The sequence below is a fragment of the Phyllobates terribilis genome, unplaced genomic scaffold (genome assembly GCF_046119375.1).
Source record: "Phyllobates terribilis strain yellow unplaced genomic scaffold, ASM4611937v1 Scaffold_11__3_contigs__length_659146591, whole genome shotgun sequence".
Lineage (NCBI taxonomy): Eukaryota > Metazoa > Chordata > Amphibia > Anura > Dendrobatidae > Phyllobates > Phyllobates terribilis.
This window is the reverse complement of record NW_027362771.1, coordinates 289,070,698-289,142,786: the sequence shown is the minus strand read 5'-3', so window position 1 is coordinate 289,142,786 and position 72,089 is coordinate 289,070,698.

Sequence of the window (72,089 nt, the reverse complement as noted above, 5' to 3'; positions counted from 1 at the left end):
TTGAATAACTTGCCTTCTCCAGTAATATTGGGATTGCCCTGGTTAAAATTTCACAATCCTGTACTGGATTGGTCTACCAGTGAAATTAAATCCTGGAGCCATAAATGTTATGACAAGTGTTTTAACGGGCGTATTGCAGCTTTGGATAGGGGAGAATTGCCTGTTCCTATTCAGGATTTTTGGAGAGTTTTTTCTGAGAAGGAATCGCAGGTTTTGCCTCCCCATAGAGACTATGATTGTTCTATTGAATTTGTCCCTGGAGCGACTATTCCTAAAAGTCGTTTATTTAACCTTACTATTCCTGAGAGAAAGGCTTTGGAGGAATACATGCAGACCAGTTTGGCCGCCGGTCACATTAGGCCCTCTAAGTCTCCTGTGGCGGTTGGATTTTTTTTTGTAAAAAAAAAGGACGGCGGTTTACGTCCTTGTCTGGATTTTCGTGAGATTAACAAAATTACTGTACGCAATCCTTACCCACTGCCATTGATTCCTGATCTGTTTAACCAGTTAATGGGGGCCAAGTGGTTCTCTAAAATTGACCTTAAGGGGGCATACAATCTGTTGCGCATGAAGGAGGGTGACGAATGGAAGACTGCTTTTAACACTCCTGTGGGTCATTTTGAGAATCTGGTTATGCCTTTTGGTCTTACTAATGCTCCTGCATTTTTTCAGAATCTTATTAATGACATCCTTAGACCTTTGATCGGCAAAAATGTGGTTGTGTATTTGGATGACATTTTGATTTATTCGCCGGATCTGGAGTCTCATTGGCGGAGCGTACGTGAGGTATTACAGTTGTTAATGGACAATTCGCTTTTTGCTAAGCTGGAGAAATGTGAGTTCGCTGTACAGAGAATTAGTTTTTTGGGCTACATTATCTCCAGCGAAGGTTTTGAGATGGACCCGGTTAAAGTTCAAGCTGTACAGGAATGGCCTAGGCCTATTGGTTTGAAATCGATACAGGGGTTTTTGGGTTTCGCCAATTATTACAGAAAATTCATAAAAAATTTTTCTAGTATTGTCAAACCTCTGACTGATCTCACCAGGAAAGGTGCTGATGCGGTTCAGTGGTCTTCTGAGGCCATTGAAGCTTTTGTGTATCTCAAGGAGAGGTTCACCTCTGCTCCCATCCTTATGCAGCCTGATGTGACTAAGCCGTTTTTGGTTGAGGTTGATGCTTCCTCTGTGGGGGTTGGCGCAGTATTGTCTCAGGATAACGGGGATGGATTACATCCCTGTGCCTTTTTTTCAAAAAAATTTTCGGAGACTGAACTGAATTACGATATTGGTAATCGGGAATTATTGGCTATTAAACTCGCATTTGAACACTGGCGCCACTTCTTGGAAGGTGCGGAATTTCCCGTTCAGGTTCTTACGGATCATAAAAATCTGATTTATCTTGATGCTGCCAAGCGCCTGAATGCCCGTCAGGCTAGGTGGGCACTGTTTTTCTCGCGGTTTAATTTCTCCGTTACTTACATCCCTGGTACTAAGAATGTTAAGGCGGATGCCTTGTCTCGCAGTTTCTCTCCCATAGTCGGTGCTGAGAAAGAGGAGAACATTTTACAAGAAGGTGTTGTGATAGCTGCTTTGGACTCCGTTTTGGAAGATGAGATTCTTAAAGCACAGGAGAATGCCCCATCTAACACTCCTCATGGGAGGTTGTTTGTGCCTGGGACCTTTAGGAGAGATTTGTTTGTTGAGTGTCACGAATCTCGGATGGCAGGTCATCCCGGAATCTCTGAGACCAAGAGACTGGTGGGTCGCAGTTTTTGGTGGCCTGGATGGCAGAAGGAAGTCATTAAGTGGGTGCGCCAATGTACTATTTGTGCTAGATCTAAGTCCTCACATACTCCTGCTGCGGGGTTGCTTTGTCCTTTGGAGGTTCCCAGTGCTCCTTGGACACATTTGGCTATGGACTTTATAACTGACCTTCCCCCCTCTGAGGGTTTTACTGTCATCTGGGTGGTCGTGGACCGTTTTAGCAAGATGTGTCACTTGGTTCCCTTCGTCAAACTGCCCTGCGCTAAAACTCTCGCTAAGGCCTTTGTCAAGGAAATTGTCAGACTTCATGGCGTTCCTACTGACATTGTTTCTGATAGAGGTCCTCAGTTCGTGGCTCGTTTTTGGCGTGTCTTTTGTGACAGGTTGGGAGTTCATTTGTCATTCTCGTCTGGATATCATCCTGAATCTAATGGCCAGACAGAAAGGAAAAACCAGGATGTTGAGCAGTTCTTGCGTTGTTTTGTGGCAGACAATCAAGAGGGGTGGTCTGAGTTTCTGCCACTTGCTGAATTTGCTCTGAACAATCATACATCTTCTTCTGCTTGTTGTTCGCCTTTTTTTTGTTGTTCTGGGAGACATCCGTCGTTTGGGTCGTTCTCCAAGTTGGGATCTGCCGTGCCTGAGGAGGAGAATTTTTCCGGTGATTTGGAGAGAGTTTGGACGGATGTGCGTGGTAATCTTCAGGAGGCCAACAGAAAATCTAAAGACTACTTTGATAGGAAACGACAGGAGGTTTTGTTTGCTGTTGGTGACATGGTTTGGTTGTCCTCTAGGAATCTGCGGTTGAGGATTCCTTCTAAGAAATTGGGTCCCAAGTTTGTAGGGCCCTTTAAGGTGCTTCAGGTTGTCAACCAATCTGCTGTTAGGTTGGAGGTTCGTACCTCCTGGAGAATTAATCCGGTATTTCATGTCTCTCTGTTGAAAAAAACTGTTGTCTCTGTATGTATGTGATCGGTGAATGTATGTGATCTTTATATGCAGCATGTCTCTGTATGGATGGGATCTGTGTATGCGGCATGTCTCTGTTGTAGTGCGGCGGTGTTCACACTTTGCTCTAATAAGGCAGTGACCCAGTAAAGTTCAACTCAAGTGTCTTTATTTTCCAAAAACTCACAAAGAAAAGGCAAACGGTATCCTCCGGATCACAGCCGGGGCATCAAACAGTCCGTCTCCAAAACCCGGGCAACTGCACCGCCATATCACTCTGAGGTGCGTCAGAGTTTTGTTTTCTTGGGTCCTGTGTTCAGGTCACACAGGCCAGTATTGCAGAGCCTCCAGCTCTGCAGCTTGCAAACACAAAACTGACACACCCAAACCTTTGCTGCAGGTTTTTAAATGAAAACTGTGGACATAAGCCACTTGTAAGAGAGTGAACTGCCCCACTGCCATCCTGTAATCCACTCCAAGAATAAAAGCCCATGCTGGGTTTTCTTACATCTGCCTTGGCCAAACAGCTTGACCAAGTCCAAACTTACTTTTATTCTGCACTGCAACCACAGCTATGTCTGTGATTGCAATGCACTCCAGCGGGTTCAATATGCTTCTATGCGCATCCTGGGGGATACATACTGTCCCTCGCATATAATTCCCCTTAGTGCCTCACACTGTATATATGTGATCTTTATATGCAGCATGTCTCTGTATGTATGTGATCTGTGTATGCAGCATGTCTCTGTATGTTTGTGATCTGTGTATGTATGTGATCAGTGTATGTATGTGATCTTTATAAGCAGCATGTCTCTGTATGTATGTGATCTGTGTATGCAGCATGTCTTTGTATGTACAGTATGTGGTCTGTGTATATACGAGATCTGTGTCTGCAGCATGTCTCTCTATGTATGTGATTTGTATATGTATGTGATCTGTGTGTGCATTGTGTCTCTGTATGTGATCTGTGTATGTATATTATCTGTGTATGAATGTGATCTGTGTATGCTTCATGTCTCTGTATGTATGTGATTTATGTATGTTTGTGTTCTGTGTATGCAGCATGTCTCTCTCTCTCTATATATATATATATATTATCTATGTATGTATGGTCATAACTGTCTCCATTTTAGTTCACAATCTAAATTCCCTACAGTATGTCTTTGGAGTGTGAGAGGAAACCGAAGTACCTGGAGGAAACCCAAACAAAGACGAGGAGAAATTACAAACTACTTGCCCATATTGATGGAATTTTAATCTAGGATCCCAGCACTGCAAAGCAGTGCTAACCACTAAGCCATGATGCTGCCCTAAATTGATGGACTGTTTGGAATTTTCTTGACTAAAAGAAATGCAAAAATATAACACTTACTGCTTGTGTGTCTCACAAGCCAAAACGCACAGTATTATCAGACAGACAAGTCTGTGTTTCAGTATTTTTCTACATTAAAATAATTAGAACTAATTGGAATATGACTGTCTTATTTTATCATGGTGCTTTAAGAATGAAAAAAAAAAAAATCTGTTATTAACCCCTTCACCTCCAAGCCTGTTTTGACCTTCCTGATCGGGCATATATTTTCAATTCTGGCCAGTGAGTTAAAGCACTGGAATGCTTCCATATATTCCAATGATTCTGAAACAGTTTATTCTTAGACATGTAGTTCATGAAAGTGGTAAGTTTTAATCGATATAATTTGCAATTATTAGTGATGAGCAAGCATGCTTGCCACTCTTCGTTACTCACCCGAGCATCACAGTGGTCGAGATGCTAATTACTCAGTGAGTATTTTTTGACTGTTTTGGGCTGGAGCTCGAGTTCCCGCCCCGCATGTTTAGTGCATATTAGGCTGCCAATTACCAGGCAGGGATTGCGTGACAGTCACTGTAATGCCGTAGCTATGTTGGTTGTGGCATTACAGTGATTGGCTGGCCGCATAGTGTAATTGGGTCTATATAAGACCCGGGACCCTATGCTTGTCGCAGTCTAAAAGTCAAAAAGGCAGAGTAGAGAGAGCTGCTGCTGAGCGAGGGAGAAATTTGGTGGTTATTATAAACAGAGATTCAACACCACAATTATTAATCTACTTTAACAGCACTAGTTAGACAGAGTTTGTGGAGACCTAGTATAGTACAGAATACGGTCCATTTGAACTTTCTTTCTGCTGCTGGAACTCCTATCAATAGCCCTAGAAATCAGGGCTAATAATATTCTTTTTGCTCTTAATTAGTGTTGAGCCACCCCCGTAGTGTTCGAGTTCGGTTCGTCGAACACCCCTATGTTCGCCGAACTGTTCGTCGAACTGTTCGTCGAACACCGTTAAAACCAATGGCAGGCAAACAAAAACACATAGAAACACATAGAAAACACATAGAAAACACTTCAAAGGTGTCCAAAAGCTGAAAAACTGCTCAGAAGACACAACTAACACATGGAAAAGTGACAAGTACATATAGTCATGCGAAAAGAAAAGAGGTGGAGGAGTAAAAGGAGGGGGAGACACAGATATAGGCATGTCATGCCCTTCTAAAATCAAGAAAGGCTGGAGTAAAAATCTAAAATCAGCCTACCAACACCCAGATGTCGTGACAAGAAAATTAAAAAAAGAAATATCTTTAGGTAGAATGGCGGTTCCATTCAGAACACTTTCCTTACAAGACGTAGTGGTATCCCCATTGTGAGTTGTGCCAAAAATGGAACCCAATACATTCGGACTAATCCACCATTTGTCATATCCAAGGGGCAGGTCAGTAAATGACAACATCGACGCGGAACCAAGTACAGTAGTATATACTGTACATCCTTTGACAAGGCAATCAGGCGAATCAAGAAGTTGGGAAGGGTCACCATAATGGCCAAAACAGACATTGATGTGGCGTTCCGGCTACTTACTACCTGTGCCTCCGAATACTGTACACCTATTGGGCTGCTTCTGGGAAGGAACATACTATATAGATCGCTGTTTGCCCATGGGGTGCTCCAGATCCTGCTCACTATTTGAGGCGTTTAGTTGCTTCCTCGAATGGGTTGTAATGGACGTTTCTAAGGGGGCACATATTATCCATTAACTCGACAACTTCTTATGCCTGGGCCCAAAAGATTCGCCACAGTGTGAATACACGCGGTAGTCCACCTGTGAGAAGGAGAGAGCTGGAGGGAGAGCGGACACCACAGAGCCGAGGGGTTAGATGGAGAACGGAAGAAGGAAAGAGGGCGAGGGAGGTAAGGGAGTACAGTGGAAGGCCGACCTGAGCTCCCCCACGTTCTTGCTGGGCGGGGAACAGCCCTGGGTAGAAAAGCCGCTTGCGCAGCCATTTGAGGTTACGGGCGCTAGCGGGCACAGGGACTACGCTGGAGTGCCAAGCCAACACGGCCAGTCCATTCCTGCCCGTGCGACTTCTGTGTCGCCGGGTTTGTGCCAGAGCCGCGGTGGACCCTGACGGCCAGCCCCCCTCTCCCAATACTGGTGACTGTCCGCTGGTGGGTCGAGCCCCCCCACGGTGTGGGGGAGTAACATCTGCAGAAGAAAGACCATCTTCCAGCCAAACTAAGATGTCTTCTTCTTTTCGTGGACAATGTGATACGATCCCTTTCTTACGGACACGCCCATCGCTACAAATTCCAGATGAGGCACAAAAACAGCAGGTGCTTCAACGGATATCAAGTGCTCCTTCAAGTGGGCTCTCCTCCACCTCAACTTCAACATCACAAAAACATCACAAATACTCCAGTCCTCAGAGGTGTCACCCCAATCGCACTTGCTTCCTCACAGCTCCCAAGTCTCCAGCTGCCCGTCTGAGTATGGGCTAACACAGATGGTTGAGTCTGCACAGCTGTTTACTCATACTATAGCCTGGGAAACGGAGGTCTGCTCCAGAGCTTCTGTTAATCCAGATGAGGAAATGATCTGCACTGATGCCCAGAATCTTTATGAGTCGGATCCAGGACCAGATGAAGAAGGCTCTGAGCATAATGCAGACCCTCGTTCCCAAACTGTAACTCCTGTTGGTGGAGACAATGATGAAGACGATGATGAGACTCAAATACCTGATTGGAGCGACAACTTGACTTTTCGGTCAGGGCAGGAAGAGGTTGGCTCTGAGGACGACGGGTGTGAGAACACACAGGATGATGATGACGAGGTTGGAGATCCCATTTACTGTCAGCCCACAGTCAGCCAGTCGATGAGGTCAGCAGAGGAGGTGGAGGAGGATGTGACTAGCCCACGGGATGGGGATGACTCAGTAACCGGGCCTTTGCCTGGCCTTTGGGATGACGCGGTGGTTGGCTCCCGGACCGGTACCCTGGGGTCACTCTCTAAAAGGGTGGATAATTGTTAATTTTATAAGAGTTCGTGACGCCACCTGTGGTATCTGGTGAGAACCACCAGCGCTGCAGTAGTCCACTGAGGCCGGTGATAAGGCAGCTCGATGGTATAGCTCCCCACAGGTGGAGCTAGGCCTTAGAAAAGCGTATGCAGGGGGAATGCAGTACAGGCGAGACCCAGCTGGGTCAGAGCAAGAACGGGAATGGACACGGTAGTCACTTCAGTACCTTTTACTGGTGGAAATTCAGGCACATCCCGGAGCACTGTAGGGTGAAGGGTGAATATCAGGATCCTCCCCAAGGAGCGGGTTTAGGGCCTCCTGTTTCTTGCCTCTGCGTAGTAAGTTCCTGACCTGCCTGGAGCTAGGCCTAACTTTGTCTCTGTCCTGCGCTGGCTGACCTTGTGGTAGGGCCTTGTCTTGGAGTTCACGCTCCCAGTATGCGGGGCCTAAGCTTCTCCTGGCTCTGTTATGTATCAGCACCTTAGCGATCCTGGGACTTGTAGTTCTCCAGGGATTCCGGTTATGCCTTACTGGGTCATAGAGATCCCGGTAAGCTCGGATCCGGTGTCCGGTAAATGCTTCGGGGTGAGCTGGCTAAGCTCCTCTGCCCCCTATGTACTAACTCTCCACTCGGGCCCTCACTAGGCTATACACAGTAACGGCAGCTTGCCGCGCTTCACCGATCTTATGGCGCCGGCACACCTTAAGCTCTAACTGGGCTCCCTTAATCTAGCTAACAGGAGTCTCGTGCTCCACTGCTGAACTATTAACTGAGTTATCTAGACTAGACTGAGCTCCACTGCAGACTGACCTCTCTTAGGCTTCTCTACTGCAGGAACTCTTCAGAGGAACTGAACTGCCTAGCTCCACCTTCCCTATTTATATACCTAATGGGCTCCCTCTGCTGGTCTGAGGTGAAAGGTGGAGATGTGTGAATGTTTAAGGGGGCCTCTTGTGGAGGATTCCATCAATGCACTCTTCTACGATCTGTGATACCAAGCGCAGCTGGGCGTCACAGATGCTATTGACAACGAGTTTAGTTTGCCCCTTCCTGGACAGAGACGGAGTACTGGAAGCACGTCAACAACTGCATCCTCAACCACAACTCTGCCCCTGACCACAAGTAGTAGTGGCTCTTCAGGTCGCATGGGCTCTAAGCCTTGCATAGCCTGGGTATTTTTTCAGATCGATGAGGATGACCCAACTCGTGTTATCTGTAACATTTGTCACCAAAAGCTAAGTAGAGGCCAAAAAATCCATAGTTTGAGTACTTCATGCATGAACCGTCACATGGATATGAAGCATAAGTTGCAGTGGGAAGCTCACTGTGCAACAATGCGGCCTAGCGGGCCGGGCCAACCACTGTCTGCCCCATCTTGTGCATCCGCGGCCTCTTCATCCTCTGTGACTGGGGGGACAGCAGTCACACATGTTTTTGGACGCAGACCTGCCACCTCTTTACCCACAACAGCCAGTGTGATTGGCAGGTTATCATTTCATTTGGAAGTGGAAACACCAGCTGGTGTTGAGCACTCTCCGACATCAAGAGCACCACCTTTGGCTCAAGGCAACCTAACTTTTCCGCCTGCATCTTCCTCACAGACCGGCAAGTTTGCCGGGGACACCCTACTTAACCCTGTCTAAGCACAACAGCCAGCCCTCGGTCCCTCAGATGTGGACAAGTAAAAGACCATTTCCTCCTAGTCATGAGAAATCTAAGAGGTTGGATTTCACCATCTGCAAGCTCTTGGCTACAGAAATGCTGCCTTTCCGCCTGGTGGACACAGAGGATTTTCGATACCTTATGTCCGTCGCAGTGCCCCAGTACCAGATGCCCATTCGGCACTACTTCTCAAAGAAAGGTGTGCCTGTGCTCCACCAGCATGTCGCACACAACATCACCGCTACTTTGAGAAACTCTGTGTGTGACAAGGTGCATTTCACCACAGACACTTGGGCGAGTAGGCATGGACAGGGGCGTTACATGTCGCTGACTAGGCACTGGGTAACTATGGTGACAGAGGACAAGGGGCTGCTGTCCAAGTCTTGCCGTCCCCACAAGTTGTACGTCAATCATCTTTATCTAGAAGTTCCTCCACTGCTTCTGCCTCATTAACCTCCTCTCGGTCTTCCACCTGCACCCAAAGCCTGTCTGGTAAAGCCACCCACTTTCTAACTGCACAGAAGGAATCCTGCACACCTCCTTACTATGCTGGCAGCAGGGCTCAACAGCATCAGGCGGTGTTTACTTTGAAATGTCTGGGAAATGTGAGTCACACAGCTGAGAAGTTGTGGTCAGCTCTGGAGACCCAGTTTCATGAATGGTTGTCTCCACTGGACCTGCAACCAGGGAAGGCCGCGTGCAACAATGCTGCAAACCTGGGTGCGGACCTTCGCCGGGGCAATGTCTCACACGTGCCTTGTATGGCTCATGTGTTGAACCTGGTTGTCCAGCAATTTTTAGCCCTCTATCCCGGGCTAGATGGCCTTCTGCAGAGGGCACGGTCGCTGTGTGCTCACTTCCGCCGTTCGCATCCTGCAGCTCAACGACTTACATCTCTACAGAAGTCATTGGGCCTGCCAGTTCACCGGCTGAAATGCGATGTGCCGACACGGTGGAATTCAACTCTGCACATGTTGCAGCGACTGTGGCAGCACCGACAAGCCCTGGTGCAATACGTTCTGACGTGTAGCCTGGGCCAACGAGATCCAGAGGTGGGGCAAATCAAGCTGCAGGAGTGGTCTCAGATCAGGGACCTATGATGTTGATGCACCCCCTGGGCCGTGGGGTACCCGGAGCCTGGCCGGGGTTGTATTCACTGTGGCGGCGACCCGGTCCGTGACCCAGGACGGACAATCCAAGGGTAATTTGTATATATGGGTTTTATAATGTCCGACTACGCCACCTGTGGAGTGCGGCCAAAGGGGCCGCCGCTGCGGAACAGTCCTCTGAAGCTGGTGGTTTTGCAGCAATGGTATTATTACTCCCCACAGGAAGAGTGTAGCTTCAGGGCAGTGTGGGTGGATGATGGTGGTTGTAGTTCAGGGAGTTAGTAATGAACACAGAGTCCGTGTGATGCAGTCCCAAGATCTTTACTCACAGTTTTTGCAGTCTAGATTACGGGTACCAGAGCAATCTCCCCCGTCGTGCTGTGTGTACTCAATGAGGGGCTCAGTCCACCCCCAGATAGCTCCAGAGTACTTAGTAGTACCCCCTTCTGTGTGTCCTTTCTCTGGCCTTCTCCCTGCACCTCACATCCAGTGACACTTCTATCTGGTATCCTCGGGCCTTGGCGGGCGACGTGTGTTCCGTCCCCAGGGTCCTATGTGGCTACCTTCTTAGTGAGACTGGTGTGGACTTTGGCCTGTAGTACATGAAATGCTGAAGCCACCGGTTTCTAGTTGAGTCTTGCTGTTTCTCTGCTAGTTGAGGGACCGGTTCCCCTTATCTGGCCTGACCCCTCTACCTCCTGGTAGCAGCGGGCGTACGGGTGGCCTTCTGCACGGCCCGTACCCCTAGGGTCCCTTCGGTTCCTGGAGCCTTCCTGCTCCCACTCCTCTCTTCTCTCCTTCAGTCCTGGGCCTCCCAGGCTAGGCCTGCCTCCGGAGCAGAGCTCATGCAGAGCCTCTGCTCCTGTCACTTCTCCTCTTACTGGCTTGCTCTTTCTAAGATGGCTTCCTATTTATACTCTCCCTGTCATGTGCTCCTCTAAGCTGCTTTCTCCACCCACACCCACTACATAGGACCCTCCCACCAGCTAGGGACCTGGGACTGTGCTCTCCCTTAGGAGCAATCTCGCCCTACCCCCACTGCGGGTATGTGTTGGATGCAGGTGTTAGGGTCCCAAGCCATACTCCTTCCTTACCTGAGGGTGAGATACCACACCTCTGGGTGAGATGCAGTACCTCTGTGGCGACTGAACCCTCAGGGGCGCCACACACCCTTCTGCACAGTTTTGAAATGGCGACGAAGATGTTTAGTGCTGATGACGATGCCATCATCAGGTGATTTACATGCTGGAGCACACGTTAAACAGAATTCAGAGTCAGGTGGTGGGACAAGAGGAGGTGGAGGAAGTAGAGGAGGAGTCATATGCGGAAGGGATAACATCTCCAAGGTCCATACGGTCGGCAGCACCAAGGCGGCAGGCAGGGGAGGTGGGGGAGAGGGATTAACCAGGGCGCATGGTAGCAGCTAAACTGTTGAGGAAGGTGCAGGAGCGGAGGAAGAAGTGGAGGACGAACTGGTGATGGGCATGTAAGACTCATCAGATGAGGGAGACCTTGATCACATTTCTGTTGTGCGAGGTTGGGGGGAGAGGGCAGAGGAAGGAAGCATGATTCATACCTCGCTACCAACACAACAAGGACTTGGTCCTCCTGGATGCGCAAGATACATGAGTGCCTTCTTGCTGCACTACCTGCAACATGACCCTCGGATTGTCAGAATTCTAAGTAAATTTGCCGAAATAATTCCTGCCATAGAAAGGGATTCGCGCATGCAGGAGTATCAGCAGAGGCTATTGCAGAATCTTACATGTGTTTTTCCACAAAACACCAGTGGTGCACGTAGTGAATCTCACAGTTCTAACTTGCAAACCGTGGGACTGTCGAGTCTTCATCACTCAAACCGTAACAGTAACACAGTATCTACTGGCAACAGCAATTTTGTGGAATTGTTTCACCACTTTTTTAGACCATCCTTTGCAAGGCCACAGGAGACAAGAAGTCTGACACATAGTCAACGCCTAGAGACGATGGTACAGGAGTATCTCCAAGTGAACATCGAAGCTATGATTGTGTCACTGGACCCTTGCTCATTTTGGGCTTCCAATCGGGAAAAATGTCCGGAGCTCGCCACTCACACCTTGGAGATCTTGTCATGCCCTGCAGCCAGCGTTCTCTCTGAACGTGTGTTCAGCGCTGCTGGTGGTGTGCTGACAGATAAGCGCACGCGGCTGTCCACTGAAAATGTAGACAGACTCACGTTGATAAAGATGAACAAATCATGGATCCGCAAAGACTTTTCTACCCCTGTGTCATCCTGGGGAGACTAAAAGCTTGAGGATTTGGTAAAATCACCTCACCAACCCTTTTAAGCAACTCTGGGGCAATTGATGCCGCTTAAGTGGTGTCTGTGCCACAATTTTTGGAAAAAATGGAGACTCTTTTTGGAATCCCCTTGCTGTGTTTTACGTGACGTTGGCATCGTCAATTCCAGGTGGGTTGGGTCGCTTACCCCCCCCTTTTAACTGTAAGAAACTACATACCCTATGGCTTGGGCTAACACAGATGGTTGAGTTTGAAGAGCTGTTTACTCTGCTCCAAAGCTTCAGTGTCTGCAAGTCAGCGTAGAATTTTTAACTGCATCTAGCCTAGGCAATACTTTGGGCGTAGTAGCCCAGCTGCGAAGCAAGCCGCACCGCCTGTGTATCTAATAAGAATTTTTAAATGCATCTAGCCTAGGCAGACTATGGGGACCCCCAACCAAACCCAGACGCTCAGCCCCCCTACCGCCCCCTTTCCTTGACAATACAATAATGTAACTCTTACAACTGGATGAGTGAGGATCGGTCACAGCTTTATTAACTATTTATACTCATTCCATTAGAAAGGCATTTTATTTCTAAAATAATTCAGCTTGTTGCAGCATGCCCTGGGTCTCCACACCGGCAAGTTGGCCAACAAGTGTAACTCTCCAATATGTCCTTTCTATTTCCAGGCCACGGAGGATCCTGCATATTCAGACTCTGACCCCCATCCATCACTCTTAACGCTTGTTCCACTCCGTCCTGGAGTCCTGACAGGAATATGTCCAGTCCAATATCCATTAAGTGAACACCGTCGGGCCGTATGAGGCCTGCTTTATCACCTTCCAGTTGTCGGTGTTGTATCACTACACCGCCTCAGTCTCTTCTAAATTTTGCCATCCGAATATTTATTACCCGCCTTGTCCGTTCGATGGCCGTGATGTCTCACGCACCTTGCCATACCGCTATCGGCACAATCTCTGCCCATACTATAGTTAGTTTTGTGAAAAATTCTCTGAAGCGCTCAGTGTCTAGTTTCATTATTGCCATTAGTTATGCGCTCTTGTGATGACCTAAGTCATTTCCCCCGGCCTGTATAACTAAGATGACCGGACCTCTTGCCTCTCTCCCTACCTTGATTACCTCCATTAGTACCTGTGGCCATAGCAGGCCTCTAATACCTCTCTAGTTGAAATATGTGTTATGAAACTCTAATTTCCTCCCGCCTGGGCGGACTTTCGCCCTTTTTTCTGCCCAATATATATACGAGTGGTCTATCACCCACACTGTTGGCTTAGCGTCACCTGTAAAAGAAGCAAACCACGTTAGGATAACAAGTCCGGTCTTATGTATCTCGCCAAACACGTGGATCGCCATCTCCCTATCCTCTGAACTTCGGTTTCTGACAGTCCTGCTCTTGCTGCTTCCGTGGCCACGCCTATGCGGAATGAGTGTGTCCCTTAATCTTTGGGGTGGTTCCCTGCTGATGTTATGCATTTATTAAATATAGCTTGGAACTGGTATCTTGATAGTGACGTTCCATCAATGTGTGATAGGAAGAAATTACTTTGTGATCTGATGGTTATATATGTTTTTACTATTGCTACCCGACTCAGTGTACCGATGTGGGTTGCAGAAGTACCCAAGTGCCCGTGCCCGCTGGACTTTTCGATTGGCATATGCGTAGACGTATTGCATTATTGGCTATGACTACGTCCTGGTGTAATAAGCCTCCACTGGTGGTAATTTTGGATTGAGGGACTAATTCGCTTATGTATAGCGCCCCGAAGAAGGCGATCACAAATGCAGTAGACAGTAGTGTTGCTTCAAATTGTGAGTGTCATGTTAATGGTGTTAGGGATATGATGTGAGAAATCAGTTTTAGTGACACGGGACGGGACGTCTACACTCCTGACTTGGCTGACCCCTTTTCCACCCTTTTATGGATTGTCTGATGATGAATCTCTTTGTCACATTTCCCCAATTCAGTAGTTGGAAGTGAAATGCTACTCCTGTCAGACACCACTGTGCTGACGCCCCTGATATGCCCCTCATCATTAGCTGGTGGAGAAATTCTATGGTGACTTGTAATCTGGCTTGTTCACATTGGTCAACCCGTCTGCCTGCTACTAGTCGTGTCCACTCTTCCCATGCCTTACCGTATGCTTGACACGTTGATGGGGCAAGTGACGCTCTGATTAATGGCATCAACTATTCGCCACTAGATCCCATAGGGAGGGTGGGCAACTGTTGCCCGATGAGTGGGTGTTGGGGAGGAGCTCTGTGAAAATCTGCCAATTGAATTGTGATAAAGCGTTAGCAGCAGCTTTAGACCCCTCAGCATCGTGGCTAGCGCGGACCCATACATTGTGTTTTAGGTACAGGAATACTAGCCGGCGTAGTAGGCCTAGCACTGAGAGAGACAATGATGCCATCTTATTAATGCAGTGCGCTAGGCTGGTGTTTTTTGTTATGTAACGTATATTTTTGTTAGCCAGGAGCGCGCCCCATATTTCTATTGCTACCACTATTGGGAAGAAAACATTTTTTCCGGGCTAGATGCAGCTAAATATTATTATTAATTTCAAAGATGGAGGAGCTTGGTATAGATGGCCTAATACAATGAGTACCACACACTGCTGCTATGCCCAAAATTATTTTCCATGCAAGATGCAGCTAAAAATTATTAGTAATTTGAAAGCTGGTGGAGCTTAGTATAGATGGCCTAATAGAATGAGTACCACACACTGCTAATATGCACAACATTAGTTTACAGGCAAGATGCAGCTAAAAATTATTATCAATTTATAAGCTGGTGGAGCTTGGTATAGATGGCCTACTACAATGAGTACCACACACTGCTACTAAGCCCAAAATTATCTTCCGCGCTAGACACAGCTAAAAATTATTATTAATTTCAAAGCTGGTGGAGCTTGGTATAGATGGCCTAATACAATGAGTACCACACACTGCTACAAGCCCAAATACTTTTTCAGAGCTAGATGCAGATAAAAATTATTTTGAATTTGCAACCTGGTGGAGGTTCGTATAGATGGACTAATAGAACAAGTCCCACACACTGCTACAAGCCCAAGCCCAAATATTTTTTCAGAGTTAGATGCAGATAAAAATTATTTTGAATTTGCAACCTGGTGGAGCTTAGTATAGATGGATTAATAGAACATGTCCCACACACTGCTACAAGCTCAAGCCCAAATATTTTTTCTGACCTAGATGTAGATAAAAATTATTTTGAATTTGCAACCTGGTGGAGCTTAGTATAGATGGACTAATAGAACATGTCCCACACACTGCTACAAGCTCAAGGCCAAATATTTTTTCAGACCTAGATGTAGATAAAAATTATTTTGAATTTGCAACCTGGTGGAGGTTAGTATAGATGGGCTAATAGAACAAGTCACACACACTGCTACAAGCCCAAGCCCAAATATTTTTTCAGAGCTAGATGCAGACAAAAATTATTTTGAATTTGCAACCCAGTGGAGGTTAGTATAGATGGACTAATAGAACAAGTATCACACACTGCTACAAGCCCAAGCCGAAATATTTTTTCAGAGCTAGATGCAGATAAAAATTATTTTGAATTTGCAACCTGGTGGAGGTTAATATAGATGGACTAATAGAACAAGTCCCACACACTGCTACAAGCCCAAGCTCAAATATTTTTTCAGAGCTAGATGCAGATAAAAATTATTTTGAATTTGCAACTTGGTGGAGGTTAGTATAGATGGACTAATAGAACAAGTCCCACACAATGCTACAAGCCGAAGCCCAAATATTTTTTCAGAGCTAGATGCAGATAAAAATTATTTTGAATTTGCAACTTGGTGGAGGTTAGTATAGATGGACTAATAGAACAAGTACCACACACTGCTACAAGCCCAAGCCCAAATATTTTTTCAGAGGTAGATGCAGATAAAAATTATTTTGAATTTGCAACCCAGTGGTGGTTAGTATAGATGGACTAATAGAACAAGTCCCACACACTGCATCCAACCCAAGCCCAAATATTTTTTCAGAGCTAGATGCAGATAAAAATTATTTTGAATTTGCAACCTGGTGGAGGTTAGTATAGATGGACTAATAGAACAAGTTCCACACACTGCTACAAGCCCAAGCCCAAATATTTTTTCAGAGCTAGATGCAGATAAAAATTATTTTGAATTTGCAACCTGGAGGAGGTTAGTACAGATGGACTAATAAAACAAGTCCCACACACTGCTACAAGCCCAAGCCGAAATATTTTTTCAGAGGTAGATGCAGATAAAAATTATTTTGAATTTGCAAGCTGGTGGAGGTTAGTATAGATGGACAAATAGAACAAGTCCCACACACTGCTACAAGCCCAAGCCCAAATATTTTTTCAGAGTTAGATGCAGATAAAAATTATTTTGAATTTGCAACTTGGTGGAGGTTAGTGTAGAAGGACTAATAGAACAAGTCCCACACAATGCTACAAGCCGAAGCCCAAATATCTTTTCAGAGCTAGATGCAGATAAAAATTATTTTGAATTTGCAACCCAGTGGAGGTTAGTATAGATGGACTAATAGAACAAGTCCCACACACTGCTACAAGCCCAAGCCCAAATATTTTTTCAGAGCTAGATGCAGATAAAAATTATTTTGAATTTGCAACCCAGTGGAGGTTAGTATAGATGGACTAATAGAACAAGTCCCACACACTGCTACAAGCCCAAGCCCAAATATTTTTTCAGAGCTAGATGCAGATAAAAATTATTTTGAATTTGCAACCCAGTGGAGGTTGGTATAGATGGACTAATAGTTCAAGTCCCACACACTGCTACAAGCCCAAGCCCAAATATTTTTTCAGAGCTAGACACAGATAAAAATTATTTTGAATTTGCAACCTGGTGGAGGTTAGTATAGATTGGCTAATAGAAATAGTCCCACACACTGCTACAAGCCCAAGCCGAAATATTTTTTCAGAGATAGATGCAGATAAAAATTATTTTGAATTTGCAACCTGGTGGAGGTTAGTATAGATGGACAAATAGAACAAGTCCCACACACTGCTACAAGCCCAAGCCCAAATATTTTTTCAGAGCTAGATGCAGATAAAAATTATTTTAATTTGCAACCTGGTGGAGGTTAATATAGATGGACTAATAGAACAAGTCCCACACACTACTACAAGCCGAAGCCCAAATATTTTTTCAGCGTTAGATGCAGATAAAAATTATTTTGAATTTGCAACTTGGTGGAGGTTAGTATAGAAGGACTAATAGAACAAGTCCCACACAATGCTACAAGCCGAAGCCCAAATATCTTTTCAGAGCTAGATGCAGATAAAAATTATTTTGAATTTGCAACCCAGTGGAGGTTAGTATAGATGGACTAATAGAACAAGTCCCACACACTGCTACAAGCCCAAGCCCAAATATTTTTTCAGAGCTAGATGCAGATAAAAATTATATTGAATTTGCAACCCAGTGTAGGTTAGTATAGATGGACTAATAGAACAAGTCCCACACACTGCTACAAGCCCAAGCCCAAATATTTTTTCAGAGCTAGATGCAGATAAAAATTATTTTGAATTTGCAACCCAGTGGAGGTTAGTATAGATGGACTAATAGAACAAGTATCACACACTGCTACAAGCCCAAGCCGAAATATTTTTTCAGAGCTAGATGCAGATAAAAATTATTTTGAATTTGCAACCTGGTGGAGGTTAATATAGATGGACTAATAGAACAAGTCCCACACACTGCTACAAGCCCAAGCCCAAATATTTTTTCAGAGCTAGATGCAGATAAAAATTATTTTGAATTTGCAACTTGGTGGAGGTTAGTATAGATGGACTAATAGAACAAGTTCCACACAATGCTACAAGCCGAAGCCCAAATATTTTTTCAGAGCTAGATGCAGATAAAAATTATTTTGAATTTGCAACTTGGTGGAGGTTAGTATAGATGGACTAATAGAACAAGTACCACACACTGCTACAAGCCCAAGCCCAAATATTTTTTCAGAGGTAGATGCAGATAAAAATTATTTTGAATTTGCAACCCAGTGGTGGTTAGTATAGATGGACTAATAGAACAAGTCCCACACACTGCATCCAACCCAAGCCCAAATATTTTTTCAGAGCTAGATGCAGATAAAAATTATTTTGAATTTGCAACCTGGTGGAGGTTAGTATAGATGGACTAATAGAACAAGTTCCACACACTGCTACAAGCCCAAGCCCAAATATTTTTTCAGAGCTAGATGCAGATAAAAATTATTTTGAATTTGCAACCCAGTGGAGGTTAGTATAGATGGACTAATAGAACAAGTCCCACACACTGCTACAAGCCCAAGCCCAAATATTTTTTCAGAGCTAGATGCAGATAAAAATTATTTTGAATTTGCAACCCAGTGGAGGTTAGTATAGATGGACTAATAGAACAAGTCCCACACACTGCTACAAGCCCAAGCCCAAATATTTTTTCAGAGCTAGATGCAGATAAAAATTATTTTGAATTTGCAACCCAGTGGAGGTTGGTATAGATGGACTAATAGTTCAAGTCCCACACACTGCTACAAGCCCAAGCCCAAATATTTTTTCAGAGCTAGACACAGATAAAAATTATTTTGAATTTGCAACCTGGTGGAGGTTAGTATAGATTGGCTAATAGAAATAGTCCCACACACTGCTACAAGCCCAAGCCGAAATATTTTTTCAGAGCTAGATGCAGATAAAAATTATTTTGAATTTGCAACCTGGTGGAGGTTAGTATAGATGGACAAATAGAACAAGTCAAACACACTGCTACAAGCCCAAGCCCAAATATTTTTTCAGAGCTAGATGCAGATAAAAATTATTTTAATTTGCAACCTGGTGGAGGTTAATATAGATGGACTAATAGAACAAGTCCCACACACTACTACAAGCCGAAGCCCAAATATTTTTTCAGCGTTAGATGCAGATAAAAATTATTTTGAATTTGCAACTTGGTGGAGGTTAGTATAGAAGGACTAATAGAACAAGTCCCACACAATGCTACAAGCCGAAGCCCAAATATCTTTTCAGAGCTAGATGCAGATAAAAATTATTTTGAATTTGCAACCCAGTGGAGGTTAGTATAGATGGACTAATAGAACAAGTCCCACACACTGCTACAAGCCCAAGCCCAAATATTTTTTCAGAGCTAGATGCAGATAAAAATTATATTGAATTTGCAACCCAGTGGAGGTTAGTATAGATGGACTAATAGAACAAGTCCCACACACTGCTACAAGCCCAAGCCCAAATATTTTTTCAGAGCTAGATGCAGATAAAAATTATTTTGAATTTGCAACCCAGTGGAGGTTGGTATAGATGGACTAATAGATCAAGTCCCACACACTGCTACAAGCCCAAGCCCAAATATTTTTTCAGAGCTAGACACAGATAAAAATCATTTTGAATTTGCAACCTGGTGGAGGTTAGTATAGATTGGCTAATAGAAATAGTCCCACACACTGCTACAAGCTCAAGCCCAAATATTTTTCAGAGCTAGATGCAGATAAAAATTATTTTGAATTTGCAACCTGGTGGAGGTTAGTATAGATGGACTAATAGAATAAGTCCCACACACTGCTACAAGCACCAAGCCCAAATATTTTTTCAGAGCTAGACGCAGATAAAAATTATTTTGAATTTGCAACCTGGTGGAGGCTAGTATAGATGGACTAATAGAACAAGTCCCACACACTGCCACAAGCCCAAGCCCAAATATTTTTCAGAGCTAGATGCAGATAAAAATTATTTTGAATTTGCAACCTGGTGGAGGTTAGTATAGATGGACTAATAGAACAAGTCCCACACACTGCTACAAGCCCAAGCCCAAATATATTTTCAGAGCTAGATGCAGATAAAAATTATTTTGAATTTGCAACCTGGTGGAGGTTAGTATAGATGGACTAATAGAACAAGTCCCACACACTGCTACAAGCCCAAGCCAAAATATTTTTTCAGAGCTAGATGCAGATAAAAATTATTTTGAATTTGCAACCTGGTGGAGGTTAGTATAGATTGACTAATAGAACAAGTCCCACACACTGCTACAAGCCCAAGCCCAAATATTTTTTCAGAGCTAGATGCAGATAAAAATAATTTTGAATTTGCCACCTGGTGGAGGTTATTGTTATGATAGGCTACAAGCACTGAGGAAAGACAGGAGATCTGTCCCTTCAATAGAACTAAGTTAGATCCCTACGATGTAACGGGGAACCTGATCCTGTGATCAGACCCGCTAAAGTCCTCAGCTAGTCTGAACGAAGACCTATAGATGTGAGGGAGGGATCCCTACAAGAACTAGGGACTGGGAGAAAGATGGACACCTCCTAGCAGAAATTGTAGCAGTAAAAAGACAAACACACAACATAGAACATAAAGGTCAAAAGACCTAGCTAAACTGACTGAGAAAGGTTACAAAGCACCTGGCTAGCTTAAGAGTAGAAATTACAAGGAAGTCCAGCATGGCCAGAAGGGCGGAGCAGGATTAAATAGGCAAAAAGGTCATGTGACCCGCAAAATAGAAAAAAACTAACAGGAGAGATCTAACAGTTAGTATAGATGGACTAATAGAATGATGCTATGCCCAAAAGGTTTTACTTGGCTAGGTGCAGTAAAACAAATTTGTATTCTATACACTGGTGGTGTAGCTTGCAGCACAGATAGGCTACTCCACTGACTAACACACACTGCAAGAGGCCAAAAAGGATTTGCTTAGCTAGATTTAGCCAAATTCTGTGAAAAAACTTGCACAGCACTGGCACAGACCTGCCTGGCAAAAAGTGATAGGAACTGATGTAACCTAGCCCTCAAAACGACTGCAATTACAATTAGTCTTTACTCCCAACCTATCTATTTAAGAGCACAGACCTGCCTGATAAAAGTAATAGGAACTGATGTAACCAAGCCCTCATAAGGACTGCAATTACAATTAGTCTTTACTCCCAACCTATCTATTTAAGAGCACAGACCTGCCTGATAAAAGTGATAGGAACTGATGTAACCTGGCCCTCAAAAGGACTGCAATTAAAATTAGTCTTTACTCCCAACCTATCTATTTAAGAGCACAGACCTGCCTGATAAAAGTAATAGGAACTGATGTAACCAAGCCCTCATAAGGACTGCAATTACAATTAGTCTTTACTCCCAACCTATCTATTTAAGAGCGCAGACCTGCCTGATAAAAGTCGTAGGAAATGATGTAACCTAGTCCTCAAAAGGGCTGCAATCCCAACTATTCCCTACACCCAAGCTATCTGTAGATTTGTGCGAAAATTGGCTTGAAATTAACACTGAAAGTATAGCACACACAGCAACAGCGGTGCCATCTAACACGCAGCTGCAGCAGTGAGAAAATGGTGGCGACGGGGAAAATGGCTGGGTCTTATAGGGCAAGGACATGTGACATACACTGCCAATGACACATGCCCTTGCTTGTGTGAAAAAAAGCACTTCGCTCCGTGTGTGCGCTGCTGATAGGCTGACAGATTGCACCTCCCCACTGTAAATGCGGGAAAGAGAAAAAAAGGAGATCTTCATTATTTCTGCAGAAATCCATCCCCTGCCCCTCCCCCCGCCCCGCTGTACACTCAAACTGCGTATTAACATTAATTTTCAGCATTACTGAGAAAAAATCCAGTTATGATTTTGGTGCACGAACAGTTATCGAACATAACCTCGAACAGACGAATTTTTTTCAAATTGTTCGTGTTCGCCGAACGGCTCGAACACGGCCCAAAACAGCTGGAAATTGAGATTGGCGAACAGTTCGAGTCGAACACCGTTCATCTCTACTCTTGATCCTGCTAATTTTGGTGAAAAGCAATATAATATACCATTTTTACCTCTCCATTTGCTTATTAGCAGCATAAAGCCAGATTAGGTTGATTTGAATAGCATTGCTGTATTGTTCAAGCAGAGAAACTTGTCCATCATCTCATATTACTGCAGTATTAATCCTTCCATTTTTTTGCAAGCTGCAAAATAATATTCTTCATTTAAAGTCTGCAAGTTGTGTGTCCAAAATATATCCACACTTGTTCGCTGACCAATAGCATCAGTATACCGTCACTGCCCAAAAGAATTGGTCATCAGACATGATCAAATACTGCAGTATTAATCCTGACATTTTTTTGCAAGCTGCAAAATATTATACTCCATGTAAAATCTGCTATTTGTGTGTCCAAAATATATCCACACTTGTTCGCTGACCAAGAGCATTGCTCTACCGGCAGTGCCCAAAAGAATTGGTCATCAGACGTGCTCAAATACTGCGGTGTTAAACCTGACATTTTTTTGCAAGCTGCAAAATAGTATACTCCATTTAAAGTCTGCTAATTTTGTGTCCAAAATATATTCACACTTGTTCATTGACCAATAGCATTGCTATACCAGCAGTGCCCAAAAGAATTGGTCATCAGGCGTGATCAAATACTGTGGTATTAATCTTGACATTTTTTTGCAAACTGCAAAATATTATACTCCATTTAAAGTCTGCTATTTGTGTGTTCAAAATATATCCACACTTGTTCGCTGACCAATTGCATCGATATACCGGCACTGCCCAAAATAATTGGTCATAAGACCTGATCAAATACTGCAGTATTAATCCTGACATTTTTTTGCAAGCTGCAAAATATTACACTCCATTTAAAATGGACAAGGTGCGTGGTAAGGGATGGGGAAGTGTACCTGATGCTGATGGAGTATGTAGAGGCCGAGGCCATGGGCAAGATTAAACTATGCCTGCTGAGGAAGCACAACAATCACCCACATCATGTCGACTTAGCTTCCTGTCCCACTTTCTAGGGGGCCGCAGAACACCACTCTTGAAGCCAGCACAGTGTGAAAAGGTTGTTGGTTGGACAGCAGATAAATCTTCCAGTCAGTTTGCCACCACCACCACCACCACCCTGTCTTCCACACGGTCCAGTCTCAGGAGCCGTAAGTCTGGACCACATATTCCTCAGCCTGATCCTCCTTTCATCCACCATACCGAGTGCCGAAAGACAAGTGATCCCACACTTGGACAATCTGAAGAGCTGATCATATTTCAATTTCAGATTCTGGCCTCTCGCTCGGTTCGCTTCAAGCAGGGCAAGAGGAGATCACATGTAGCAATGCCCAAATATTTGAGCAGCCACAGTCACATGAAGGCAACGGATGGGAAAGTGCATTTACTGTCACAAGAGGTGGATGATGATGATGAGACACAATTGCCAGCAAGTCAGGAGGAGATCCAGGGTGCGTATGTGGAAGACGAAGTGGTGGACAATGAAGTCACGGACCTAATCTGGTAAGGTAACATGCATAGTGCGGACAGCAGTGCAGAGGGGGAGGTAGGTGTTGTAGCTGTTTTTGTTCTGACCCAAAGTCAAATATGTCGGATCACCAGTGAAGCTGAATTAAGAGATTAGGCCCTCCAATATTACGAGTGCTCGGAGAATGGACTGTACAGGTCGCGAACAAATCAATTTCTGTTTATTCACACAAAGAATACTATCTCTTACACCATTTAAACTCAATGCAACTCAATGTAGTTATGTAACCCCCCCCCCCTGCTACCCAGGTCAAGACGACTTTACTCACCCTGTCCCCATAACATGTTTTTGCAGAAATCAGCGGAATATTGCATATGAGCTAAGATGCATAAAATCCTTGACTGCGAGACTATGAGGCTGGATAATTCTTAACAAAGTATAAAACAAAGAACAGACAGAAATGTAGAGAAATGTAGAGCAGAGAGGAAAACAATAACCCTTCAATATCAATTTCCCCCTTTTGTAAATGGTATATATATAAACTCTACTCCAGGGTTAGTTAATATCCACAAAGGAGCTACTGTCTCATTGGTCTTGTACTGTTGGCAGAGGGTCATTCAGGATATTCTCAAAGCATGTTGACAACAGAACAAAGCTTTAATTAGCTATAAACAGGTACAGATATGATAGGCTTTGTGGAATCAGGAATATACATATCTTGTGTCTCTGTGCAGCATCAGCAGGCTGCTTCTCCTCTCATGCACAGACACAGGAAGCTGAACACAGTCACGTGGTCTTTTCTGTGTGTGAGCCTCTGGGAGCTTTTTTTTAACTTTATAGACAAAAGGGCTTGCTTTGGATTTTCTAACCAACAAACGTTCCTCCTGAGCAGTTGTCTTGCGGGGTCTGCCGGACCTGGGCTTATAAAACACATCTCCAGTCTCTTCAAATCTTTTTTTAATTCTTTGTACTTGGTGCTGAGACACATTAAAGGTGCCAGACACCTCTGCAGTGGATCTGGTCTTCAGCCTTTTGATAATCAAGGCTTTGGTCGCAGGGTGGATGTTTGGCATGTTGTCAGAGCTCAAGTTGCAGTTCAAGTGAAGGTCTGGGGTGCTGGGTTTCTTTTTATACACACCCACTAATTAACCAATCATTTACTGAGCACTGGTGAGGATGTAAACAAGGATTGGGTGCATTATATGACCAGGTGACAAAACTTTTGTATTGCCAAAATCTGACCATTCTGCGTTCATTAAATGATCAATATTTCAGCATTGATGCCAATTTATTTTCTTTACCTAAACCAAATTTGGGAGGGTTTCAGCTTTCAAAAGAGTAATTTATAAAACCAATGGATGAATTTAATGTCAGGTTATAAGCTTTTATGTACATAACATGGATAAGCGACTTAACTTCTGTCAGGGAGTGTATGTCTTTAATGCTATTTCTGCTCTAGATCCATTACTGCTGCTTACATTGTGTGTTTTTCGCTTGAATTCATCCACATGAAGATCACTTAATAGTAGTGCCAAAAGAAACTCCAGCACTCCAATGTGAATGCAAAGATTATTTATTTATTAACCCCACATCGGAAAAAGCGGCCAACGTTTCGACCTTTATGGTCTTTGTCAAGGTATTTTGCTAGATGTAGGCAAAAAACAGAATACAGAAAATAAATCATACAAAAATGTGAACCACATGCATCAAAGTATAAAGCAAATATCATTATAGAGGTATAAATTGAGAATCTATACACACATGATGTGGAATAAGAGACTAACAAATCAGCGTATAACATTGGCTAGTCAAAATGTCTCAGGAAAGAAATAGAGGCATGGCAGCATAGCACTGCCAATACTACCAAGTAGTGAAAAAATGGAGAGTCTCATAGAGCTCTAAGGTAACCATTCAATATGAAATAAAGTATAATGGATCCCCTTAGTAGTTTGGAATATATAATAGTTTAGAAAAAATAGGAACATATCAGATAATGTACATACCTGTAGGACCAGGGGGTGTTTATAGAGAAAATAGTAGCGGTAAGTAATGCCGTGTGTTATGCCAATCGGTGCTGCCCTCTTTATATACCCCATATGGTTAGCATACCTGTTGTGGAAAATCCAGCAGCGTGTGCGCTGGCTGCGTGTAGCTATTTCCGATCATGCGCAGTGCGATGTGACGTACTTCCGGTGCAAGTGCAGGAGTGCAAAAGACATCGTAGAGAGCAGTGGAACGCATGGGGCTTCCGGTCATGCACACCATGAGTGGCTGCAGTATGAAGTATAGGAAACCATGGGGATGGTTTAAACAAAAAGGTATCCCTTGTGAAACACTAAGGGAAGGGGACTTTTAATAATATTGCTCCAGTATTAGATATAGGACATTCCTTACCGAAGAAAATAGTGGCCTTTTAACTAATGACCTATAGGAAAATAAAAAGAACAATCAGAGATGCACCAAAATTATTTTGTACATGTGACAAATCATAGATGTCATTAGATTATAAATACATGATAGTAAATGACAATGGAACATATTTAAATAGCATTCAATAATGTTGCACTTCATAATCTCTATTTAGACTCTTTGGTGTGAGGGTCTGCATTGTATGTATCCAGTAGGACTCACGTTCTAGGAGTCTTTTGATGCGGTTACCCCCTCTCCTATTTTGCTGGATGTGATCAATTTTCTGGTACCTTAGTTGTGAAACACTATGGGACATGATGGAAAAGTGTGCTGGAATAGGTAACATCGTACGTCCACATCTGATCGTAGATTTGTGTTGTGATATGCGGTCACGGATATGCTAGGTGGTTTCCCCAACATATCCGAGACCACATGGACACTTGATCAGGTATACGATGCAGGTGGAATCACACGTAAAGTATCCCTTAATGGGATACCGCTTACCTGACTGGGGATGCGTGAATGAATCACCTTTGGTGATATTAGAACATTGAAGACAGCCGAGGCATGGATAGGTACCCCTATGTGGAGGGGACAATGTGCGTTGAATTAGTCCCTTACTGGTAGTACCCACATCGACCCTAACTAAATGATCTTGGATATTACGGGCTCTGTTGTGGCACAGTAAAGGGATATCAGTAAATTCTTGTATTTCAGGGTATGATTGTCCCAATAGTGACCAGTGATGCTTAATGTAGCTAAATATTGCACTGCTAAAGGGATGACAAGTATTGACAAATGCCAATCGTTGATTTTTATTCCTAGGCAAATTGGATTGTGTCTGTTGGTTTAAAGTATGGGTAGGGTAACCTCTCTGCTGAAATTTAATGTTCATCTCCTCATTTCTAACCTTTCAAATGTCCTTACTAGATACAATCCGGTCCACCCTGCAATGTTGTGACTTAGGTAAGGATCTTTTGACATGGCGTGGATGCCAACTGGAATAGAGCAACAAACTATTTTTGTCTGTTGGTTTTATAAACAGGTCACTTACTAATGAGCCACTGTCAGTCAGTGTGATCTGTGTGTCTAAGAAACGAATTGAGTGAGGATCATGATGTTTGGGGAATTTTAGATTGGGCACACTGGTATTGAGATCCTCAAAGAATAATGTAAGATCCTTCTCTGAACCAGTCCAAATCAAAAAAATGCCATCGATAAATTGTTTCCAAAATGGTACGTGTTTGTCGAATAGGGTATGAGTATATACAAAGTCACTCTCAAAGTTGGCCATCAAAAGATTTGCATAAGCGGGCGCTACATGTGAGCCCACTGCTATCCCTCTCTGTTGTAGATAGAATTGGTCCTTGAAAAGAAAGTAATTTTTTGTGAGGATTAAAGTCAGAAGGTCAACACAAAAATCAATCTGGTCAGATGTGAAAGTTGTGTAAGTATTTTAAAAATTGGATGTAGCATGAATACCCCTCTGGTGATCTATGCTGGTATATAGGTTATTCACATCCATAGTCACCAAGATGCTATTGGTGGGGATAGGTCCCAGTTCTCCTAAGGATGTTAAAAAATGTGAGGTGTCCTTCAAATGTGAAGTGATTTTGAATGTGAAGGGTGTCAGGATTTTTTCTAAGACGATGGCTAAGGGGGATAAGATAGAATAGGTGAGGGGACAATTGGTCTACCAGGTGTTTTTTGCAAGTTTTTATGAATTTTTGGTAGTGTATAGAACACTGGTATTGTCGGGTGTTTATTAACCAAAAATTCGGAAAGTTTGGAATCAATCATACCTTTCCGTGAATGATGCGAAGACAGATAATAGTAGTGCAGCAACATGAAAGTCTTTAATTTCTCTTCCAATGCCCCTGAAATGCTCCAAAATCTCTAGGGTGTTTCTTATATAGTCCTGCATATTTTGTCCATCACTTACCTTAGACTGATACAGTTTTCTCTTGAGATAAAGCTTATTGCTGAGATTTGATCTTTCATGCACTTTCTGTAATTCATCCCACATCTCTTTTGCAGTTGCACATTTGCATAAATGCACAATCTGATCTTCATTTACACTAAGAGAGATAGTGCTTTGTGCTTTCTGATCCTTCTCTAGCCAATCATCTGGTAATAGATAAGGCACTTGCTCCTGCGTATATTTCCACTTACCTTCTTTGATGAGCAGCATTTTCACCTTAAATTTCCAAGATTGATAATTCTGATTGGTGAGACTATGCACTGAAAACTTGCAGTGATCCCTGCTTGTGGACATCTTTTCTGTTGCTCTGTGCTGCTTTTGCTTTGTACTTCTGTTGCTGTATTACTCTTCTGTTCACTCCTGGGGTTCTGTGTCACGCTGGAGTTCTGTGTCACACTGGGCCCATAACCTGTTGGCAGAGGATCAATCAGCATACTCTCAAAGCCTGTTAACAACAGAACAAAGCTTTAATTAGCTGTAAACAGGTACAAATATGATAAGCTTTGTGGAATCAGGAATATACATTTCTTAAGTGTCTCTGTGCAGCATCAGCAGGCTGAATCTCCTCTCATGCACAGACACAGGAAACTGAACACCGTCCCATAGTCTTTTCTGTGTGTGAGCCTCTGGGAGTTTTTTTTACATTTTTTTAACTTTATAGACAATACACAAACTTAGCAATAGAACATTTACATACACAGGAGTGGAGTTGTTGCACTAAACATATTCCAACAAGTACCCATAAGGGGGCTTCCAACCTTCTTTGCCCATCCACCCTCAGTGTGGACCCCCACTTCCCCCATAAGTAGTGATTATTAGAGATGGCTGAGCACTAAAATGCTCGGGTGATCGATGCTCGGGTCGTGCAAATTGGAATACTCGGGTGCTCAATGTAGCCCAACGAGCCCAATGTAAGTCTCGGGGAAACTCGAGCATTTTTCAGGCGGCTCCACCCCGGCGGTCTGCAGAGGGCCTAAAAATTGCCCAAATCGATAAGAACAGTGGTCAAATAACATGGGAACAGCATGGGGAAGACCCCTGGAAGCATTTCTGACTCCCAGGTCATTGCTGTCAACAACATTGTCAGAGGTATAACGCCACTTTTACGGACTAACAATAAAACATACAAAAACAAATCCAAAATTGATTTTCCAGGGAAATATGTTAAGGAACATCCTTTCCAGGGTAATTACTTGTATATAAGGCAGAATAAATAACCAAAACCAAAAATACTCCTCCACACCTTGGGCTATGTTCACAAGTAGCATTTTTGATGCGTTTTCGCACTTTTGCATTGCTTTCAACCAAGACAATTGCATTCACTGGGAAATGTCATTTTAACATTTTACAACCTTATCTGGCCATGTGGTGTGTGGCACATCATCAGACACATGTATACAGCGCTGAAAAGACATGGGAACAGCATGGGGAAGACCTCTGGAAGAAACTCGGACTCCCAGGTCACTGCCTAAAAGTGTGCCCATCATAAGTGATCCTTGGCGCATGCGAAGATGGCTCAGTCATGCACCTGTCGTTGCAGACTTGCAACAATCACCGTCCACGTCCTTGTCCCAGTGCAGCGTTCAGTTGTCCCTACCCCATTCCTTGGAATGCAAGCGCAAGTATGCTGCCAGCCACCCACGCTCCCACAGGCTGCAATACTATTAGTGGTGAGCCACCCCCGTAGTGTTCGGGTTCGGTTCGTCGAACACCGGGATGTTCGTGGAACTGTTCGTCGAACACCTTAGAACACAGTTAAAACCAATGGCAGGCAAACAGAAACACATAGAAAACACCTTCAAAGGTGTCCAAAAGCTGACAAACTGCTCTCTTTAAAAAAGCTGGCCGGCAATTCAGCATCGGTACCTGACAATTTAGAACAGAAAGAATAGAGCATCACACATAGATTAGATAGATAGAAACATGTCAGTCACATATATAAGAAGTACAGTGACAGTGTTGGTTACTGTACTTGTCATTTAGTGTTAAAGGATTTATAAAAAAAAAAATAGTGTTTTCATGCACCGTCTCTTTAAAAAAGCCGGCCGGCAATTCAGCATCGGTACCCGTCAATTTAGAACAGAAAGAATAGAGCACCACACATAGATTAGATAGATAGAAACATGTCAGTCACATATATAATAAGTACAGTCATAGTGTTGATTACTGTACTCGTCAATTAGTGTTAAAATAAAGGATTTATTAAAAAAAAAATTGGCGTGCGGTTCCCCGTAATTTTAATCTCTAGCGGAGGTTAAGCAGATGGCTGGGGCAGATGTTTGAAGCCTGGGAAGGGGCTAATACCCAAGGAGCTTCCCAGGCTACTAATATCAGCTCCCAGCTGAATACCTAGCTTTAATAGCTATTAAAATGGGGGGCCCCTTAAAAAAATGACGTGGGTTCCCCCCTATTTTAATAGCTAGCAAAGGCTAGGCAGACAGCTGGGGGCTGATGTTAATAGCCCAGGAAGGGTGCCATGAATATTGGCCCCCTCCCAGGCTAGAAACACCAACCATCAGCAGCCCCAGAAATGGCGCATCCATAGGATGCGCCAATTCTGGCACTTAGCCTCGCTCTTCCCACTGCCCTGTAGCGGTGGTAGTGGGGTAAAAGGGCTGGGGTTGATGTCAGCTTATAATGCCAGCTGACATCAAGCCCAGGTTACTAATGGAGAGGCGTCTATAAGACACCCCCATTACTAACCCCATAGTCAAAGTTAAAATTAAACACAAACGCCCAGAATAAAGTCCTTTTAATTGAAATAAACACACAATTCTTTAATGTTCTAAATTAAACCATACTTACCATCACACCCATTCCAGCTGAAGGCAACGATTTCCTGCAATAAAAGTAACATGCCGGCGGAGGTCGGGTGTTCATACTTGGTCCCCAGCCATCACTATTTCTCGCGGTATCATCTCCGCCTTCCACAAGCATGGGTCCCACAACATTACCCGTGCCCTCTCCAGTGCACTTACTGGGAAGGACCAACTAACCACAAACACGTGGTCAAGTGAATGTGGCCAGGGACAGTCCACAGTTTTTTCTGCCGTATCTACTCTGGGTGTCATTTCTCCCAGGAAGTCCTCTAATGCAGCTTGTTGCAGAAGCAATGGCAGCCCATCCAAAATCAACTTGCACTTGTCGGTGGTGTTTTGACACACAAACATCTTTCTTTTTCTTTGCGCATTTAATTTCATGACTACAGAGTTGGGCAATAGACTGATATGCAATGTGGTTTGAGAAATAACATGCATAAGCACGTCAGATCCACATTAAAATAACAGCCAGGAAACTCCCCCCACACTTTTCTTAGCAAGCGACTGCTTCACGGCAGGGTTGGATGGGCCTACAAGAAAACCGGAGACTCCTCCAGCGGGTCCTGGCTTCTCCTTCAGGAGAGTTCATAGTGCCGAAGTGAGGCCATGATGATGATAGAGGCCACCATCTGCTTAGTTTTCTGTTACTTGGAATGCAATCGCAAGTATGCAGCTAGCCACCCACCCACAGTCCGCGATACTAAACTGCCAGATTTCTGGGCAGCTGCTTGCACTTGAAATGTGGCCTTTTAGGCTCATGGAGGCGGACGGTCCCACCAGAGAATCCTCTGGTGTGCCCTGGCTTCTACATCAGGAGAGTTCATGATAGCGCTAACTTAGCAGCTGCTATGGGGCTCTTGAGCGGGGGTGAAAGGTGAGCCCTGAGAATCAAATTCTCTGGTGGGCACAATGTTTTTCAATCTGAAACAGCTCCTCAGTGGCAGTTGTATTTTACCACAGCCATATTCTTTAGCTCGGTGAAAGGACTAGCATAGAGGGAAACCGTATCTACTCCGGCTGTCATTTCTCTGTCACCAGGCTCCGCCCATTGTCACACATGGCCATGCCTGGCTGTATGTTTAGCAGTGAGAGCCACTGATCAGGCTGCTGTGTTACAGCTTTCAACAACTCTGAAGCTCTGGGTGGTTTGTCAGCTAAGCATTAATCATGTTATCTTCAGCACAGCCTATTGCCACTTGGACATGGCAGTGCTGCAGTGCTTTCAGCTTGTGACTGATGTGGCCATTTCAGAGATGGAGGAGAAGGTGCAGGAGCTGAACAATGTGATTACATTGAGGTTATATTGGCAACTTTTTTATACTAAAGAAAGTTCCTACTCTTTTTTTTTTTTTTTACGTTATTTATTTTGAAGACAAATGCATTCACTGGGAAATGTAATTTTAACATTTTACAACCTTATCTGGCAATGTGGTGTGTGACACATCATCAGACACATCCTGTTTCATTTATGATGGAGGGACTCTGAGATTCACAAAGCCGATTTTTATTGGGCCATCAGGCGGCCCTTACTATTCTTAAAAGGCCACCAGTTGGCCCTCGTTATTGTTGGAGAGCCATCATCCGGCTATGCTTTGTTGTTCCCATTATTAAGGAGTGGGTCTCCTATACTGTTATTGCGTATGCATTGACTGCAAGGGCTGCCAAAATCTCGGACGCAACCCAGTACCCCTTTGAAGAGACATAGAGGAGGGTCTCAGTAAAAAAAATGTTCGCATTATAAAGGAGCGGGTATCCTATAGTGGTAATGCCCATGCTGTGACTGCAAGGGCTTCCAAAATTTGGGAAAAACTCCACTGACAATTTAAAGACACATAAAGCAGGGCCACAGTACAGAGTATGACATGTTCCCATTAGAAAGAAGAGAGTCTGCTATACAGTTATTGGGTATGCAGTGAGTCCAACGGCTGATCAAATTTAGGAAAAACCCCACTAAGAATTTAAAGACACACAGAGCAGGGCCACAGTAACAAGTAAGACATGTTCCCATTCGAAAGGATAGGGTCTGCTATACAGTTATAGGGTATGCAGTGAATCCAACAGCTGACCAAATTTAGGAAAAACCCAACTAAGAATTTAAAGACACAAAGAGCAGGGCCACAGTAACAAGTACGACATGTTCCCATTACAAAGGAGAGGGTCTGCTGTACAGTTATAGGGAATGCAGTGAGTACAACGTCTGACCAAATTTAGAAAAAAAAAACACTAAGAATTTAAAGACTCATGAAGCAGGGCCACAGAAACAAGTACGACATGTTCCCATTAGAAAGGAGAAGGTCTGCTATACAGTTACAGGGTATGCAGTGAGTCCAACGGCTGACCAAATTTAGGAAAAACCCCACTAAGAATTTAAAGACACATAGAGCAGGACCCCAGTAACAAGTACTACATGTTCCAATTACAAAGGAGAGGGTCTGCTATACAGTTATAGGGAATGCAGTGAGTCCAACGGCTGACCAAATTTAGAAAAAAAAAACACTAAGAATTTAAAGACACATGAAGCAAGGCCACAGTAACAAGTACGACATGTTCCCATTAGAAAGGAGAGGGTCTGCTATACAGTTACAGGGTATGCAGTGAGTCCAACGGCTGAACAAATTTAGGAAAAACCCCACTAAGAATTTAAAGACACATAGAGCAGGGCCACAGCAACGACAAATTCCCATTAGAAGGGAGAGCGTCTCCCATACTGTTGGCCTATGCAGTGAATGCAAGGGATGCAAAAAATTGGGAAGCACTCCAATTCACCTTGGAAGAGACTTAGAGTGCCTCATATAAAAATGTTCCCATTAGAAAGGAGCCGGTCTCCTATACTTGTAGTGCCCATGCACTAAGTGTATGGGCTGACAAACATTTACCCCTGGGGGGTATACATGAACATACTGTATACATTTTTTTTTTACGGGCATCATAAACACCCTTTTAAAAAATGATGCGGGTGTTGCATCACGGACCATGGTCACCCTGGTGATATGGTAGTGGAGGATGAGGAGAAGGAGAAGGAGGAGGACAAGAGCAAATAGCCAAAATCAGGAAGTGTATACCCATGTGTGGGTGTGAAGAGGTGCATGGGAATACACGTCCCCAAAAAAAGACACTGGATTTGAGTTTATGTTACGCTGCTATCATTCGGTGGTGTTGAGAAGTCTGGCCCAATCCAGCCTTTGTTCATTTTTATAAGAGTCAGCCTGTCAGCATTTTCAGTTGGCAGGCGGATGCGCTTATCAGTTACAATTTCACCAGCGGCACTAAAATCCCGGTCCGATAATGCGCTAGTCGCAGGGCAGGCCAGGACCTCCAAGACGTAGAGAGCCAGTTCATTCCATGTATCCAGCTTGGATACCCAATAATTATAAGTCACACAGGAATCACGGAGAACTTGGTACAGTCGGCAAGGTACTCCCTCAGCATCTTCCCAAACTTTGCAGTCCTTGTGAGAGTACCCAGTGCCTCAGGGACTGTACGATGGGAGGGCCTGAGAAAAATTCTCCCAGAACTTTGACAGTGTTCCCCTGCCTCTGCTGGATTGTATTTGTGTCTCCCTTGGTTGTCCAACGAACTGTGACCTCTGCTGCCAGTGTTTTCAGATGGGAATTTTTTTAATAGTTCCGCAACAAGGGCCTTCTGGTACTACCCCATTTTTGTAGACCTGTTCGCCTCAGGAATTAGAGATATAAATTTCTCCTTGTAGCATGGCTCTAGAAGTGTCACCAACCAGTAATGACTGTCACCCAAAATTTTAAGAATGCGAGGGTCATGGGAAAGGCAGCTTAACATAAACTTAGCCATGCGTGCAAGACTGATAACAGGCAAGACTTCCGTGTCCTCACCAAAAGGATGACTGACCATGCTCTCATCCTCCTCCTCCTCCTCCTCTCTGTCCTCGGGCCATCCACGCTGAACAGACGGTATGACAGTTGTGCAGGTAGTACCGTCTATATCGCATGAAACTAGCTCCTGTTCTTCTTTCTCCTCCTCCTCTTCCTCATTGTCAACCAATCTACATTGGGAGGTTATGAGGCAGGGCTGTGTGTAATCACCCTGTATGGTTCCTTGCTCCATCTCATCGTGCTCAGCCTGCAATACATCCTCTTTAATTGTGAGGAGAGAGCATTTCAGAAGACAGAGAAGCAGGATGGTGATGCTAATTAGGGCATCATCGCCGCTCACCATCTTGGTGGAGTCCTCAAAGTTTTGGGGAATGGTACATATGTCTGACATCCATGTCCACTCCTGAGGACTTATATGTGGAGTCTGAACTGAATACCGACGGCATTGTTGATGCTGGTACTCAATAATAGTGTTGAGCCACCCCCGTAGTGTTCGAGTTCGGTTCGGTTCGTCGAACACCCGTGTGTTCGCCGAACTCTTCATCGAACTGTTCGTCGAACAACTTCGAACACCATTAAAATCAATGGCAGACAAAGAAAAACACATAGAAACACATAGAAAACACCTTCAAAGGTGTCCAAAAGCTGTCAAACTGCTCAGAAGACACAACTAACACATGGAAAAGTGATAAGTACATATAGTCATGCGAAAAGAAAAGAGGTGGAGGAGTAAAAGGACGGGGAGACACAGATATAGGCATGTCATGCCCTTCTAAAATCCAAAAAGTGAGAAGCCGACACGTTCAGTCCGCTCCTGCCCGTGCCACCTCCGTGTCGCCGGGTTTATGCCAGAGCCGCGGTGAACCCTGACGGCCAGCCCCCCTCTCCCAATACTGGTGCCTGTCCGCTGGTGGGTCGAGCGAGCCCCCCTGTGGTGGAGGCAGCTCTAAGCTTTTTAATTTAAATTGTCTCTCTAATTTGAATGAATACACTTTAAATCCATTTACAAGGATTTATTGGAGGGCAAGTCTCTTGCCAGCAGCCGCGTAATTCCAGCTCCAGTAGCGTCCACTAAAGCTGCTGCAGTTAAAAAGCTTTTATAAGGATCGAGCTCGGCTGTCCACCGCAAGGCATCCTACTGCCAGTCCCAGCCCCTATGCCTTGGGGTGCCTCCTGATGCTCTTCACTGAGTATCCCGTGGTCCCGAAGCATTTCCTTTGAAAAAATTAAGTGTCCAAACTACAGGTGGTGTAGCTTTCTTAACAGCCGGGATAATCCGCTGACTAGCAGACACTGCTACTAGGCACAAAGTATTTCCCGGGCTAGATGCAGTTAAAAATTTGTAATTAAATACTCTCGTTGGATGCTGAGAAAGCATTCCATAGAGTCTCCTGGCACGCCATATATGATTCTCTTAAAAAGCTTGGGGTAGGGGTCTAGGGGACCCTTTTATAGCCAAAATCACGGCCCTGTATCACAATACATCACCTAGGCTGAAGATAAATGGAACTGTAGCACCCTGAGGGCTCGGTTGCTACAGAGGTATTGCACCTCACCCAGAGGTGTGATATCTCACTCTCAGGTAAGGATGGAGTGTGGATCAGGACCCGACACCTGCATGCATTACACCACATTGCCGTGGGGCAGGGCGACCAATATGCCTCTGAGATGGGCACGACAGTCCCTGTCCCTGGCTGGAGTGGGGGGAGGGAACACTGAGGAAGGGGAACCCTGTAGTGCAGGAGCAGGGAGGAAGCAGTTCCTGGGTGCATTGAGAAGGGAGTATAAAAGGTGGGCACCATCTTAGTTCAGTGCAGAGAAGTCTGAGCAGAAGTGGCAGGGAGCAGGGGCTCTGCATGAGCTCTGCTCCGGAGGCGGGCCTAGTAGCAGAGGCCCAGGCCTGGAAGAGGGAGAAGGAAGGAAGAGGAGCGGAGAAGGCTCCAGGAACGAGGAATGAAGGGATCCCAGGGGTGCGGATGGGCGAGTCGCCACCGCACGCCCGAATCCACCTGCGTGGAGGGGTCAGGCCAAAGGGGGAGACCGGTCCCCGAAACTAGTGGAGGCAGGAAACGACCCTCAGCTAGAAAGCGGAGGCTGTGACATTTTATGTGGCGCAGCCCCTCGCTACACCCGCTAGGAAGGCACCACATAGGGTCAGGGAAACTGGCGCCAAGTTTTCCAAGAGGAGGCCCGAGGCAGCCGGACAGAAGGGTTGGTAAGAAAGGCCAGACAAAGGACACACAAAGGGGGTCCTGTGAAGCGCTCCAAAGTTATCTGGGAGTTGTCTGAGCCCCTCACCTGGTGAGCACAGTACGACGTGGGCAGCCGTTACCTGCAGACGTGGTCTGGATAATAAGAACTGTGAGTAAAGGCCCTGGACTGCATCACTGACTCCGTGTCGTTACTGCTGCTGCCCTGCACCATCACCCCCATCCTCCGCATACACTGCCCTGAGGCTATACTCCTCCCGTGGGGAGTTATGCTACACTCTGCTGCACCCACAACACCAGCCTCAGCGGGCTTCCCTGCAGCGGCGGTTCACTCTGACCGCAATCCACGGGTGGCGTAGTCGGACATTTAAACATCAAAACCACATAAATAGTTCCGCTACTGGTTTGACCACCCTGAGCCACGGAACCGGGTCGCCGCCACGAAAACTACAACCACCAGCATCCACCAAAAAGGGTCCGGCTCCGGGTGTCCCAAGGCCCAGGGGGTGCATCAGAACATTTTCATCACCTTTCACAATCACCAATGGGACAAGGCAGGGATGTCCTCTGTCCCCTCTCTTATACATCCTAGTGACGGAGCACCTGCTCTCATCAATTCGCCATAACCCCAATATTAGGTGGATTGAGGTGGGAGGCACCGAGTACAAGTGCTCTCTATTTGCTGATGATGTCCTAGTATATATCACTCAATCACATATATCCATCCATGCTGTTATGGCTGAAATAGATCACTTTGTTACATGGTCAAATTTTAAAATCAATGCAGCGAAGTCTGAGGCCCTCGATGTCTCCCTCCCCAAATCCATATAGGATTCCATACAGTCCAACTTTCCCTTTGCCTGGCCCTCACAGGGTATCAAATACTTAGGAATTCCTATTCATAGAGACCTCTCCCATCTATGTTATCTTAATTTTGGGTCCTTTATTGAACAACTCCATACAGACCACGGTTGGCAAGTTAGAACTGTAAGATTCACTATGTGAACCACTGGTGTTTTGTGGAAAAGCACATGTACACTGTGTTCCAAATTATTATGCAAAAAGTGTTTAGGAGTGATAAGGGAAGAATGTGTTTGTTTGTCAGTTAAACTCATTGATGGTGATGTGTGTCAGGGCTCTTTATATCACTGTAAGCAATTGCAGACACCTGTGCTAATTAGTTTGGCAGGTGTGTCCAGTGAAAGGCAAGACTACTTAAGAAGGCTGTCTCACATTATTAAGCAGCCTACATTTTCTGCCAAAATGGGAAAGAAAAAGGATGTGTCGGCTGCTGAGAAGCAACAAATTGTGGAGTGTTTAGGTCAAGGCATGACTACAATCAACATTGTGCGATGATCAGGATGAAGTGTCTTGGCAATCAAGAAGTATGTAGCTGATTCACAGTACACACGTGTGCGTGCTGATAAGGGCAAATTGAGGGCTCTTTCCTACAGGCAATTACGTCAGGTTAAAAGAGCAGCGGCAAAAAAGCCTTGTCATAGCAGCAGACAAGTTTTTGAAGCTGCTGGTGCCTCCAACGTCCACCGAACAACAAGATGCAGGGTCCTTCAGAGGTTTGCAGCTGTGCATACGCCATCCTGTCGACCTCCTCTATCCACTTCACACAAGCAGAAACGGCTCCAGTGGGCCAAACATTACATGAAGACTGATTTCAAAACTGTTTTGTTCACGGATGAGTGCCGTGCAGCGCTCGATGGTCCAGATGGATGGAGTGGAGGATGGCTGGTTGATGGACACCCCACGCAAACACGGCTACAGCTCCAACAAGGAGGAGGTGGAGTAATGTTTTGGGCTGGAATCATGGGGAGAGAGATTGTCGGCCCCTTTAGGATCTCTGAAGGCGCTAAAGATGAACTCCATAATGTATGTGGATTTTCTCAAACAGCACTTCCTGCCATGGTTCAAGAAGAAGAACCGTGTATTTCACAGTAAGATCATTTTTTTGCATGATAATGCACCATCTCATGCTGCACATAAAACATCTACATCTCTGGCTGATATGGGCATAAAAGGGGACAAACTTATGGTGTGACCCCCATGCTCCCCTGACCTCTACCCCATTCAGAACCTCTGGAGCATCATCAAAAGGAGTGTCTATGATGGCGGGAGGCAGTTCACATCTAAGCAACAGCTCTGGGAGGGTATTCTGTCCTCATGCAAAACAATTGAAGCAGAAACCATCCAAAACCTGACAAATTCAATGGACGAGAGAGTTCAGAAGCTCCTTTCGAACAAGGGGTCCTATGTGAAAATGTGACATCACCTAGAATAAAGTTTTGAGTTGAAAACTGTTTGATTTCAGTTTCTAATAACCTGCTAATGCTTATAATTTCAAAAATGACCATTTTTTTGGTCTTTATTAAAGTGAAAAGGTTGATCGAAAAGTTTGGGGGATCTAAGAGTGTGGCAACCCAGTAGTCATGATTACTTCGAATTCTGACAATATGAGGGTCATGTTACAGGGAGTGCAGCAAGAAGGCATTTATGTGTCTTGCGCATCTCGGAGCCCCAAAATTATTTTCCGGGCTAGATGCAGCTAAAAATTATTATTAATTTTAAATCTGGTGGAGCTTAGTATAGATGGCCTAATAGGATCAGTGCTGCACACTGCTACAAAGCCCAAATTATTTTCCAGTCAAGATACAGATAAACATGATTAGTAATTTTAAATCTGGTGGAGCTTATTATAGATGGCCTAATAGAATCAGTGCTGCACACTGCTACAAAGCCCAAATTATTTTCCAGCCAAGATACAGATAAACATGATTAGTAATTTGAAAGCTTAAAATGGTTGGTAGGGTGATTTTAACCAATCATCAAGCTTTTACTCTCCCCAGGATGACACAGGGGTAGAAAAGTCATTTCGGATCCATGATTTGTTCATCTTTATGAACGTGAGTCTGTCTACATTATCAGTGGAGAGCCGCGTGCGCTTATCTGTCAGCACACCACCAGCAGCGCTGAACACACGTTCAGACAGAACGCTGGCTGCGGGGCATGACAAGATCTCCAAGGCGTAAGTGGCTAGCTCCGGCCATTTATCCAGATTGGAAGCCCAAAAAGAGCAAGGGTCCAGTGACACAGTCATGGCTTCAATGTTTACTTGGAGATACTCCTGTACCATCGTCTCTAGGCGTTGACTATGTGTCAGACTTCTTGTCTCCTGTGGCCTTGCAAAGGATGGGCTAAAAATTGGTGAAATGATTCCGCAAAATTGATGTTACCAGCAGATACTGTGGTTCTGTTACGGTTTGAGTGCTGCACACTTGACGGTCCCAAGGTTGGCAAGTTGGAACTGTGAGATTCACTACGTGCACCACTGGTGTTTTGTGGAAAAGCACATGTAAGATTCTGCAACAGTCTCTGCTGATACTCCTGCATGAGTGGATCCCTTTCTATGGCAGGAATAATTTCTGCAAATTTACTTTTGTACCGGGGATCTAACAGTGTGGCAACCCAGTAGTCAGGATTATTTCTAATTCTCACAATTCGAGGGTCATGTTGCAGGTAGTGCAGCAAGAAGGCACTCATGTGTGTTGCGCATCCAGGAGCACCAAGTCCCTGTTGTGTTGGTGGCGAGGTAACAATCATGCTTCCTTCCTCTGTCCTCTCCCCCCAACCTCGCACAACAGAAATGTGATCAAGGTCTCCCTCATCTGATGAGTCTTCCATCAGTTCGTCCTCCACTTCTTCCTGGGCTCCTGCACCTTCCTCACTAGTTTTTCTGCTACCATGCGCCCTGGTAAAACCATCTCCCCCACCCTCACATGCCTGCCGCCTTGGTGCTGCCGACCGTCTGGACCTTGTAGATGTTAGCCCTTCCGCATACAACTCCTCCTCCTCTACTTCCTCCACCTCCTCTTGTGCCACCACCTGACTCCGAATTCTGTTTAACATGTGCTCCAGCATGTAAATCACCGGAATAGTCATGCTGATAATGGCATCGTCAGCACTAAACATCTTCGTCGCCATTTCAAAACTGTGCAGAAGGGTGCATAGGTCCCTGATCTGAGACCACTCCTCCAGCGTGATTTGCCCCACCTCTGGAGCTCGTTGGCCCAGGCTATACTTCAGAACGTATTGCACCAGGGCTTGTCGGTGCTGCCACAGTCGCTGCAACATGTGCAGAGTTGAATTCCACCGGGTAGGCACATCGCATTTTAGCCGGTGAAGTGGCAGGCCCAACGACTTCTGTAGAGATGTAAGTCGCTGAGCTGCGGGATGTGAACGGCGGAAGTGAGCACACAGCGACCGTGCCCTCTGCAGAAGGCCATCTAGTCTGGGATAGTGGGCTAAAAATTGCTGGACAACCAGGTTCAACACGTGAGCCATACAAGGCACGTGTGTGACATTGCCCCGGCGAAGGGCCGCACCCAGGTTTGCAGCATTGTCGCACACGACCTTCCCTGGTTTCAGGTCCAGTGGAGACAACCATTCATGAAATTGGTTCTCCAGAGCTGACCACAACTCCTCAGCTGTGTGACTCACATTTCCCAGACATTTCAAAGTAAAAACCGCCTGAAGACGTTGAGCCCTACTGCCAGCATAGTAAGGAGGTGTGCAGGATCCCTTCTGCGCAGTTAGAAAGCTTGTGGCATGACCAGACAGGCTTTGGGTGCAGGTGGAACACCGAGAGGAGGTTGAGGAGGCAGAAGCAGTGGAGGAACTTTGACATAAAGAGGATTGACGCACAACTCGTGGGGACGGCAAGACTTGGACAGCAGCCCCTTGTCCTGCTGTCACCATAGTTACCCAGTGCCCAGTCAGCGACATGTAACGCCCCTGTCCATGCCTACTCGTCCAAGTGTCTGTGGTGAAATGCACCCTGTCACACACAGAGTTTCTCAAAGAAGCGGTGATGTTGTGTGCGACATGCTGGTGGAGCGCAGGCACACCTTTCTTTGAGAAGTAGTGCCGACTGGGCATCTGGTACTGGGGCACTGCGACGGACATAAGGTCTCGAAAATCCTCTGTGTCCACCAGCCGGAAAAGAAGCATTTCTGTAGCCAAGAGCTTGCAGATGGTGAAATTCAACCTCTTAGCTTTCTCATTGCTAGGAGGAAATGATCTTTTACTTGTCCACATCTGAGGGACCGAGGGCTGGCTATTGTGCTTAGACGGGGTTGATAAGGGTGTCCCCAGCAAACTGCCGGTCTGTGAGGAAGATGCAGGCGGACATGTTAGGTTGCCTTGATCCAAAGTTGGTGCTATCGATGTCGGACAGCGCTCAACACCAGCTGGTGTTACCACCTCCAAAGAAAATGATGACCTGCCAATCACGCTGGCTGTTGCGGGTAAAGAGGTGGCAGGTCTGCGCCCCAAAACAGGTGTGACTGCTGTCCCCCCAGTAACAGAGGATGAAGAGGCCGCGGATGCACAAGATATGGCAGACGGTGGTTGGCCCGGCCGGCTAGGCCGCATTGTAGCACACTGAGCTTCCCACTGCAACTTATGCTTCATGTCCATGTGCCGGTTCATGCATGAAGTACTCAGACTATGTATTTTTTGGCCTCTACTTAGCTTTTGCTGACAAATGTTACAGATAACACGAGTTGGGTCATCTTTATCGATCTGAAAAAATGCCCAGGCTATGCAAGGCTTAGCACCCATGTGACCTTAAGAGCCACCACGACTTGTGGTGAGAGGCAGAGTTGTGTTTGAGGATGCAGTTGTTGACGTGCTTCCAGTACAACGTCTCTGTCCAGGAAGGCGCAACCTGACCTCGTCGTCACTAGCATCTTCCTCCACCTCCTCTGCTGACCTCATCTCTTGGCTGACTGTGGGTTGACAGTAAGTGGGATCTCCAACCTCATCATCATCACCCTGTGCATTATCACACCCGTCGTCCTCAGAGCCAACCTCTTCCTGCCCTGACAAAAAACTAAAGTTGTCGCTCCAATCAGGTATTTGAGTCTCATCATCATCTTCCTCATTGTCTCCACCAACAGGAGTTACAGTTTGGGAATGAGGGTCTACATTATGGTCAGAACCTTCTGCGTCTGGTCCTGGATCCGACTCATAAAGATTCTGGGCATCAGTGCAGATCATTTCCTCGTCTGGATTCACAGAAGCGCTGGAGTCGACCTCTGATTCCCAGGCTATAGTATGAGTAAACAGCTCTGCAGACTCAACCATCTGTTCTACCTCATACTCAGACGGGCAGCTGGAGATTTGGGAGCTGTGAGGAAGCAAGTGCGATTGGGGTGACACCTTTGAGGACTGGAGTATTTGTGATGTTGAAGTTGATGTGGAGGAGAGCCCACTTAAAGGAGCACTTGATATCCGTTGAAGCACCTGCTGTTTTTGTGCCTCATCTGTAATAACTTTGATATACAGTAAGGTTTTTAATATAGGCAGTATAGGTACCGTCCCAATTTAGGGTCACCTTGCCGCTGGTGGGACGGCTTGTATACTTTTTTTGATCAAAAATAGTTCACTAAGTACCCTATATTTATTATGCAATTTTGCTTTACATTTATATATAATTATGGTAGGGTATGAGATATATTTTTGTCTTGCTTCTTTTTTGCTAGTGTGAACATGCCTCTGTTTCTTGTATGTCTGCCATCTTAGACCTCAGTTTACATTGTCTGGTTTCTCATCTGGAATTTGTAGCGATTGGCGTGGCCGTAAGAAAGGGATCTTATCACATTGTCCGCTAAAAGAAGTATACATTTTAGTTTGGCTGGAAGATGGTCTTTCTTCTGCAGATGTTACTGTTGCTTTAACACCTACCCCACGGACACAACCATTTTCCCCTTCCCAACATGCCTATTCCCCTTTCCACCAGCAGAAGGCCTTTTTCCACTCATTTTGGTGGTTAACTAATTCACAACTCTGGAGTTGTTTGCACAAAAAAACAATAGATGGGAACCGAGCAGAGCTGAGTGGCCAAACTGTGGTATTAGGCCAAAACTATTGGCTGGGTTAGATGCAGAAAGAAATTATATTCAATTTGCAACCTGATGGAGGTCAGTATAGATGGACTAATAGAACAAGTCCCACACACAGCTAGAAGCCCAAATATTTTTTCAGAGGTAGATGCAGAAAAAAATTGTATTCAGTTTGCAACCTGATGGAGGTCAGTATAGATGGACTAATAGAACAAGTCCTACACACAGCTAGAAGCCCAAATATTTTTTCAGAGGCAGATGCAGAAAAAAAATATATTCAGTTTGCAACCTGATGGAGGTCAGTATAGATGGACTAATAGAGAAAGTCCCACACACTGCTAGAAGGCCAAATATTTTTTCAGAGCTAGATGCAGATATAAATTATTTTGAATTTGCAACCTGATGGAGGTCAGTATAGATGGACTAATAGAGAAAGTCCCACACACTGCTAGAAGGCCAAATATTATTTCAGAGCTAGATGCAGAAAAAAATTATATTCAGTTTGCAACCTGATGGAGGTCAGTATAGATGGACTAATAGAAAAAGTCCCACACACAGATAGAAGGCCAAATATTTTTTCAGAGGTAGATGCAGATAAAAATTATTTTTAATTTGCAGCCTGATGGAGGTCAGTATAGATCGACTAATAGAGAAAGTCCCACACACTGATAGAAGGCCAAATATTTTTTCAGAGCTAGATGCAGACAAAAAATTATTTTGAATTTGGAACCTGATGGAGGTCAGTATAGATGGACTAATAGAGAAAGTCCCACACACTGCTAGAAGGCCAAATATTTTTTCAGAGCTAGATGCAGACAAAAAATAATTTTTAATTTGCAACCTGATGGAGGTCAGTATATATGGACTAAAAGAGAAAGTCCCACACACTGCTAGAAGGCCAAATATTTATTCAGAGCTAGATGCAGATAAAAATTATTTTTAATTTGCAACCTGATGGAGGTCAGTATAGATGGACTAATAGAGAAAGTCCCACACACTGCTAGAAGGTCAAATATTTTTTCAGAGCTAGATGCAGAAAAAAAATATATTCAGTTTGCAACCTGATGGAGGTCAGTATAGATGGACTAATAGAACAAGTCCCACACACAGCTAGAAGCCCAAATATTTTTTCAGAGGTAGATGCAGATAAAAATTATTTTTAATTTGCAACCTGATGGAGGTCAGTATAGATGGACTAATAGAGAAAGTCCCACACACTGCTAGAAGGCCAAATATTTTTTCAGAGCTAGATGCAGACAAAAAAATATTTTGAATTTGCAGCGTGATGGAGGTCAGTATAGATGGACTAATAGAGAAAGTCCCACACACTGCTAGAAGACCAATATTTTTTCAGAGGTAGATGCAGAAAAAAAATATATTCAGTTTGCAACCTGATGGAGGTCAGTATAGATGGACTAATAGAGAAAGTCCCACACACTGCTAGAAGGCCAAATATTTTTTCAGAGCTAGATGCAGATAAAAATTAGTTTTAATTTGCAACCTGATGGAGGTCAGTATAGATGGACTAATAGAGAAAGTCCCACACACTGCTAGAAGGCCAAATATTTTTTCAGAGCTAGATGCAGAAAAAAAATATATTCAGTTTGCAACCTGATGGAGGTCAGTATAGATGGACTAATAGAACAAGTCCCACACACAGCTAGAAGCCCAAATATTTTTTCAGAGGTAGATGCAGATAAAAATTATTTTTAATTTGCAACCTGATGGAGGTCAGTATAGATGGACTAATAGAGAAAGTCCCACACACTGCTAGAAGGCCAAATATTTTTTCAGAGCTAGATGTAGACAAAAAATTATTTTGAGTTTGCAGCGTGATGGAGGTCAGTATAGATGGACTAATAGAACAAGTCCCACACACTGCTAGAAGGCCAAATATTTTTTCAGAGCTAGATGCAGAAAAAAATTATATTCAGTTTGCAACCTGATGGAGGTCTGTATAGATGGATTAATAGAACAAGTCCCACACACAGCTAGAAGCCCAATATTTTTTCAGAGGTAGATGCAGAAAAAAAATATATTCAGTTTGCAACCTGATGGAGGTCTGTATAGATGGATTAATAGAACAAGTCCCACACACAGCTAGAAGCCCAATATTTTTTCAGAGGTAGATGCAGAAAAAAAATTTATTCAGTTTGCAACCTGATGGAGGTCAGTATAGATGGACTAATAGAGAAAGTCCCACACACTGCTAGAAGGCCAAATATTTTTTCAGAGCTAGATGCAGATAAAAATTATTTTTAATTTGCAATCTGATGGAGGTCAGTATAGATGGACTAATAGAGAAAGTCCCACACACTGCTAGAAGGCCAAATATTTTTTCAGAGCTAGATGCAGATATAAATTATTTTTAATTTTCAACCTGATGGAGGTCAGTATAGATGGACTAATAGAGAAAGTCCCACACACTGCTAGAAGGCCAAATATTTTGTTCAGAGCTAGATGCAGAAAAAAATTATATTCAGTTTGCAACCTGATGGAGGTCAGTATAGATGGACTAATAGAACAAGTCCCACACACAGCTAGTAGGCCAAATATTTTTTCAGAGGTAGATGCAGATAAAAATTATTTTTAATTTGCAGCCTGATGGAGGTCAGTATAGATGGACTAATAGAGAAAGTCCCACACACTGCTAGAAGGCCAAATATTTTTTCAGAGCTAGATGCAGACAAAAAATTATTTTGAATTTGCAACCTGATGGAGGTCAGTATAGATGGACTAATAGAACAAGTCCCACACACAGCTAGTAGGCCAAATATTTTTTCAGAGGTAGATGCAGATAAAAATTATTTTTAAGTTGCAGCCTGATGGAGGTCAGTATAGATGGACTAATAGAGAAAGTCCCACACACTGCTAGAAGGCCAAATATTTTTTCAGAGCTAGATGCAGACAAAAAATTATTTTGAATTTGCAACCTGATGGAGGTCAGTATAGATGGACTAATAGAGAAAGTCCCACACACTGCTAGAAGGCCAAATATTTTTTCAGAGCTAGATCCAGATAAAAATTATTTTTAATTTGCAGCCTGATGGAGGTCAGTATAGATGGACTAATAGAGAAAGTCCCACCCACTGCTAGAAGGCCAAATATTTTTTCAGAGCTAGATGCAGAAAAAAATATATTCAGTTTGCAACCTGATGGAGGTCAGTATAGATGGACTAATAGAACAAGTCCCACACACAGCTAGAAGCCCAAATATTTTTTCAGAGGTAGATACAGATAAAAATTATTTTTAATTTGCAACCTGATGGAGGTCAGTATAGATGGACTAATAGAGAAAGTCCCACACACTGCTAGAAGGCCAAATATTTTTTCAGAGCTAGATGCAGACAAAAAATTATTTTGAGTTTGCAGCGTGATGGAGGTCAGTATAGATGGACTAATAGAACAAGTCCCACACACTGCTAGAAGGCCAAATATTTTTTCAGAGCTAGATGCAGAATAAAATTATATTCAGTTTGCAACCTGATGGAGGTCAGTATAGATGGACTAACAGAACAAGTACCACACACTGCTAGAAGCCCAAATATTTTTTCAGAGCTAGATGCAGAAAAAAATTATATTCAATTTGCAACCTGATGGAGGTCAGTATAGATGGACTAATAGAGAAAGTCCGACACACTACTAGAAGGCCAAATATTTTTTCAGAGCTAGATGCAGAAAAAAATTATATTCAGTTTGCAACCTGATGGAGGTCAGTAGAGATGGATTAATAGAACAAGACCCACACACAGCTAGAAGCCCAATATTTTTTCAGAGGTAGATGCAGAAAAAAATAGCGGTGCCGTCTAACACGCAGCTGCAGCAGTGAGAAAATGGTGGCGACGTGGAAAATGGCTTGGTCTTATAGGGCAAGGACATGTGACATACACTGCCATTGACACATGCCCTTGCTTGTGTGAAAAAAAGCACTTCGCTCCGTGTGTGTGCTGCTGATAGGCTGACAGATTGCACCTCCCCACTTTAAATGCGGGAAAGAGAAAAAAAAATGGAGATCTTCATTATTCCTGCAGAGATCCATCCCCTGCCCCTCCCCCCACCCCGCTGTACACTCAAACTGTGTATTAACATTAATTTTCATCATTACTGAGAAAAAATCCAGTTATGATTTTGGTGCACGAACAGTTGTCGAACATAACCTCGAACAGCCGAATTTTTCTCAAATCGTTCGTGTTCGCCGAACGGCTCGAACACCACCCAAAACAGCTCGAATTTGAGATTGGCGAACAGTTCGAGTCGAACAACGCTCATCTCTACTCAACAACTGCCCTCTTCAGCTCACAAATCTTTCCCAACATCTGCAGTGCAGAGTTCCAACTCGTGGGGACATCACATACTAGTCTGTGAGCTGGAAGCTGCAAACGCTGCTGAAAAATGGCAAGGGCGTGCTGTAGAAGCTGTAGGTGACTTTCTAAAATGGGCACACAGGCGGCTTACATTAACAAGCAGATCTGGCAGCTCCGGGTAGGATTTGAGAAACTGCTGAACCACGAGGTTAAGCACATGGGCCAGGCATGGTACGTGTGTGAGCTCGCCTCGCCTCAGAGCCGCCCCCAGGTTCCGGCCATTGTCACACACGACCTTGCCTGGCTGTAGGTTCAGCGGTGTGAGCCTCATATCTGCCTACTCTTTCTGAGCTGTCCACAACTCTTCAGCATTGTGCGCTGTCCTCGCTCTCCATGTCCTTCTGCCAGGTTGGGTCAGTTATTATATCATCCACCACCTCGTCTTCCACTTCTTTACTCTGGTCCTCCTCCTGAATTTCTGGCAATTGTGTCTCATCATCATCCACCTCTTGTGACACTTTCCCACCGTCGCCTTCATGTGACCGTGGCTGCTCAAATATTTGTGCATCGCTACATGCGATCTCCTCTTGCCCCCTTCAAGTGGACCGAGAAAGAGGCCTGAATCTATAAATGGAAAAGTGAACAGCTCTTCGGAATGTCCAAGTGTGGGATCAGTTGTCTCTGGGAACTCGACATGGTGGGAGGAAGGAGGTTCAGGGTGAGGAATATGCGGTCCAGACTCACAGCTACTGAGACTTGACCGTGTGGAAGACAGGGTGGTGGTGGTGGTGATGGCTTAGTGACTGGAAGCATTATCTGCTATCCAACCAACAACCTTTTGACACTGCTCTGTGTTCAATTGTGATGTTCTGCGGTACCCTATTATTTGGGACAGGAAGGTTGAGCTAGAAGATAATTGTGTTTGTTGTGGCACAATTTCAGCTTGCCCACGGCCTCGGCTCTGCAGGCACCATCATCTCCATCACGTCCACTTCCCCGTATCTTGCCACGTGTCTTGTCCAATTTAAATGGAGGACAATATCTTCCATGCTTACTACAAATGACTGAATTTGGAGCAAACTTATATGTGATCTGTGTGACGGACAAACCACAGCCACAGTTTTAAATACCTGGCCTGTAGGTAACTATTTTACATAGTAACATAGTAACATAGTTTTTAAGGTTGAAGGAAGACTAAGTCCATCTAGTTCAACCCATAGCCTAACATGTTGATCCAGAGGAAGGCAAACACTAAGCTCCACATGGGGGAAAAAAATTCCTTCCCGACTCCATACGACAATCAGACTAGTTCCCTGGATCAACTCCCTATCAAGGAATCTAGTATATACTGTATTACCTGTAATATTATACTTTTCAAGAAAGGCATCCATGCACTTCTTAAATTTTAACAGTAAATCACTCATTACAACATCATGCGGCAGAGAGTTCCATAGTCTCATTGCTCTTACAGTAAAGAATCCCCGTCTGTGATTATGATTAAACCTTCTTTCCTCCAGACGTAGAAGATGCCCCCTTGTCCCCGTCTCAGGCCTCAGAGTAAAAAGATCAGTAGAAAGGTCTTTGTACTGTCCCCTCATATACTTGTACATAGTAATAAGATCACCCCTAAGCCTTCTTTTTTCCACAGTAAATAACCCCAAGTGTTATAACCTGTCTTGGTATTGCAGACCCCCCAGTCCTCTAATAACCTTGGTCGCTCTTCTCTGCACCCGCTCTAGTTCAGCTATGTCTTTCTTATACACCGGAGACCAGAACTGTACACAGTATTCTATGTGTGGTCACACTAATGACTTGTATAGAGGTAAAATTATGTTCTTCTCATGAGCATCTATGCCTCTTTTAATGCATCCCATTATTTTATTTGCCTTTGCAACAATTTTGAACAGCAAACTGGTGTCAATTGCTACACTGACACACTGAAACAAATTGTTAATGGAGGCTAGAAATGGCGGTATTTTCAGTGCAATTATATGTGATCCGTGTGATGGACAAACCACAATTTTAAATAGCTGGATTTTTAGTGCTGTAATAAGAATTGTACCTGGCTGTATTCTGCAGTGCCAACAAGCAAATGGCGCAGAAAAACTGTGTTCTCTGGATTGCTTTTTAAGCAAATAATGAGGATTAAGATCCAAAATAAAATTATTCCTGGCCCCTGAGACCTGGGCCTATTTCTAGAAATATCTAGCAGCAGCAGCAGACAGAACTGGAATGGAGCCTCTTGTGCTATATGCACTGCAGTCTGCTATATACACTGCCTGCCTGCCTACATACACTGCCTGCCTGATATCTCTGAAGATGGATTAGTCCTCAGAAGGACTGTTTATTGAGATGGATATGTGTCCCTAATACAGTTTTGTACACCTACACTAACTTGAAACAAGCAAATCTCTCCCTAGCTCAGCAGCACCTCTCCATACACTGTCTGATTCCAGAGTGACTCTGTGATGAGCATGGTGGCGCCAAGTCTGATATAGACCTGATGACGCTGTGCGGCCAGCCAATCACTGTAATGCCACAACCAACATGGCTAAGGCATTACAGTAAGTGGCAGGCAATCCCTGCATGTTCATTGGTGCTCTAAAGAGCGCCAATCATGCAGGGAGGAGACCCGAGCTCCCACCGAGCAATCCCGGAAATACTCGGTGATCACCGAGCATCTCGAGCAGTGAGATGCTCGGGCGAGCACCGAGCAGTAGCGAGCATGCTCGCTCATCACTAGTGTTGAGCCACCCCCGTAGTGTTCGAGTTCGGTTCGGTTCGTCGAACACCCGTATGTTCGCCGAACTGTTCGTCGAACTGTTCATCGAACACAATCGAACACCGTTAAAACCAATGGCAGGCAAACAAAAACACACAGAAACACATAGAAAACACATAGAAAACACTTCAAAGGGGTCCAAAAGTTGACAAACTGCTCAGAAGACACAACTAACACATGGAAAAGTGACAAGTACATATAGTCATGCAAAAAGAAAAGAGGTGGAGGAGTAAAAGGAGGGGGAGACACAGATATAGGCATGTCATGCCCTTCTAAAACCAAAAAAGTGCAAAGCCGACACGGCCAGTCCGTTCCTGCCCGTGCCACCTCTGTGTCGCCAGGTTTGTGCCAGAGCCGCGGTGGACCCTGACGGCCAGCCCCCCTCTCCCAATACTGGTGCCTGTCCGCTGGTGGGTCGAGCGAGCCCCCCTGCGGTGGAGGCAGGTGTAATCTTTTTAATTTAAATTGTCTCTCTAATTTGAATGAGTACACTTTAAATCCTTTTACAAGGATCTATTGAAGGGCAAGTCTGATGCAAGCAGCTGCGGTAACAGGAAGTGGAAGAGGAGGAGCCTACCTGTCGTGTGCTGCTGTGTGTGAGCTCCTGGGAAGGGAGGATTTTCACCTGGGACTTTCTGCCTGCCCCCTTCCCAGGAAAGGAGACTTGCGCGGGGACTGGCCTCTGGGGCTGGGTCCCCTGCTCCCACCTCCCGGTCCAAGCTGGCGGGAGGTGGGAGGATTTCCAGCTCGGCAAGGTCCGGAAGAGCTGGTCAGGAATCTGGCAAAGGACCTGGGATGAGGACTCATCTGAGGAGGACCCCTGGGGCCGTGACCGTGGCAGCTCCTTCCCCTGGAGGTGGGTCGAGTACGAGCAGAGGTGCTGCGGAGGGGCCCCCTGTTTGGGGCACCAAGATACCTAAGGAGGCAACCGTCAGCTATGTCTCCCGCATACACACGCACCTCTGCGAGTATGAGGACGCCTCTAAAAGGCTAAAATCCCACTGGGGGCAGTTGAGGGTAGCCCAGGAGAGGTCCGAAAGGGCCTCTAGCAGCAAGAAGCCTGGGCTATCTGCCACGATCCGGAAGATCAAGCGGTCCATTCAAGACCTGGAGGACCGCCGGTGCACCATCTTGGCCGGAGCGGGTCCCTTCAAAGAGAAGCTGGAGAATGAGGACCGGTTCAGAGCCATGACCGGTGGGGCTCTGGAGGGGTCATGGAGCCCTGGCCAGGCGGTGGAGGAGGATGACATGGAAGAAGAGGAGATAGCACCTTACCCACCGTCTGGTGGCCTGGTAAGTGATCTCCAGGCATCGCACAGCGGGAATGCCCCCGAGCAGATGGCTCTCCCATCTGATTCTAGCCCTTCAGAGGGCAGCGGGAGCGAGGGGGAGGATGCAGCAGATCCAGCAGATTGAGTCCCCGGTTCTCTTTGGTCAGCTTGCGTTCGGGGATGAGATCTGCGAGGATGAGGCACCCGGGAGGGGGAAGAAGAGAAAGGCAAAGAAGTAGCAGAAAAAAATATCGGTCGCGCACAAGTTTGTGTATGTCCCCTTCCTGGGGCCCCCCTGTCCCGTTGTGTGGCACCCGCTACCCACCCCGGCTCGGGCCCTGTTGTGGGTCTGCAGCGAGGGAGTGGGGAGAGCATAGGCCATGGCACACAGAGTGCTGCCTCTGTTGGTAGTAATGGAGGTGGTGGGGCGGATGTGTCTGATATGGTGCATGGCACGGAGGGCGGCCTGACGGTGGTTAACACCAGTGGTGGTGCTCGGGCTGAATCCCCTGTGAAAGGGGGGACTGGCCTGGCGCCTGGTGCGCCTGCTGGCGTACAGGGGATGGCGTGTACATCTGCCGCTGCCCCCTGTGCTACTGGTGGAGCACCTGCAGCCGGGGCCGCATCTCCGGCCGCGTGTGCTGGGGTGTCTTCGTCCCTCACGCACGGATCTGAAAAAAAGTCTGGATCACATTAGGGGACCCAGGCACCTGCTAGGAGTAAGGGTGCGGGGCCTGCGGCTCCTGTACGGCCGTCTCATAAGATAAAGGTGGCGGGGCCTGCTCTGCTGGCGGGATCCGCGGCGAGGTCGGGGACCCCTGCGCAGGGGCCCAGCAATGGGTCGGTGCGGGGGGCTCCGCCGCCAGTGGATGCTAAGGGGGAGTGGCCTAGCCTGGTGCCGGCCGTAGGAGCTGCTGGGTCCAGGCTCTTTGTGGCCAGGGTGTGACGCTGGGGGGTGCTGTGCCCCAAGGAACTGGTGCTACTTGCCCAGGGGCCCCTGTGAGTAGACCCGGCTCCGGGTCAGCTTCAGGGGCTCCGGCACGGCCGGTTTTGGGGGGTGTAGCCACCCCGGCATCCCCAGCGCCGGTGGGCGTGGCCTCAGAGAGCCGCAGCGTGCCACCAGGTGCGGGGTGTGTGGCTTCATGGGCAGACCCCGCCCATGGGGCGGGGCTCCATCGAAAGGGGGTGGAGCTTAGCACAAACAGCGCTGGTTGCTGGGAGCAGTGGTGTTACAGTTGTTGCAGAGGTAAATGGTGTGGGTGCCTGCCTATCAGGGTCCCCTGTGTCTGGGGGCTTACCTGGGGCAGAGGCTCTGGCTGTGCGGGCATCCAAGGGTGCTTCGGCGGTGGTTGGGGGTGGTGCTGCTCCTGGCCTCCTTCCTGTGAAAGGAGGCACAGTGCATGCTGGGAGTCTGGAGGCAGCACATCTTAAGCCGTGCAGTGTGGTCCTTAAAGGGCCGGCGGCGCTTGGCTCCCAGAACCCCCCAGCAGGGAAGTTGCCACCAGTAGGTGGCGGTGGTGGGAAAAATAAAGAATCCCATGGAAAGAATAATAGTGACCCCAGTGTGCATGTGAGTGGGGCGCATGTTGGTGTGGATGAGGATGGCATGGGTGTATCTACGGTTGTGGATAAGAATGTTGGTAAGTCTGTGGCGGGGGGGAGAGTGGAGTGGCTTGTAGTAGTGGGGGGCATGGGGAGGGGGCTGGTCCATCTGCCCCCCCGGCTGCGAGTCCCCGGTCCTATGCGGGGGTAACAGCCGGGGCCTCGGGGGTTTCTCTTGGGGCTTCCTCACCTCTGGACCTCGGGGACGGTGACTTGCGATGCCGTTTCCTAGTGGCCCTCAAAAAGGGAGAACGGGCGATCGAGGTAGAGGGAAGAGAGGTGGACCTGGCCTATTGGCTAGATAGGCATGGCCTGGCCGCCTTCCAAGATAAAAGGGAGGGGGAGACAGTATGGTCCCTTCCGACAGCCGGGCAGGGGGTGGCCAGGAGGAATGTAGTCCGTCTTCGGTGGAGGGGCAGTGAAGTGTGCCCGCCAAGAGCGAAGGTCGTGGAGCTCCTCCTAAAGATGGATTTCAGGGCGATTGACATTTTTGCCCTGATCCATCCTTTTGGTACCCCCATCAGTTTTGTTCGGCCAGAGGGCTTAGAGCTTTTCTGGTCGAATTTTGAGCTGGTGAAAGGGGAACCCGGCTGGCGAGACTTTGCAGTACAGGCGGTGTCTCGCCAAAATGGTGTTAAGAGAGTGACCGTTCTGACCAACAGCGAGTCACTCTCTGGAGTGGATATAATGACTTGGCTGTCCCGTTATGGGAAGGTTGCGGATGTCCCGAAAAAGAACAGGGACGAGTTTGGCATTTCGTCAGTGGGCTGGACCTTCATGGTGAAGTTGAAGGTCTCAGGCGGTACTGTCACCCACATCCCCTTCTCAGCATTCCTGGGGAGGGACGGAATCCTGGTCTTCTACCAGGGGCAACCGAAGGTCTGCCACAGGTGCGGTGATCCCTGCCACTTCAGCGCGGGCTGCAAGGTGCAGAAATGTGCCTTGTGTGGTGGGATAGGTCATCTGGCCGCGGCCTGTGGTGACATTAGGTGCCACCTGTGTGGTGATCTAGGTCACCCGTATAGCCGCTGCCCCCGCTCCTTTTCCAACACCATCTCTGGTCAGGTGGGGGAGAGCCGTGGGGTGGTCCCAAGTGGTGCATCCTCTGCTGGAACTGAAGGTGGGGGCGGGAGAGGAGCTGAGGGGCCAGTGAGGGAAGGTGAGGCCAGGACATCTGCCCACCAGTGACAACAGGTGAGACGCCGTGGGGGTAGGGGGCAGGATAAGCCTCAGGCAACTGGGGTGATGAATGTCCCCTCCCCGGAAGTGGCAGCCGGAGCCCCTGAGGCCCTGGGGGAGGAAACGGTGAGCGAGGAGATCAGGAGGATGGAGAGGGAGGAGGTGGCTGCTCCCGATGACTCCTCCCAGTATGAATGTCTGGATGAGGAGGTGGTGGAGCAGCCTAAAAAATCAGGTGACAGTAAGAGTCGGAGGAGGAAGAACAAAAAAGGGGCAAAAAAATCTAAAGCCCCCCCCCTGGCTGTTAAGGCACCCACGGAAGGGCTCACCGGCTCCCCTCTGATCCCCCTCTCCAACCAGTTCCAAACCCTTGACTACTCTGCTGTGTCGGAGGTCGGGGGTGAGGGACTGGTTGTAACATCTGGGACTCCTTCAGGGAGTGGCGGGGTCCGTCTTCCGGAGGACTCGCATTCCTCTGGGGGGGGACTGTCCCGGGGTCCAGAGGTGAGGAATCCGTTACTGGGAAGGGGGTGTCATCGGGTGATATGGACACCTCCGTGTCGCTGGAGCGGAGGGGAGGCTCGGGCTTCTCTTCGGACGGCGAGGTTAATAGGAAAACTGGGGGTGCGGTTAAAAAGAAGGCCATCTAACTCAATCACCCATGATGGCGGAACCTACCCCGTTGACTCTGGCGTCGATTAATGTCGCCAGCATTAAGTCAGATGTGGCCAGATTTACGGCCTTTGATTTTTTCACATGAGTTGAGGCTGACATTTTATTCTTGCAGGAGACCAGACTAACGGACATGGGGGCCATTTATAAAGCAAAAAGAGAGTGGAGGAGTGGGCCCTCATACTGGTCTATTGCGGCCGAGCCGTATAGCGGGGTAGCGGTCCTTTTTAAGGCTGCTTTGGTGGAATGCAGACGGGTGATTGAGGTAGAAATGGGGAGGTGCTTGGTTCTTGACGTCTTCATGAGGGGACAAGAGCTTCAGCTCATTAATATCTATGGCACGCAGTCCAAGTGGGACCGTAAATGTCTCTTCCTGAAGGTCAAGCCCTATCTTTTTACAAGCCGGCAGGTAGTCTTCGGTGGGGATTTTAACACTATAACTAGATCCCATGATAGGGGAGGCCCTGGAGACCGGCTGGCTTATGATATTATAGCCTTGAGTAGTATAGTGAGTGAAGCTCGCCTGGTGGATGTCCACATCCGGCACACCCCAGGTCACGGGGGTTTCACCTTTCATAGGGGTAGCAGTAGGTCTAGGATAGATAGGTTTTTTTAAAGGAGGAAGCCGTCTCTTCTGCAGTGTTCGCTGTTGAGGTGGAATTCTCTGACCACTGTTTTATTTTATTTTCTTTGAATGTTACAGAGAACCCCCGGATGGGGAGAGGCCTAAGGAAGCTGAATTCGTCCCTGTTGGAAGAAGCGGAGGTGAGACAATCCTTTGAGGAGTTTCTTCAGAGCCAGGTACCTCTCTAGGGTCTCTGTAGCAGTAAGTCTGAGTGGTGGGAGATCTTCAAAAAAAGGGTCGCAAAGTTCTTCCGTCAGCTCTCGAGCCTCAGAGTCCTGAACAAGTACCCCCTGTATCGGGATCTGGGGAGGAAACTCGAGCAGCTCGTCTCGACTGGAGGGGACCGTGAGGAAATCTCCAGGGTGAAGGCCTTGCTCAAGAGGTGTCAGTATGATAGGCACACGTCCTTGCTTTTTTAAAGGGATTTTGGGAAATACCTCTCGCCTGACCCCTACAGGAACTGCAGGATGTCAGTGAATTGCAAAGTGGTAACGGGACTGACCGACAGTACAGGATCCCTGAACAGATCCAAATCAGGGATCCTGGAGGTGGTCAGATCCTTCTACTCACACCTCTTGGGGAGGAGGGATACTGATCGGGATGAGATGTCGGCTTTCCTGGTTGAAGCCATCCCTGAGCCATGGGATGACCCCTCTCTTCATGTTCTGACAGAGGTGATCAAGGAAGAGGAAGTGAGACGGGCCATTGATGGGCTCCGGCCCAAGAAATTGCCTGGTCCGGATGGCTTAACATCTGAGTTTTTCAGGACTTTTAGGGACACTTTGGTGCCCCTCATGACTGAGGTCTTTAATGAATGTCTCTCCTCGGACATTCTGCCTGGTTCAATGAGGAAGTCTGCCCTGATTATTCTGTCAAAGGGTAAAGACTCGTCCCATATTGAGAATTGGCGTCCCATAGCGCTTCTCAATAAGGACCGAAAGGTTCTGGCAAAGGTGCTTTTTAACCGGTTGGTGAAGTTTGCGCCTCAGCTCCTTTCGGGGGCCCAGCACTGCTCTGTTCCAGGCCGCAGTACTTTTAGTGCTGTGCTCGGTGTCCGAGAGGCAGTGGAGCAGGGTAGGGCAGGTCACTGGAAGGGGTACTTGCTGTCTTTAGATCAGGCGAAGGCCTTTGACCGGGTTAACCATGAGTACCTCTGGTCCGTCCTACTGAGGTAGGGAGGTTTGTTGATTGGTTAAGAGTGTCATACAATGGGGCAGAGACTTTTCCGCTTGTGAACGGTTGGGTTGGACACCCTTTTGAGGTGAAGTCTGGTGTCCGCCAGGGCTGTCCTCTGAGCCCACTGTTATACGTGTTCGCGATCGACTTCCTTCTAAGGAGGGTGGAGCGTGGACTGTTGGTGGAAGTCGGGATGGACCGGGCGGAGTCAGAGGCCACCTTGAGGGTAGTGGTGTACGCCGACGATGTTTCCCTTTTTGTATCCTCGAGGGAGGAGGCGGATTGGGTCATGTCTGAGGTTGACCGCTACTCGGTGGCATCCGGGTCCATGATCAACCGGGATAAGTGTGAGAGTCTCTGGCTGGGAGGGGGAGATCCAAGTTTTGATCTCCCAGACACCCTTCCAGGGCCTCAGGCCACAGCAAAGATTCTAAGCATCAGTTTCGGCCCGGGGGATTATCCCCATCAAAATTGGGAGGGCAGACTGAAGATTGCCGCCCAGAAGGTGGATCAGTGGAAGGGTTGGTCCTTGACCCTGAGGGAAAGGGTTAGCCTGGCCAAGGGGTATTTGCTTGCTTTACTAATATACCTGGGCAGCATTTGCATTTTGCCAGAGCCTCTTTGGGCACGGGTCTACAGCTTGTTCTTCCAGCAATTGTGGGGGAATAGGCTGAACCTAATCAAGAGGGAGGTCACGTACCGCACGAGGAGACTAGGAGGGTTGGGTATGGTCAACCCGGTGGTGTTTTTAGTAAACACCTTTCTTAAGGCTAACATCGCCAACCTCTGGTTAGGGAGGGCTCCTCCATGGGTATTCTCCTGTAGGGGGTGGTTTCAGCCTTACTTCCAGGAATGGGAGACGGGAGGGCAGGTGAAGGACCTGCGAACGCCTCATGGGCATCTTCCGGCTTACGCTACCCCGGTTCTGAAGGTGATCCGCAGGTGGGGTCTGGGAGTGTGGGAGATCAGGACCTTGTCGAGAAAACTACTTGACAATAGGGTTCTGTTGACCCACTTCCAGAAGCCCCTGGCGCCCAAGCTCTGATCTGGAGGTGATGCTCGGGCTTTTGAACTCAAAACGGATCCCCGTGAAGGTTTGGGACTTGGCTTGGCGCTGCTTCCATGGGAGACTGTATGTGAGGGACAACCTGAAGTACAGGAACTCTGATGACCGGGATTGTCCCCGCGAGGAGTGTGGCGGCATGCTTGAAAGCATGGAGCACTTCCTGCTTCGGTGTCCCTTTAATACAGAGGTCTACAGCAGGGTGGGTGCTTCCATTGGCTGGCCTTGGCTGGCAAGCCTTTCCTATGCGGAGTGGGCCTATGGGGCATTCAGGTCCCTTGGTGGCCGAGATCGGGGCACGGTTTTCTTAGTTAGCTTAGTGACTAGGTTTTACACGTGGAATGCACGGTGTTTGGTGTCCACCCAGCAGAAAGCCCTCCCCCAGGAAGAGGTGATTAGGAACATCCTGGGTGACCTGCAAAAATGTGCTCGCTGGAGTATGAGAGGCTGGGTGCAGGGAGGGCTTCCCTTCTATGGAGGGGGTTCTCTTTTAATGTGCCCTAGGGAGAGTTAGGGTACGTGTGTCTGTGATAGGGTTAGTCTAGTCCCTTTCTATATTTTATATTTATTTGTAGGGTCAGATAGTTGTGTAGGGTCAGGGAGGGACAGACGGGGACAGTCTTCAGGGATAGGTAGTTAGCTTTAGGTTGGTAGTGAGGGTCAGAGAGGGACAGGTAGGGACAGGTAGGGAAAGATTGGTAAGGCGGTAGGGAGAGGTTTTCTTCTTCTTTAATAGGGAGGGACAGGGTGTTGGGTATTAGATTAGGGTGAGAGCCTCGGTAGTCTCCAGTTTCCTGGTGGTGGGCTACTCCCCTCACATTGTAGCTTTTGTTTTATGGTATTGGAAACCCGAATATAGGGCTTGCAAGCACTGAACTTGGGTCTGACGTTTGGTTTCATGGATATGGTCAGTTTTTTTGTTTTTTTTTGTGCTATTGTTATGTTGTGTTATTGCTATGGTTATGATGTGTAGTGTATGTACATGTATAGTTGTGTTGTGTATTTTATGTATGTGTAATTTGCGCGGGGGGGTTAGTGTTGGTTGGGTGGGTGGTTTCAGGGGGGGGGAGGGGTTTTGGGAAAATGGACGTCCTACGGGATGCGGGAAAAAGTACCCATTACGTGTGCATCTAATGGCCACAAACTTTCGTGGGACCTCGCTGTGATAAGGCCACAGACTTTCTTGGGACCTTGGGTGTTTAAAAAATGGTGGTGGAAAAAAAAAAAAAGGGGGGTTTTCTGTGTTGTAGCGTTACAGAGTAAGTTTTTGGCCAGGTGACCTATCTATTATTTTTGGTGAATGGCCAGTTTTCAGTTTTTCCTTTTTGTAAGGGGGTTAGGCATGAATGTGCAGGTATAAATGTTGTGCATGTTAGGGGTCGGGTGCGCTTTAGGGCGCACCCTCGAGGTATGGAGGGTCTTCCCTTGCTGGAGGGTCTCCTAGGGAGTCTCCTGGAGGATGTGGACTTCTTGTGTCGTATGTTTCTGTTGGACTCTATATAATTTCAGATTTTAGGTTATGTCTTGTAGGATTTTTGGTTTGTTCTATAATGTTTGTATTTGTGGTTTGGTTTTTGTGTTTTGTATGTGTTTTTGTATTTTAATAATAAAAAGAGTCCCAGCTCCAGTAGCGTCCACTAAAGCTGCTGCAGTTAAAAAGCTTTTATAAGGATCGAGCTTGGCAGTCCACCGCAAGGCGTCCTACCGCCAGTCCCAGCCCCTGTGCCTTGTGGTGCCTCCCCGATGCTCTTCACTGAGTGTCCCGGGGGCCCGAACCATTTCCTATGAAAAAATTAAGTGTCCAAACTACAGGTGGTGTAGCTTGCTTAAAAGCTGGGATAATCCGCTGACAAGCAGACACTGCTACTAGGCACAAAGTATTTCCTGGGCTACATGCAGTTAAAAAATTGTAATTAGATACTCTCATTGGATGCTGAGAAAGCATTCCATAGAGTCTCCTGGCACACCATATATTATTCTCTTAAAAAGCTTGGGGTAGGGGTTTAGGGGACCCTTTTATAGGCAAAATCACGGCCCTGTATCGCAATATGTCACCTAGGCTGAAGATAAATGGAACATTTTCATCACCTTTCATAATCACCAATGGGACAAGGCAGGGATGTCCTCTGTCCCCTCTCTTATACATCCTAGTGATGGAGCACCTGCTCTCATCAATTCGCCATAACCCCAATATTAAGTGGATTGAGGTGGGAGGCACCGAGTACAAGTGCTCTGCATTTGCTGATGATGTCCTAGTATATATCACTCAATCACATATATCCATCCCTGCTATTATGGCTGAAATAGATCACTTTGTTACATGGTCAAATTTTAAAATCAATACAGCGAAGTCTGAGGCCCTCGATGTCTCCCTCCCCAAATCCATACAGGATTCCATCCAGTCCAACTTTCCCTTTGCCTGGCCCTCACAGGGTATCAAATACTTAGGAATTCGTATTCATAGAGACCTCTCCCGTCTATGTTATCTTAATTTTGGGCCCTTTATTGAACAACTCCATACTGACCACGGTTGGCAAGTTAGAACTGTAAGATTCACTACGTGAACCACTGGTGTTTTGTGGAAAAGCACATGTACACTGTGTTCCAAATTATTATGCAAAAAGTGTTTAGGAGTGATAAGGTAAGAATTTTTTTGTTTGTCAGTTAAACTCATTGATGGTGATGTGTGTCAGGGCTCTTTATATCACTGTAAGCAATTGCAGACACCTGTGCTAATTAGTTTGGCTGGTGTGTCCAATGAAAGGCAAGAGTACTTAAGAGGGCTATCCCACATTATTAAGCAGCCTACATTTTCTGCCAAAATGGGAAAGAAAAAGGATGTTTCGGCTGCTGAGAAGCAACAAATTGTGGAGTGTTTAGGTCAAGGCATGACTACAATCAACATTGCCAAGACACTTCATCCTGATCATCGCACAATCAAGAAGTATGTAGCTGATTCACAGTACACACGTGTGCGTGCTGATAAGGGAAAATTGAGGACTCTTTCCTACAGGCAATTACGTCAGGTTAAAAGAGCAGCGGCAAAAAAGCCTTGTCATAGCAGCAGACAAGATTTGAAGCAGCTGGTGCCTCCAACGTCCCCCGAACAACAAGATGCAGGGTCCTTCAGAGGTTTGCAGCTGCGCGTAAGCCATCCTGTCGACCTCCTCTATCGACTGTACACAAGCAGAAACGGCTCCAGTGGGCCAAACAATACATGAAGACTGACTTCAAAACTGTTTTGTTCACTGATGAGTGCCGTGCAACGCTCGATGGTCCAGATGGATGTAGTGGAGTATGGCTGGTTGATGGACACCCCATGCAAACACGGCTACGGCGCCAACAAGGAGGAGGTGGAGTAATGTTTTGGGCTGGAATCATGGGGAGAGAGATTGTCGGCCCCTTTAGGATCCCTGAAGGGGTAAAGATGAACTCCATAATGTATGTGGATTTTCTCAAACAGCACTTCCTGGCATGGTTCAAGAAGAAGAACCGTGTATTCCGCAGCAAGATCATTTTCATGCATGATAATGCACCGTCTCATTCTGCACATACCACATCTGCATCTCTGGCTGATATGGGCATAAAAGGGGACAAACTTATTGTGTGACCCCCATGCTCCCCTGACCTCGACCCCCTTCAGAACCTCGGGAGCATCATCAAAAGTAGTGTCTATGATGGCGGGAGGCAGTTCACATCTAAGCAACAGCTCTGGGAGGGTATTCTGTCCTCATGCAAAACAATTGAGGCAGAAACCATCCAAAACCTGACAAATTCAATGGACGAGAGAGTTCAGAAGCTCCTTTCGAACAAGGGGTGCTATGTGCAAATGTAACATCACCTAGAATAAAGTTTTGAGTTGAAAACTGTTTGATTTCAGTTTCTAATAACCTGCTAATGCTTATAATTTCAAAAATGACCATTTTTTTGTTCTTTATTAAAATGAAAAGGTTGATCGAAGAGTGTAGGGGATCTAAGAGTGTGGTAACCCAGTAGTCAGGATTATTTTGAATACTGACAATCTGAGGGTCATGTTGCAGGTAGTGCAGCAAGAAGGCACTCATGTGTCTTGCGCATCTAGGAGCCCAAAGATTATTTTCCGGGCTAGATGCAACAAAAAATTATTATTAATTTTAAAGCTGGTGGAGCTTAGTATAGATGGCCTAATAGAATCAGTACTGCAAACTGCTACAAGGCCCAAATTATTTTCCAGCCAAGATACAGATAAACATGATTAGTAATTTTAAATCTGGTGGAGTTTAGTATAGATGGTCTAATAAAATCAGTACTGCACACTGCTACAAGGCCCAAATTATTTTCCAACCAAGATACAGATAAACATGATTAGTAATTTGAAAGCTTAAAATGGTTGGTGAGGTGATTTTAACAAATCATCAAGCTTTTACTCTCCCCAGGATGACACAGGGGTAGAAAAGTCCTTTCGGATCCATGATTTGTTCATCTTTATGAACGTGAGTCTGTCTACATTATCAGTGGAGAGCCGCGTGCGCTTATCTGTCAGCACACCACCAGCAGCGCTGAACACACGTTCGGACAGAACGCTGGCTGCGGGGCATGACAAGATCTCCAAGGCGTAAGTGGCGAGCTCCGGCCATTTATCCAGATTGGAAGCCCAAAAAGAGCAAGGGTCCAGTGACACAGTCATGGCTTCAATGTTCACTTGGAGATACTCCTGTACCATCGTCTCTAGGCGCTGACTATATGTCAGACTTCTTGTCTCCTGTGTCCTTGCAACAGATGGGCTAAAAAAGTGGTGAAATGATTCCACAAAATTGATGTTACCAGCAGATACTGTGTTTCTGTTACGTTTTGAGTGCTGAACACTCGACGGTCCCAAGGTTGGCAAGTTGGAACTGTGAGATTCACTACGTGCACAACTGGTGTTTTGTGGAAAAGCACATGTAAGATTCTGCAACAATCTCTGCTGATACTCCTGCATGAGTGCATCCCTTTCTATGGCAGGAATAATTTCTGCAAATTTACTTTTATACCGGGGATCTGACAGTGTGGCAACCCAGTAGTCAGGATTATTTCTAATTCTCACAATTCGAGGGTCATGTTGCAGGTAGTGCAGCAAGAAGGCACTTATGTGTCTTGCGCATCCAGGAGCACCAAGTCCCTGTTGTGTTGGTGGCGAGGTAACACCGACCGTGCCCTCTGCAGAAGGCCATCTAGTCTGAGATAGTGGGCTAAAAATTGCTGGACAACCAGGTTCAACACGTGAGCCATACAAGGCACGTGTGTGACATTGCCACGGCGAAGGGCCGCACCCAGGTTTGCAGCTTTGTCACACATGGCCTTCCCTGGTTTCAGGTCAAGTGGAGACAACCATTCATGAAACTGGTTCTCCAGAGCTGACCACAACTCCTCAGCTGTGTGACTCACATTTCCCAGACATTTCAAAGTAAAAACTGCCTGATGACGTTGAGCCCTGCTGCCAGCATAGTAAGGAGGTGTGTAGGATCCCTTCTGCGCAGTTAGATAACTTGTGGCATGACCACACAGGCTTTGGGTGTAGGTGGAGGACTGAGAGGAGGTTGAGGAGGCAGAAGCAGTGGAGGAACTTCGAGATAAAGAGGACTGACGCACAACTGGTGGTGACGGCAAGACTTGGACAGCAGCCCCTTGTCCTGCTGTCACCATAGTTACCCAGTGCCCAGTCAGCGACATGTATCGCCCCTGTCCATGCCTACTCATCCAAGTGTCTGTGGTGAAATGCACCCTGTCACACACAGAGTTTCTCAAAGAAGCGGTGATGCTGTGTGCGACATGCTGGTGGAGCGCAGGCACACCTTTCTTTGAGAAGTAGTGCCAACTGGGCATCTGGTATTGGGGCACTGCGACGGACATAAGGTCTCAAAAACCCTCTGTATCCACCAGGTGGAAAGGCAGCATTTCTGTAGCCAAGAGCTTGCAGATGGTGAAATTCAACCTCTTAGCTTTCTCATTGCTAGGAGGAAATGGTCTCTTACTTGTCCACATCTGAGGGACCGAGGGCTGGCTGTTGTGCTTAGGCGGGGTTGAGAAGGGTGTCCCCGCAAACTGCCGGTCTGTGAGGAAGATGCAGGAGGACATGGTAGGTTGCCTTGATCCAAAGGTGGTGCTATCGATGTCGGACAGCGCTGAACACCAGCTGGTGTTTCCACCTCCAAAGAAAATGATGACCTGCCAATCACGCTGGCTGTTGCGGGTATAGAGGTGGCAGGTCTGCGTCCCAAAACAGGTGTGACTGCTGTCCCCCCAGTCACAGAGGATGAAGAGGCCGTGGATGCACAAGATGTGGCAGACAGCGGCTGGCCCGGCCCGCTAGGCCGCATTGTAGCACAGTGAGCTTCCCACTGCAACTTATGCTTCATATCCATGTGCCGGTTCATGCATGAAGTACTCAAACTATGTATTTTTTGGCCTCTACTTAGCTTTTGCTGACAAATGTTACAGATAACACGAGTTGGGTCATCCTTATCGATCTGAAAAAATGCCCAGGCTATGCAAAGCTTAGCACCCATGAGATCTGAAGAGCCACCACGACTTGTGGTCAGAGGCAGAGTTGTGTTTGAGGATGCAGTTGTTGATGTTCTTCTAGTTCTATGTCTCTGTCCAGGAAGGTGCAACCTGATCTCATCGTCACTAGCATCCTCCTCCACCTCCTCTGCTGACCTCATCGACTGGCTGACTGTGGGTTGACAGTAAGTGGGATCTCCAACCTCGTTATCATTACCCTGTGTGTTATCACACCCGTCGTCCTCAGAGCCAACCTCTTCCTGCTCTGACAAAAAACTCAAGTTGTCGCTCCAATCAGGTATTTCAGTCTCATCATCGTCTTCCTCATTGTCTCCACCAACAGGAGTTACAGTTTGGGAACGATGGTCTACATTATGGTCAGAACCTTCTGCGTCTGGTCCTGGAGCCGACTCATAAAGATTCTGGACATCAGTGCAGATCATTTCCTTGTCTGGATTCACAGAAGCTCTGGAGCCGACCTCTGATTCCCAGGCTATAATATGAGTAAACAGCTCTGCAGACTCAACCATCTGTTCTACCCCATACTCAGATGGGCAGCTGGAGACTTGGGAGCTGTGAGGAAGCAAGTGCGACTGGGCTGACATCTCTGAGGACTGGAGTATTTGTGATGTGGAAGATGAGGTGGAGGAGAGCCCACTTAAAGGAGCACTTGATATCCATTGAAGCACCTGCTATTTTTGTGCCTCATCTGGAATTTGTAGTGATTGGCGTTGCCATAAGAAAGGGATCGTATCACATTGTCCGCTAAAAGAAGTATACATCTTAGTTTGGCTGGAAGATGGTCTTTCTTCTGCAGATGTTACTGTTGCTTTAACACCTATCCCATGGACACAACCTTTTTTCCCTTCCCAACACGCCTATTCCCCTTTCCACCAGCCGCAGGCCTTTTTCCACTCATTTTGGTGGTTAACTAATTGACAACTCTGGAGTTGTTTGCACAAAAATCAATGGATGGGAATCGAGCAGAGCTGAGTGGCCAAACAGTGGTATTAGCCCAAAAGTATTGGCTGGGTTAGATGCAGTAAAACAATCTTATTACATACACAGGTGGTGGAGGTTAGTATAGATGGACTAATAGAACAAGTCCCACACACTGCTACAAGCCCAAATATTTTTTCAGAGCTAGATGCAGATAAAAATTATTTTGAATTTGCAACCTGGTGGAGGTTAGTATAGATGGACTAATAGAACAAGTCCCACACACTGCTACAAGCCCAAATATTTTTTCAGAGCTAGATGCAGATAAAAATTATTTTGAATTTGAAACCTGGTGGAGGTTCGTATAGATGGACTAAGAGAACTAGTCCCACACACTGCTACAAGCCCAAATATTTTTTTCAGAGCTAGATTCAGATAAAAATTATTTTGAATTTGCAACCTGGTGGAGGTTAGTATAGATGGACTAATAGAACAAGTCCCACACACTGCTACAAGCCCAAATATTTTTTCAGAGCTAGATGCAGATAACAATTTTTTTGAATTTGAAATCTGGTGGAGGTTAGTATAGATGGACTAATAGAAATAGTCCCACAAAATGCTGCAAGCCAAAATATTTTTTAAGAGCTAGATGCAGATAAAAATTATTTTGAATTGGAAACCTGGTTGAGGTTAGTATAGATGAACTAATAGAACAAGTCCCACACACTGCTACAAGCCCAAATATTTTTTCAGAGCTAGATGCAGATAAAAATTATTTTGAATTTGCAACCTGGTGGAGGTTAGTATAGATGGACTAATAGAACAAGTCCCACACACTGCTACAAGCCCAAATATTTTTTCAGAGCTAGATGTAGATAAAAATTATTTTGAATTTGAAACCTGGTGGAGGTTAGTATAGATGGACTAATAGAATGATGCTATTCCCAAAAGGTTTTTCTTGGCTAGGTGCAGTAAAAAAATTGTATTCTATACACAGGTGGTGTAGCTTGCAACACATATAGGCTACTCCACTCACTAACACACACTGCAAGAGGCCAAAAAGGATTTGCTTAGCTAGATTTAGCCAAATGCTGTGAAAAAAACTTGCACAGCACTGGCACAGACCTGCCTGGCAAAAACTGATAGGAACTGATGTAACCTAGCCCTCAAAAGGACTGCAATTAAAATTAGTCTTTACTCCCAACCTATCAATTTAAGAGCACAGACCTGCCTGATAAAAGTGATAGGAACTGATGTAACCTAGCCCTCAAAAGGACTGCAATTACAATTAGTCTTTACTCCCAACCTATCTATTTAAGAGCACAGACCTGCCTGATAAAAGTTGTAGGAAATTATGTAACCTAGTCCTCAAAAGGACTATTCCCTACTCCAAAGCTATCTGTAGATTTGTGCGAAAATTGGCTTGAAATTAACACTCAATGCAGTTCGCTCAGTGTGTGCGCTGCTGATAGGCTGACAGATTGCACCTCCCCACTGTAAATGCGGGAAAGAGAAAAAAAAATGGAGATCTTCATTATTTATGCAGAGATCCATCCCCTGCCCCTCCCCCCGCCCCGCTGTACACTCAAAATGCGTATTAATATTAATTTTCAGCATTACTGAGAAAAAAATCCAGTTATGATTTTGGTGCACGAACAGTTATCGAACATAACCTCGAACAGCCGAATTTTTTTCAAATTGTTCGTGTTCGCTGAACGGCTCGAACACCGCCCAAAACAGCTCGAATTTGAGATTGACGAGCAGTTCGAGTCGAACACCGCTCATCTCTACTCATCACTTGTGATTATCTGTGGTTTATGATACACTACGGAGGATTCAGCATTAGATTTCTTAACACATACATTCAATAATTTGGGTAATACATACAGTACAGACCAAAAGTTTGGACACACCTTCTCATTTAAAGATTTTTCTGTATTTTCATGACTATGAAAATTGTACATTCACACTGAAGGCATCAAAACTATGAATTAACACATGTGGAATTATATACTTAACAAAAAAGTGTGAAGCAACTGAAAATATGTCTTATATTCTAGGTTCTTCAAAATAGCCACCTTTTGCTTTGATGACTGCTTTGCACACTCTTGGCATTCTCTTGATGAGCTTCAAGCGGCAACAGGCTGTGCTGAAACTAATATGCTTAAGTGACAAATTTCACAACACTGCAGAGTTGTGGACAGCTCTAAAAGAGCAGGCCGATCTGTGGCTGACACCGCTGAACCTACAGCAAGGCATGATCATGTGTGACAATGGCCAGAACCTGGTGGCAGCTCTGAGGTGAGCTCACACAAGTACCATGCCTGGCCCATGTGCTTAACCTTGTGGTTCAGCGTTTTCTAAAAACCTACCTGGATCTGTCATATCTGCTTGTCAAAGTACACCACCTTTGTGCCCCTTTTAGAAAGTCAGCTACAGATTCCACCAGCCTTGCCGTGCATTAGCAGCGTTTGCAGTTTCCGGCTCACCGACTGATCTGTGACTTCCCCAGACGTTGGAACTCTACATTGCAGATGTTGGGAAGCATTTGTGAGCAGAAGAGGACAGTTGTTGACTTCCAGCATCAACAAGGCCGTCATTATTCAGTTCAGACTCCACATATAAGTGCTCAGGAGTGGACATGGATGTCAGATATATGTACCATCCTCCAAAACTTTGAGGACTCCACCAATATGGTGAGCGGCGATGACGCCCTAATTGGCATCACCATCCCGCTTCTCTGTCTTCTGAAACGCTCTCTGCTCACAATTAAAGAGGATGCATTGCTGGCTGAGCACGATGAGATGGAGCAAGGAACTACGCAAGGTGATTCAACACAGCCCTGCCTCATCTCATCCCAACGTGGATAGGGTGACAATGAGGAAGAGGAGGAGGAGGATGAGGAAGAACAGCAGCTTGTTTCCTGCACTACAGACAGTACTACCGACACCACATTCATACCTTGTGAATGTTGAAGTACCAGAAGGCCTTTGTTGAAGAGTTATTAAAAAAATTCACAGCTGACAAAACTGGCGGCAGAGGTCACAATTCCTTGGACAACCAAGGAGTACAGGTGAAGGAGACTCAAACCAGATGCAGCAGAGGCGCGGGAGCACTGACAAAGGTCTAGTACAGTTTTCTCAGACCCTCCTAGTGCCCAGGCCCTGATGCATGCGGTACTCTGACAAGGAGGGAAAAGTTTTGGAAAATTCTGAAGGAGTACCTTGCTGACCATACCAGTGTCCTCCGTGATTCCTCTGTGCCTTACAACTATTAGGTATCCAAACTGGACATGGCCTGAACTTTCTCTCTACGCCTTGAAGGTTCTTGCCTGCCCTGCCGCTAGAGTTTTGTCAGAGCGGGTTTTTAGTGCCGTCAGGGGTATTATAACTGATAGGCGCATGCACTTGTCAACTGAAAATGCTGACAGGCTGACTCTTATCAAAATGAACAAGGGCTGGATTGGGCCAGACTTCTCAACACTACCGGTGTTGTCAGCAGCAGAACATAAATTCAAATCCAGTGATATTTTTGGAGGGTCTATTCCCATGCACCCCTTCACACTCCGAGATCGATATACACTTCAGGATTTTTGTCTATTTTAAGCGGTCCTTATCCTTCTCCTCATCCTCCACCACAATATCACCAGGGTGACCATCATGTAACGCCCTGATAATTTTTTTAGGGTTATTTATGATGCCCGTAGGAATTATTTTTAGAGCTTTACCTCTAACATTCTATATAGTATATATGTATACCCACCAGGGGTAAATGTTTTTCAGTCCATGCACTTAGTGCATGGGCATTACTAGTCTAGGAGACTCACTCCTTAATAATGGAAAATACATTTTTTACTGAGGTCCTCCACTCTGTCTCTTCATATTGTTATTAGAGTGCGTCCCAATTTTTGGCAGCTCTTGCACTTAACGCATAAGCAATAACAGAATAGGAGACCCACTCCGTAATAATTTTTAAAATTATTTTTCTGAGGCCCTTCACTATGTTTCTTCAAATTGGTATTTGATTGTGTCCTAATTTTTGGCAGCCCTTGAACTTGCTGCATACGCAATACCAGTATAGAAGACCCACTCCTTAATAATGGGAAACATTATTTTGACTGAGGCCCTCCACTACATGTCTTCAAATTGTTATTGAAGCGCATCCTAATTTTTGGCAGCACTTGAACTTGTTGCATACGCAATAACATTATAGGAAACCCACTCCTAAATAATGGGAAGGCCAATTCAAATCAATTCTATATTCTAGAATATTAACACTTGTCTGAAATTTGTGTACGGTTGAGTTATCGATCTATGGATAGTGAATTACACACATTGAGGCAGGGATTATTGCCTTATACTCTTGCTGCTGCAAGCAAACAAAATAAAAATCTATTCCCTATTGATACCGTTGTTAGCTGTTTTTAGAATAGGGACATGAACTAGGTATCATCAACTGAAAATGAGTGTTCATATTCTGGTCACATACATATCTTCAACAGTGCATAATTTGATAGATTTTTTCCATGCACTTGTTGACCGATTCATAATTTTTACGGTGATCTGTAATTAGAAATTCATCAAAGCAGGCAGGGTTGCTTGCGTTATTTCAAAGTTTGGTGATGCAACGTACCAAAAAAATCTATTTGGAGCCAGTTAAATTCTATTTTTTATTGTACTATATTACCTCTCTTATCTGAAATTCATGTACGGGTGACCTATAGCAGTTGGGATAGCATCTTACAGGAATCTAGTCAGGGATTATTGTATTATACTCTGTGCTGAAAAAAACAAAACAAAACTATATTCCCTATTGATAATGCTGTTAGCTACTTTTAGAATAAGGACAGGTTCTAGATGGTATCATCAGCTGGAAAGGAGTTTTCATTCTGGTCGCATACATATCTTCCACAGTGCATAACTTGATTGATGTTTTCCATGCACTCATTGACCGATTCATAAGTTTTACGGTGATCTGTACTCAGAAATTAATCAAGGTTGGCAGATATTTATCGTAGATGACAAAAATTCATCGAAGTTGGCAGAAATTTTTTACATTTTACAGAAATTAATCAAACTTAACGTTTCTTTGTAGCTTCTGTATGTAAGAGGTAGTGGTGGGAGACTTGACGCTACTGGAGCTGGAATTACCACTTCAGAACTCTCCAGTGCTTTGTTTCCATCCATTTCTGGTTGCTTCTTGAATTATGTTTGAGGTCATTGTCCTGCTGGAAGGACCCATGACCTAGGATGCAAAGCCAGCTATATGACACTGGACACTACACTGTAAGCTAAAATCTTTTGGGAATTTTCACATTTCATGATGCCTTGATGTGGCAGAGTCAGCAAAACAACCCCTAAATATCTTTGAACCCCCATCATATTTGACTAGAAGTACTGTGTTCTTTTATTTGTAAGTCACATTTCATTTACAGTAAAGGGTTGAATGATGTGCATTACCAAAAAGCTCTGTCTTGGTCTCATCTGTCCCCCAGGTGCCTGTTGGCCCTCTAAAAATAGTGGAGACTGTCTGCTGGCACTCTATAAATTGTGAGTGCCGCTTGGAGGACATCCATAAATTTTAAGGGCCGCCTGCTGCACATCCAAATTTCAAACTTTACAGAATATATACAAAAAAGAAAATTTGACCACTTCACATGGATACATTTTATTGTAGTAGCAATATACGGCTATGCAAAGCATAGCCGGCTGATGGCCCTCTAACATTAGTGAGGGCCGACTGATGGCCCTGTAAAAATAGGCTTTGTGACTTTCAGAGTCACTGTTTCATAAATAAAACAGGATGTGTCTGATCATGTCTCACACACCACATGGCCAGATAACATAGCAAAATGTTAAAATTACATTTACTGGTGAATGTATTTTGTCAGCAATTTTCCAATAAACTTTTTGAGGGGCATATGTGACAGAAAATATCCAAATGTGAGACCATTTTAAAAACTGCACCCCTCAAATTGCTCAAAACCACATTTAAGAAGTTTATTAACTCTTTAGTTGCTTCACAAGAATGTGGAATGAATGTGGAAGGTAAAAATGAAAATGTTAATTTTCCCCACAAAAATATTGCTTTAGCCCTGGATTTAGCATTTTCACAAGGGCTACATGAGGAATTGGACAGTACAATTTGTTAGGCAACTTCTTTTGAGTATAACAATACATCATATGTGGTCAGAAACTGGGCACACAGCACAGCTCGGAAGGGAAAGAGCACCATTTGACTTTTGGAGCACAAAATTTACAGGAATAGATAGAGGACGCCATATTGCATTTGCAGAGCTCCTGGTGTACCTAAAAAATAGAAACTTCCAACAAGAGACCCCATTTTACAAACTATACCCCTCATAGAATTCACCTAGGATTGCAGTCAGCATATTAATACCACAAGTACTGTATGTCACATAA